Source organism: Scyliorhinus torazame, chromosome 4, assembly GCF_047496885.1.
Source record: "Scyliorhinus torazame isolate Kashiwa2021f chromosome 4, sScyTor2.1, whole genome shotgun sequence".
NCBI lineage: Eukaryota > Metazoa > Chordata > Chondrichthyes > Carcharhiniformes > Scyliorhinidae > Scyliorhinus > Scyliorhinus torazame.
Window position 1 is genome coordinate 375,856,714 of NC_092710.1, and position 69,044 is coordinate 375,925,757.

Here is a 69,044-nt window from a genome sequence, read left to right on the forward strand (position 1 = left end):
CCACAGTTAATGTTAATAAATCGCTACAAGTGTCCTTTTAATATAAATCAGGCCATCGGACAAGAACATTACATGGTACCAGGGTTGGATGGTATTAAACACTGAGAAAAACTATCACCAAGCCTGCCAAGAGGTCCACAGAGATTGGAAGATTTTGCAGACCGCATGAATTAACAACACAGAGTCATTGAAGCCACCAATGACTCTCAGGTTCCATGGTAATGTGGACAGAACCCGCATGTGTTTAAACAGCAATTTAATCTGTTTCTTACCGCAGTAAATTTAGGAGATCAATCAGATTCGCGTAAGGTAGCAATGCTCCTAACAGCCGCAGGGCCCGAAGCAATTGCTGTGTTTAATACATTTAAATTTGCAAACGATGAAGAGAGTAAATATTTTAACGAAATAATTCGAAGATTTGATGAACATTGCACCCCCAGACAGAATGAAGTTTATGAATGCTGTGTGTTTAGATCACAGAAAACCGAAGAGTCCATAGATCTTTCCATCACTGATTTAAAGTTAAAAGCTAAAACCTGTAATTTCTCTGCGGTGGAATCCTCCATGATTGGGGACCAGATTGTGTTTGGTGTGAATGAAAATAAGCTGAGGGGGCGGTTGCTGAGGGAACCGGCGCTATCTTCGGAACAAACAGTTAAGATGTGTCAGGCTCACGATGCATTCTGAAATGTTTCTCAGTAAGGGCAACGCCTTCTCGGAGGAAAGCTCTCCGGTTGCCGTCCTTTTTCCAGAAAGGCGGGGGAGTTCCAAAAAAAGGCGGGAAAGTTCCTGCAGCTCCTCGCACACCAACAAACAGGTTAAAGATCATGATGAAGTATTTCTGTGTGAAAGATGTGGACAAACGCACAAATTAAGGCAGTGTCCAGAGTTTGGCAAGTTTTGTTCCAGATGCAAGGTAAAAGAAATCACTTTGCTGAGAATTGTTACTCGAAGCTCAACCCCAGACCAGTCAGCACAGCGGAAGACACAGTCTCCAGTGATGAAACGTCGTTGCTTGTTGGAGTAACAACACAGAAGAATCAGTTTTTTGGCGACATCTCCAGCACTTACAACAATGCAAGCTGAGACTTCATTTAAACTAAATGGTGAGGACAAGTGACTGCTACCACTTGAAGTGAGTGGTGCAGTGGTCCGATTGAAGTTAGACACTGGTGCCACAGCCAATTTAATCAGCATGACTGATTTAGAAAATCTAAAAGTTCAACCAATTAGAAGAAATCACAAAATATCTCTGAGAGGTTTAATGGTTCAAGCATTAAATGTTGTGGTGCTTGTGAGCTGAGTGTGGTGGAGAAGAACATAGTTTATTCCGTCCCATTCTGTATTGTATCCAAGGGTTTGGATTCATTATTAGGTGATCAGTCTTGTGAAGAATTAGGTGTAGTGCAGTTGGTATATAGCATCCACAAAGGATTGGATCAAGACTCCAACGATTCTGAGAACATTATCGGCAAATTCATCGGCGCGTTCACTGATTTTAGTGCACTTCCATTCGCCAACGATACAATTTCAAGAAGCTGCCTCACTAAAGCACCGATACAAACTATGAATAGTGAAATTGCTGAAGATGTAGATCTGCAGGTCAGTATCATTTCCACCCTCCCACCCACATCACATACCGACTCACAAGTTATCAAGAAGATAGAAGAACCTACCAATGGGAGAAATAATAATAATCTTTTATTGTTACTGTGAAAAGCCCCTCGTCGCCACATTCCGGCGCCTGTTCGGGGAGGCCGGTACGGGAATTGAACCCGCGCTGCTGGCCTTGTTCTGCATTACAAGCCAGCTGTCTCACCCAGTGAGCTAAACCGGCCCCTTATTTCATGGTATGTGTGAAACAAAACGATGGTGATGCTCGTATAGGCCGGGATCCCAAAGATCTTAATGGGAAAAGTGGACATATTGTAAAACAATCATTACAGAAAGCAATGGACAGCTAATCTGATCCATATCTCGCGAAATCACGTGACAAAGCCATTGTCACGTGGTAGATCGCCGGCTGGGTTACTCATGAATAGACGGTTGCGTACTGCACTCCCACACTTGGCAAAGAAGGAGACGAATGCAGTGGGACTGCAGGAAATGCAAAACAGGAAAGAGAAACAAAAGCAGGTCTATGATCGAGTGTCCCGGACTTCCCACCACCTCGGAGTAGTGATGACATTGCGATGGATGACGAATCTACGTCAGAATCACCGTCAGCTGCAGTGTCAGATAGTCCAGCAGTTCCTCAGCATGAGAATGTCACGGAGAACATTGAATCTACAAGTTCTGAGCAGCAAGGTCAAACTTTGAGAAGATCAGCCAGACTCCGAGGAAAACCCAATTTGTTGATTTGGACTATTTGTACAAACTATACTTGCTGTACTTGTGTTTGTTCTTGTTCATATACACACCTGGATATTTGTTAAACCACTTTAAAAAAAACAATTAATACTGTTTGACTCACAGGCTAATGATATCACATGTAAATAGACTGATGATAATGTATTAATTTATTCCTTCAAAGGAAAGGGGATGTGGTGATCTCATGGTTGTGTTGTAATTCACCGACAGACCACTAGGAGTCTCATTAGTATATAAGTGAATGTTTGAGTCAGCAGACCTCAGACTGACTCGGGAGCTGGGAGAGAGGTTGCTTGTGCATGTTCATACTGTTATTCATCTGTTGTTTGTATATATTTGACCTACAGTTAATGTTAATAAATCGTTTCTAGCTTTAGCTACAAGTGTTCTTGTAATAAATCAGGCCATCCGACAAGAACATTACATCTCCCTCCAATTCCTCCCCCCCCCCAACCGCCCCAACCACCTATCCCTCACGAGTAACAAAAGGCACCCTCACCATCGTTGCTCCCCTGTCAAAACCTGCCCCGAAATCCTACGACAAAACACTTTAAGGAACACCCAACTCCTCCAAAGTTCCATGTCCTCACCCTCGTCCCAGTTCATTGTCCCTCATGAATTCCATCGCCTCCTCTGGTGGGCCGAAGTAGTACTCTCGCTTCTGGAACGTCATCCAGAGGCGGGCCGGGTACAGTACCCCATCCTCACCCCCTTTATCCGGCCTTAATCCGGTAAATCCCGGCCTTCCTCTTCGCCAGGTCCATACCCAGGTCCTTCCCAGGTACATTTCCTGGTCAACCTCGGCCATCGAAGGGTCTTCTCCTTGTCCAGGAAGCGGCGGAGCCGCACCACCATTGCCCTCGGCGGCTCGCCTGCCTGTGGCCTCCTCCTCAGCGTCCTGTGCGCCTGGTCCACCTCCAGGGGCCAGTCAAAGGCCCCATCAACCTCTCCAACATCTTCCCACATACACCGTGGCCTCCGCACCTTCAATGCCTTGAGGCATCTCGACAATCCTTAGGTTTTATCCCTGGAGCGAGTCTCCAAATCTTCCACTTTCTCCCTCAGCTTTTTCTAGCTCTCCCGCATCACTCCCATCTTAGCCACCAACGAGGCCAACTGCTCCTCGTGCTCCCCCACCGCCTCCTCCACTTTCTGGATCGCCAGGCCCTGGGACTCCAGCCTCTGCTCCGCTCGCTCGATCCCAGACCTCAGCGGTCCCACCACTTTGGCTCAGTCTTCCAGGGCCTCTTAACTCTGCTGCCAAGGAGGACTTCCGGTTGCGGCGCTGCCTGGGTCGGCCGCACGGTCGGCAGCTCCCGCCGAGAACGGACTTTCGGGCCCGTTTGAGGAGCTCCAGCGGCACTCGGACGACGATTCCCGGTGTGGGATTGAAAGGCTGGTGGTGACCCAGAGGATGCAGGGGACGGCGATCAAGGAGGAGCAGCAGAAGGCCTCTGATGATGAGGCTGAGATCCCGGGCCTGGCTGTCAAAGTGGATAAAAAATGGCAGGAGAAGTTCGAGGACCTGGTGAACAGGTCGAGGAGGAAGAACCTGCAGATTCTGGGTCTCCAGGAGGGCTACGATGCTGAGTGCGCTGATGGGCGCGGGAGCCTTCCCGAGGCCCCTGGAGCTGGATGGGGCTCACAGAGTCCTGGCGAGGAGGCCGAGGGCGAATGAGCCGCCGAGGGCTGCTTCACCGACAGGGCCTGTGTCCTGCGACGGGCGAAGAAGGAGCGGAGCAGCAGGTGGGAGAACGCCGAAATCCGCATCTATCAGGACTGGAGTGCAGAGCTGGCCAAGAGGCGGGCGGGGTCCAACCGGGCCAAGGCGGTTCCCCACGGAAAGGGGGCGAAGTTCGGGCTGTTCCAGCCGGCGGGGCTATGGGTCACGTATCAGGACCGACACCGCTATTTCGATACGCCGGATGAGGTGGACCTTTCTCAAAAATGAGAAGTTGGACTCAAATTCATGGTTTGTAGCCTGTTATGGGGGAAGCTGGGGAGTGGGAGGGGGGGGGCGATGTTTTTTCTTTATGTAGGCTTGTTTGGGGGGGGTTCCCCCCGCGTTTTCTTGGGGTTGTGTGGGCCTGTGAGCCTGGGCCTTCGGGGATTGGGGCGAGGCTGCAGGTGGAAGGAGCTGCGCCACAGGGGGCGGGGTCGGCCCAGGCAGGGAGCGCGGGCTTTTTCCCGTGAAAAGGGGGGGGCGCTGGGCCCGAGGCGGGGGACTTAGTGTCCACATTGGTGTATAGGGGGGGACGTTGGCCACCCCACTTTAGTGGGGGGAGGGCTGGAGACTTCGAGAGGGAATCCAATAGGGGGATGGGAGACAGAGGCGGGAGCGGCCGGGGTCACAGGAGTCAGCTGACTTATGGGAGTGCAATGGGGGGAGCAGGGAGGGGAGGGGGTACCGGGTAGTCCCCCGATCCGGCTGATTACGTGGAACGTGAGAGGCTTGAATGGTTCGGTCAAGGGGGCCCGGGTGTTTGCGCACTTAAAGGGGCTAAAGGCCGACGGAGCCATGTCACAGGAGACGCACCTGAAGATCGCGGATCAGACCAGGCTGAGGAAGGGGTGGGTGGGGCAGATTTTTCACTCTGGGCTGGATGCGAAAAACGGGGGGGGGGGGGGGGGTCGCAATCATAGATGTCATAGAATTTAGAGTGCAGAAGGAGGCCATTCGGCCCATCGAGTCTGCACCAGCTCTTGGAAAGAGCACCCTACCCAAGGTCAACACCTCCACCCTATCCCCATAACCCAGTAACCCCACCCAACACTAAGGGCAATTTTGGATACTGAGGGCAATTTAGCTTGGCCAATCCACCTAACCTGCACATCTTTGGACTGTGGGAGGAAAGCGGAGCACCCGGAGGAAACCCACGCAGACACGGGGAGGATGTGCAGACTCCGCACAGACAGTGACCCAAGCTAGAATCGAACCTGGGACCCTGGAGCTGTGAAGCAATTGTGCTAACCACCATGCTACCGTGCTGCCCTTAATCCTGGTGAGTAAGCGGGTGACATTTGAGGCGGTGGGTTTTGTGGTGGATAAAGGGGGCCGTTATGTGATGGTGAGTGGCAGGCTGCAGGGGGCGCGGGTGGTGTTGGCGAATGTGTATGCTCCGAACTGGGACGATGCAGGGTTGGTGAAGCGGATGTTGAGTCAGATCCCGGATCTGGAGGTGGGTAATCTGATAATCAGGGGGGGGGGGACTTCAGCACGGTGCTGGACCCGGCACTCGGGCTAGGTCGAGGTCGGGTAAGAGCAGCGGCCAAGGACCTGAGGGGGTTTATGGATCAGATGGGGGGAGTGGATCCGTGGAGGTTTGCCAGGCCGAGGGCGAGGGAGTTCTCCTTCTTCTCCCACGTGCACAAGGCCTACTCGCGAATAGACTTTTTTGTGGTGAGCAGGGCGCTGATCCCGGGAGTGGAGGGGACGGAGTATTCGGCCATTGCGATTTCGGATCACGCCCCGCACTGGGTGGAGCTGGAGTTGGGGGAGGAGAGGGGCCAGCGCCCGTTGTGGCGAATGGATGTGGGACGGCTGGAGGACGAGGAGGTCTGTGGGTGGGTCCGGGGGTGCATCCAAAGATATGTGTAGGCCAACGATAATGGGGAGGTTTCGGTGAGTGTGGTCTGGGAGGCGCTGAAGGCGGTGGTCAGGGGGGAGCTAATCTCAATCAGGGCCCACAGGGAGGAGAGGGAGTGGATGGAGAGGCAGAGATTGGTGGGGGAGATACTGAGGGTGGATAGGAGATACGCGGAATCCCCCGAAGAGGGGCTGATGAGGGAGCGCCGGAGCCTCCAGACGGAGTTTGACTTGCTGACCACGGGGAAGGCTGAGGCCCAGTGGAGGAGGGCACAGGGAGCAGTGCATGAGTATGGGGAGAAGGCCAGTCGGACGTTGGCACATCAGCTGCGGAGGAGGGAGGCGGCTACGGAGATTGGGGGAGTCAGAGATAGAGGGGGGAACACGGTGCGGAGTCCAGCTAAAATAAACAAGGTTTTTAGGGACTTTTATGGTAAGTTGTACAAGTCAGAACCCCCGGAGGGTAGAGGGTTTGGGGGCCCCGATCGAGATGGAGGTGCTAGTTAAGGGTTGAGGAGTATGCAGGTGGGCAAGGCCCTGGGCCAGATGGGTTCCCGGTTGAGTTCTACAGGAAGTTCTCGGAGCTGTTGGGCCCGTTGATGCCGAGAACCTTTAATGAGGCGAAGGAAAAGGGAATCCTTCCCCCGACGATGTTGCAGGGTTTTATCTCGCTTATCCTCAAGCGGGATAAGGACCCGCTGCAGTGTGGCTCTTATAGGCCGATTTCGCTCCTCAATGTGGACGCCAAGCTGTTGGCAAATATTTTGGCCACCAGGATTGAGGACTGTGTCCCGGGAGTGATACATGAGGACCAGACGGGGTTTGTGAAGGGCAGGCAGCTGAACACGAACGTGCGGAGGCTCCTAAATGTGATTATGATGCCCTCGGAGTGGGGGGGGGGAGGCAGAAGTGGTAGCGGCAATGGACGCGGAGAAGGCCTTTGACCGGGTGGAGTGGGAGTACCTGTGGGGACGTGTTAGGCAGATTTGGGTTTGGGGAGGAGTTCATAGGGTGGGTTAAATTGCTGTACCAGGCCCCGGTGACGAGTGTATCGACGAACCGGCTGCGGTCAGGGTATTTTGGGTTGCACCGTGGAACGAGGCAGGGGTGCCCTTTGTCCCCCCTGCTCTTTGCCCTGGTGATTGAGCCGCTGGCCAAGGCGTTGAGGGAGTCGTCCTCGATCTCCTCCCCCAGCTCTTCTTCCCATTTCCCTTTTAGTTCATCTACCATAGTCTCCCCTTCGTCCCTCATTTCCCTATATATATCTGACACCTTACCATCCCCCACCCATGTCTTTGAGATCACTCTGTCCTGCACCTCTTGTGTCGGGAGCTGCGGAAAATCCCTCACCTGTTGCCTCGCAAAAGCCCTCAATTGCATGTACCTGAATGCATTCCCTTGGGGCAACCCATATTTCTCGGTCAGCGCTCCCAGACTCGCAAACTTCCCATCCACAAACAGATCTTTCAGTTGCGTTATTCCTGCTCTTTGCCACATTCCATATCCCCCATCCATTCCCCCCGGGGCAAACCTATGGTTGTTTCTTATCGGGGACCCCCCCAAAGCTCCAGTCTTTCCCCTATGCCGTCTCCACTGTCCCCAAATCTTCAGTGTAGCTACCACCACCGGGCTCGTGGTGTAGTTCCTCGGTGAGAACGGCAATGGGGCTGTCACCATAGCCTGCAGGCTAGTCCCCCTACAGGACGCCCTCTCTAATCTCTTCCACGCCGCTCCCTCCTCCTCTCCCATCCACTTACTCACCATTGAAATATTAGCGGCCCAATAGTACTCACTTAGGCTCGGTAGTGCCAGCCCCCCCCTATCCCTGCTACGCTGTAAGAATCCCTTCCTCACTCTCGGGGTCTTCCCGGCCCAAACAAAACCCATGATGCTCTTTTCAATCCTTTTAAAAAAAGCCTTTGTGATCACCACCGGGAGGCACTGAAACACAAAGAGGAATCTCGGGAGGACCACCATCTTAACCGCCTGCACCCTCCCTGCCATTGACAGTGCTACCATATCCCATCTCTTGAAATCTTCCTCCATCTGTTCCACCAACCGCGTTAAATTTAGCCTGTGCAATGTGCCCCAATTCTTGGCTATCTGGATCCCCAGGTAACGAAAGTCTCTTGTTACCTTCCTCAACGGTAGGTCCTCTATTTCTCTACTCTGCTCCCCTGGATGCACCACAAACAACTCACTTTTCCCCATGTTCAATTTATACCCTGAAAAATCCCCAAACTCCCCAAGTATCCGCATTATTTCTGGCATCCCCTCCGCCGGATCCGCCACATATAGTAGCAAATTGTCCGCATACAAAGATACCCGGTGTTCTTCTCCTCCCCTAAGTACTCCCCTCCACTTCTTGGAACCCCTCAGCGCTATCGCCAGGGGCTCAATCGCCAGTGCAAACAGTAATGGGGAAAGAGGGCATCCCTGCCTTGTCCCTCTATGGAGCCGAAAATATGCCGATCCCCGTCCATTCGTGACCACACTCGCCACTGGGGCCCTATACAATAGCTGCACCCATCTAACATACCCCTCTCCAAAACCAAATCTCCTCAACACCTCCCACAAATAATCCCATTCCACTCTATCAAATGCTTTCTCGGCATCCATCGCCACTACTATCTCTGTTTCACCCTCTGGTGGGGCCATCATCATTACCCCTAACAGCCTCCGTATATTCGTGTTCAGCTGTCTCCCCTTCACAAACCCAGTTTGGTCCTCGTGAACCACCCCCGGGACACATTCCTCTATTCTCATTGCCATTACCTTGGCCAGGACCTTGGCATCCACATTTAGGAGGGAAATTGGTCTGTAGGACCCGCATTGTAGCGGGTCCTTTTCCTTCTTTAAGAGAAGCGATATCGTTGCTTCAGACATAGTCGGGGGCAGTTGTCCCCTTTCCTTTGCCTCATTAAAGGTCCTCGTCAGTACCGGGGCGAGAAAGTCCAAATATTTTCTATAAAATTCGACTGGGAATCCGTCCGGTCCCGGGGCCTTTCCCGTCTGCATGCTCCTAATTCCTTTCACCACTTCTTCTACCTCGATCTGTGCTCCCAGTCCCACCCTTTCCTGCTCTTTCACCTTGGGAATTTCCAGCCGATCCAAAAAGTCCATCATTCTCTCCCTCCCATCCGGGGGTTGAGCTTCATATAATTTTTTATAAAATGTCTTGAACACTTCATTCACTCTCTCCGCTCCCCGCTCCATCTCTCCTTCCTCGTCCCTCACTCCCCCTATTTCCCTCGCTGCTCCCCTTTTCCTCAATTGGTGTGCCAGCAATCTGCTCGCCTTCTCTCCATATTCATACTGTACACCCTGCGCCTTCCTCCATTGTGCCTCTGCAGTGCCTGTAGTCAGCAAGTCAAATTCCACATGCAGCCTTTGCCTTTCCCTGTACAGTCCCTCCTCCGGTGCTTCCGCATACTGTCTGTCCACCCTCAAAAGTTCTTGCAGCAACCGCTCCCGTTCCTTACTCTCCTGCTTCCCTTTATGTGCCCTTATTGATATCAGCTCCCCTCTAACCACTGCCTTCAACACCTCCCAGACCACTCCCACCTGGACCTCCCCATTGTCATTGAGTTCCAAGTACTTTTCAATACATCCCCTCACCCTTAGACACACCCCCTCATCCGCCATTAGTCCCATGTCCATTCTCCAGGGTGGGCGCCCTCCTGTTTCCTCCCCTATCTCCAAGTCCACCCAGTGTGGGGCGTGATCCGAAATGGCTATAGCCGTATACTCCGTTCCCCTCACCTTCGGGATCAATGCCCTACCCAGCACGAAAAAGTCTATGCGCGAATAGACTTTATGGACATAGGAGAAAAACGAGAACTCCTTACTCCTAGGTCTACTGAATCTCCACGGGTCTACACCTCCCATCTGCTCCATAAAATCTTTAAGCACCTTGGCTGCTGCCGGCCTCCTTCCAGTCCTGGACTTCGACCTATCCAGCCCTGGTTCCAACACCGTATTAAAATCTCCCCCCATTATCAGCTTTCCCATCTCTAGGTCCGGAATGCGTCCTAGCATCCGCCTCATAAAATTGGCATCATCCCAGTTCGGGGCATACACGTTTACCAAAACCACCGTCTCCCCCTGTAGTTTGCCACTCACCATCACGTATCTGCCCCCGTTATCCGCCACTATAGTCTTTGCCTCGAACATTACCCGCTTCCCCACTAATATAGCCACCCCCCTGTTTTTCGCATCTAGCCCCGAATGGAACACCTGCCCCACCCATCCTTTGCGCAACCTAACCTGGTCTATCAGTTTCAGGTGCGTTTCCTGTAACATAACCACATCTGCTTTAAGTTTCTTAAGGTGTGCGAGTACCCGTGCCCTCTTTATCGGCCCGTTGAGCCCTCTCACGTTCCACGTGATCAGCCGAGTTGGGGGGCTTCCCACCCCCCCCCCCTTGTCGATTTGCCATCACCTTTTTCCAGCTCCTCACCCGGTTCCCACGCAGCTGTATCTCCCCCAGGCGGTGCCCCCCCGCCCATCCTCTCCCGTACCCACTCCCCCCTTTCCCCAGCAGCAGCAACCCAGTAATTCCCCCCTCCCCCCCCCCCCCCCCCCGCTAGACCCCCCGCTAGCGTAATTACTCCCCCCATGTTGCTCCCAGAAGTCAGCAAACTCTGGCTGACCTCGGCTTCCCCCCGTGACCACGGCTCGCACCGTGCGGCGCCCCCTCCTTCCTGCTTCTCTATTCCCGCCATAATTATCATAGCGCGGGAACCAAGCCCGCGCCTCTCCCTCGGCCCCGCCTCCCATGGCCAACGCCCCATCTCCTCTCCCTCCCCACCTCCCCCCATCACCCCCTGTGGGAGAGAGAAAAGTTACCACACCGCAGGATTAGAACATAAAACCCCTCTTCGCCCCCCCCATTCGCCCCACCACTTTGTCCAAACGTTCTTTTTAATAATCCACTCATTCCAGTTTTTCTTCTACAATAAAAGTCCACGCTTCATCCGCCGTCTCAAAGTAGTGGTGCCTCCCTTGATATGTGACCCACAGTCTTGCCGGTTGCAGCATTCCAAATTTTATCTTCCTTTTATGAAGCACCGCCTTGGCCCGATTAAAGCTCGCCCTCCTTCTCGCCACCTCCGCACTCCAGTCTTGATAAACGCGGATCACCGCGTTCTCCCATTTACTGCTCCGAGTTTTCTTTGCCCATCTAAGGACCATTTCTCTATCCTTAAAACGGAGGAATCTCACCACTATGGCTCTGGGAGTTTCTCCTGCTCTCGGTCCTCGCGCCATAACTCGGTATGCTCCCTCCACCTCCAACGGACCCGCCGGGGCCTCCGCTCCCATTAACGAGTGCAGCATCGTGCTCACATATGCCCCGACGTCCGCTCCCTCCACACCTTCAGGAAGACCAAGAATCCTCAGGTTGTTCCTCCTTGCGTTGTTTTCCAGTGCCTCCAACCTCACCACACATCGTTTCTGATGTGCCTCCTGTATCTCCGACTTCACCACCAGGCCCTGTATGTCGTCCTCATTCTCGGCTGCTTTCGCCTTCAGGACCCGAAGCTCCCGCTCCTGGGTCTTTTGTTCCTCCTTTAGCCCTTCGATCGCCTGTAATATCGGGGCCAACAACTCTTTCTTCATTTCCTTTTTTATCTCTTCCACACAGCATTTCAAGAACTCTTGTTATTCAGGGCCCCATATGAAACTGCCACCTTCCGACGCCATCTTGGTTTTTGCTTGCCTTCCTTGCCGCTGTTCCAAAGGATCCGCTGCAATCCGGCCACTTCCCTCTCCTTTTTCCATCCGTGTCCAGGGGGAATTCCCTTCTGGTTTACCGCACGGTGTTTTTAGCCGTTAAAATTGCCGTTGGGGCTCCTATCAAGAGCCCAAAAGTCCGTTTCACCGGGAGCTGCCGAAACGTGCGACTCAGCTGGTCATCGCCGCACCCGGAAGTCCTGCTGTACCATTTCTACATGCATCTGTTATTTCTTTGTTTATTGTCTGCCTTACTATTCCTGATTTCCACCTAAATGGATTCAACCGTATCCTCCATAGCACCGATGTCATCCCTTACTATTGCCCGGATGTCATCCTTAAATAACAGAGCTACACCACCTCCCTTACCATCCACTCTGTCCTTCCGAAAAGTTTGATACCCTCGGATATTTAACTCCCAGTCGTGACCATCCTTTAACCATGTTTCAGTAATGGCCACTAAATCATAGTCATTCACGATGATTTGCGCCATCAACTCATTTACCTTATTACGAATACTACGAGCATTCAGGTAAAGTACACTTATGTTGGCTTTTTTTTACCTCTGTTTTGAATCTTAACACCTCGATCAGTAACCTCTCCTAAGTTATATTTCCTCTTAACCTTTCTCCTAATTTTCCTTGTCGTTGAACCCATATCTTCCTGTAACAACCTGCCGCGTCGCTTACCATTAATGTTTTTACTTCCCGTTTTATTCCTTTTAGTATTACTGGGCCTATTCACTGAGCTCCCCTCAGTCACTGTACCTTGTACTGTCGCCCTTTTTGATTTTTGACTATGGCTTCTCTGCCTTACACTTTCCCCCAATTACTGCTTTTTGTTTCTGTCCCTGTTTTACTACCTTCCAACTTCCTGCATCGGTTCCCATCCCCCTGCCACATTAGTTTAAACCCTCCCCAACAACTCTAGCAAACACCCCCCCCAGGACATCGGTTCCAGTCCTGCCCGGGTGCAGACCGTCCAATTTGTACTGGTCCCACCTCCCCCAGAACCGGTTCCAATGCCCCAGGAATTTGAATCCCTCCCTCTTGCACCATCTCTCGAGCCACGCATTCATCCTCTCTATCCTGACATTCCTACTCTGACTAGCTTGTGGCACTGGTAGCAATCCTGAGATTACTACCTTTGAGGTCCTACTTTTTAGTTTAACTCCTAACCCCCTGAATTCAGCTTGTAGGACCTCGTCCCGTTTTTTACCTATATCGTTGGTGCCTATGTGCACCACGACAGATGGCTGTTCACCCTCCCCCCCCAGAATGTCCTGCAGCCGCTCCGAGACATCCTTGACCCTTGCACCAGGGAGGCAACATACCATCCTGGAGTCTCAATTGCGTCCGCACAACCACCTGTCTATTCCCCTTACGATTGAGTCCCCTATCACTATAGCCCTGCCATTCTTCTTCCTGTCCAGCTGCGCAGCAGAGCCAGCCACGGTGCCATGAACCTGGCTGCTGCTGCCTTCCCCTGGTGAGCCATCTCCCTCAACAGTATCCAAAGCGATATATTTGTTTTGCAGGGAGATGACCGCAGGGGATACCTGCAATGCCTTCCTCCTCTTGCTCTGTCTTTTGGTCACCCATTTACTATCTCCCTCAGTACCTTTCACCTGCGGTGTGACCAACTCGCTAAACGTGCTATCCACAACGTCCTCAGCATCGCGGATGCTCCAAAGTGAGTCCATCCATCAGCTCCAGAGCCGTCAAGCGGTCTAACAGGAGCTGCAACTGGACATACTTCTTGCACGTGAAGGAGCCAGGGACAGTGGACGTGTCCCTGAGCTCCCACATCGCAGACGAGGAGCATGACATGGGTCTGGGATCTCCTGACATGTCTTAAACCTCAGGTAAACCTATACAACTAAAATTCCAAAAAACAAAAGAAAAAAATAAATAAATTAGACAATGAAAAGAAAAACTACTTACCAGGGATAAAAAGCACCTCCTCCCCACCCAGCTACGAATTCCCACCTAGATTCAAATTCCCAAACTCACTCTTTGCTGTCTCACTCTGGCTGTGTCTTCTCTGGCTCACTGGGGGAACTCACTGGGAGTGAGTTACAAGTTGCTCTTTTTAAATTGGCCTGAGCTGACTCCCCTCCCCCATCTGCTTTTAGATCAAAGTAGATTAAGTAGATTAAGGGATTAAGCAGATTAAGTAGACAAAGTAGATTGAAAGAAGTGTCTCTCTATCTTCATTTTAAAAGCCGTTTCCTGACTACTTGATAACATAAAAGAGATAATTTCTCTCTGGAAGGAATTCAAACCTGCTGTTTGAGAAGGAGAACAGAGTATCAATAACAAGTCTTATACCAGTAAGAGAGCCGGGTGCTGGGCCACGCCTTTGGAAAGGGGTTTCTGGTTTTACTTGTCATTGAATTGGAACAGTTAAGGGGGAATTCATTAAGAGATATACATAAAGTGCTGTAGCTGTGTGGGGTATTTATGTTTGTTGTTGATAAAAATTCTTCCTGTGTGTGTTTATAAAAATGTTAACTAAATTCATAGAATACACTTTGTTATTAATTACAAGCGCTTACGGCCTGTGCTGAATAACACCTAAAAGGTAGGCCCGTGTGCTCATCCTAACCAAAATTAATAAACAGTAAGAGGTCAGGTGGACTCCATGATATCCTTTGGTGTTTCCTAAACCCTGGCCCATAGTAGAATTGTTTTCTGGAGGCCACAAAGAGTCCACACCAAGTTTGCTGAAGCAAAACCGACTTTATTTTACAACTGCTATTATATACATCTCCAGTAGCTCCCTACTGGGCCTTTATTACTCACTGCCTTCCTGGCCAACTCTATTTATACATAGCCAGGCATTGGTAAAGGTCCCCACTCCCTTATCGAGGGAGCTGGAAACCCACAAGGTGCACAGGGTAGTTAATCGTTCCTGCCCCGTCAGACTCGTGTGGGTTCTAACACTTTGCATGTGGTTGATGGGATTGGTGCCAACTGCAAATCTACAGTGACAGGCCTCAGCACAACCCCCCTCAAATCTCATTGCAGATATCACAGTTCAGTAAACAAAACACTGAGGAAGAAAATAATAGTTCTGAGGCTTTGTAAAGGATAGAAGCGTCGATCCGTCCAACAGGACAACAAGCGTACAGCAAGCCCACAGGATCTGAGGTCACTGGAAACCTCCAGAAATACCAGGCCAAGCTTATCCAGGCCAGGCCGCAAGGATGGTCCTCCCCCTGGTTTGGCTCCCAGTGGGAAATTCCCCATCCTCTCGTCTTCTCCAGAGGCACTCAATTTATTGTTAGTGAGAGGTTCAGTTATTGCTCCATGCTGACCAGCGTCTCACTCTCTTTGCTGGCTTTGACACATGCCTCCTCAGTCACCACCATCTCCTCTGGTGGCCACCGTAGTTCCCCACTCTCCACCTCTCCCTCACTCGGTTCCACCACAATGGATGGGAGGCGATCCTTCAGTCGACAGAAATGGTCAAAGTCGGAGGGATCGGGAAATATCTGGGCAAGAAAAGAAGGATGATAGTGAGGGACAGGTCAGTGGGACTGGGCACCTGCCAACACTGGACTGGAGACCCATCTCCTCATCACTGTCTGAATAATGCACGATTACCCCACCGCCCGCTGTCCCTCCCCACAGTCCGCAAAGACCTGCATCCATCCATAATCCAATCCCGGGCTTCACGAAGCAACTGGATTCACTGGGTTGGGATCTGGAGCAGGAATCACCAGATTGGATTCAGGAGTCGTCATCACTGGATGGGGATCTGGCGCTGAGATCACTGGCTGGGGATCTGGGGCTGGGACCATTGGCTGGGGATCTGGGACTGGGATCACTGGCTGGGGATCTGGCAATAGGATCACTGGCTGGGGATCTGGCAATAGAATCACTGACTGGGGATCTGGTGCTGAGATCACTGGCTGGGAATCTGCCACTGGGATCACTGAATGGGGATCTGGTGCTGAGATCAATGACTGGGGATCTGGCACTGGGATCACTGAATGGGGATCTGGCGCTGAGATCACTGACTGGGGATATGGCGCTGAGATCACTGAATGGGGATCTGGTGCTGAGATCACTGACTGGGGATCTGGCACTGGGATCACTGACTGGGGATCTCACACTCGGATCACTGACTGGGGATCTGGCACTGGGATCACTGAATGGGGATCTGGTGCTGAGATCACTGACTGGGGATCTGGCACTGGGATCACTGACTGGGGATATGGCGCTGAGATCACTGACTGGGGATCTCGCACTGGGATCACTGAATGGGGATCTGGCGCTGAGATCACTGACTGGGGATCTGGCGCTGAGATCACTGAATGGGGATCTGGTGCTGAGATCACTGACTGGGGATCTCGCACTGGGATCACTGACTGGGGATCTGGCACTGGGATCACTGACTGGGGATATGGCGCTGAGATCACTGACTAGGGATCTGGCACTGGGATCACTGACTGGGGATCTGGCACTGGGATCACTGAATGGGGATCTGGTGCTGAGATCACTGACTGGGGATCTGGCGCTGGGATCACTGACTGGGGATCCGGCACTGGGATCACTGAATGGGGATCTGGCGCTGAGATCACTGACTGGGGATCTGGCACTGGGATCACTGACTGGGGATCTGGCACTGGGATAACTGAATGGGGATCTGGCACTGGGATAACTGAATGGGGATCTGGTGCTGAGATCACTGACTGGGGATCTGGCACTGGGATCACTGAATGGGGATCTGGTGCTGAGATCACTGACTGGGGATCTGGCGCTGGGATCACTGACTGGGGATCCGGCACTGGGATCACTGACTGGGGATCTGGCGCTGAGATCACTGACTGGGGATCTGGCACTGGGATCACTGACTGGGGATCTGGCACTGGGATAACTGAATGGGGATCTGGCACTGGGATAACTGAATGGGGATCTGGTGCTGAGATCACTGACTGGGGTTCTCGCACTGGGATCACTGACTGGGGATCTGGCACTGGGATCACTGAATGGGGATCTGGCACTGGGATCACTGAATGGGGATCTGGCGCTGAGATCACTGACTGGGGATCTGGCACTGGGATCACTGAATGGGGATCTGGCGCTGAGATCACTGACTGGGGATCTGGCACTGGGATCACTGACTGGGGATCTGGTGCTGAGATCACTGACTGGGGATCTGGCACTGGGATCACTGACTGGGGATCTGGCGCTGAGATCACTGACTGGGGATCTGGCACTGGGATCACTGAATGGGGATCTGGCGCTGAGATCACTGACTGGGGATCTCGCACTCGGATCACTGAATGGGGATCTGGTGCTGAGATCACTGACTGGGAATCTGCCGCTGGGATCACTGACTGGGGATCTGGCACTGGGATAACTGACTGGGGATCCGGCACTGGGATAACTGAATGGGGATCTGGTACTGAGATCACTGACTGGGGATCTGGCACTGGGATCACTGACTGGGGATCTGGCGCTGAGATCACTGATTGGGTATCTCGCACTGGGATCACTGACTGGGGTTCTCGCACTGGGATCACTGACTGGGGATCTGGCACTGGGATCACTGAATGGGGATCTGGCACTGGGATAACTGAATGGGGATCTGGTGCTGAGATCACTGACTGGGGTTCTCGCACTGGGATCACTGACTGGGGATCTGGCACTGGGATCACTGAATGGGGATCTGGCACTGGGATAACTGAATGGGGTTCTCGCACTGGGATCACTGACTGGGGATCTGGCACTGGGATCACTGAATGGGGATCTGGCACTGGGATCACTGAATGGGGATCTGGCGCTGAGATCACGGACTGGGGATCTGGCACTGGGATCACTGAATGGGGATCTGGCGCTGAGATCACTGACTGGGGATCTGGCACTGGGATCACTGAATGGGGATCTGGTGCTGAGATCACTGACTGGGGATCTGGCACTGGGATCACTGACTGGGGATATGGCGCTGAGATCACTGACTGGGGATCTGGCACTGGGATCACTGACTGGGGATCTCGCACTCGGATCACTGAATGGGGATCTGGTGCTGAGATCACTGGCTGGGGATCTCGCACTGGGATCACTGACTGGGAATCTGCCGCTGGGATCACTGACTGGGGATCTGGCACTGGGATAACTGAATGGGGATCTGGTGCTGAGATCACTGACTGGGGATCTGGCACTGGGATAACTGAATGGGGATCTGGCACTGGGATCACTGACTGGGGTTCTCGCACTGGGATCACTGACTGGGAATCTGCCGCTGGGATCACTGACTGGGGATCTGGCACTGGGATAACTGAATGGGGATCTGGTGCTGAGATCACTGACTGGGGATCTGGCACTGGGATAACTGAATGGGGATCTGGCACTGGGATCACTGAATGGGGATCTGGCGCTGAGATCACTGACTGGGGATCTGGCAATGGGATCACTGAATGGGGATCTGGCACTGGGATAACTGAATGGGGATCTGGTGCTGAGATCACTGACTGGGGATCTGGCACTGGGATAACTGAATGGGGATCTGGCACTGGGATCACTGAATGGGGATCTGGCACTGGGATAACTGAATGGGGATCTGGTGCTGAGATCACTGACTGGGGATCTGGCACTGGGATCACTGACTGGGGATCTTGCGCTGAGATCACTGATTGGGGATCTCACACTGGGATCACTGACTGGGGTTCTCACACTGGGATCACTGACTGGGGTTCTCGCACTGGGATCACTGACTGGGGATCTGGCACTGGGATCACTGAATGGGTATCTGGCACTGGGATAACTGAATGGGGATCTGGTGCTGAGATCACTGACTGGGGTTCTCGCACTGGGATCACTGACTGGGGATCTGGCACTGGGATCACTGAATGGGGATCTGGCACTGGGATCACTGACTGGGAATCTGGCACTGGGATCACTGAATGGGGATCTGGCGCTGAGATCACTGACTGGGGATCTGGCACTGGGATCACTGACTGGGGATCTCGCACTCGGATCACTGAATGGGGATCTGGTGCTGAGATCACTGAATGGGGATCTGGTGCTGAGATCACTGAATGGGGATCTGGTGCTGAGATCACTGACTGGGAATCTGCCACTGGGATCACTGACTGGGGATCTGGCACTGGGATCACTGAATGGGGATCTGGCACTGGGATCACTGACTGGGGATCTGGCACTGGGATCACTGACTGGGGATCTGGTGCTGAGATCACTGACTGGGGATCTGGTGCTGAGATCACTGAATGGGGATCTGGCACTGGGATCACTGACTGGGGATCTGGCACTGGGATCACTGAATGGGGATCTGGTGCTGAGATCACTGACTGGGGATCTGGTGCTGAGATCACTGAATGGGGATCTGGCACTGGGATCACTGACTGGGGATCCGGCGCTGAGATCACTGACTGGGGATCTCGCACTGGGATCACTGAATGGGGTTCTCGCACTGGGATCACTGAATGGGGATCTGGTGCTGAGATCACCGACTGGGGATCTGGCACTGGGATAACTGAATGGGGATCTGGTGCTGAGATCACTGACTGGGGATCTGGCACTGGGATAACTGAATGGGGATCTGGTGCTGAGATCACTGACTGGGGATCTGGCACTGGGATCACTGACTGGGGCTCTGGCACTGGGATCACTGACTGGGGATCTGGCACTGGGATCACTGACTGGGGATCTCGCACTCGGATCACTGAATGGGGATCTGGTGCTGAGATCACTGAATGGGGATCTGGTGCTGAGATCACTGACTGGGGATCTGCCACTGGGATCACTGACTGGGGATCTGGCACTGGGATCACTGAATGGGGATCTGGTGCTGAGATCACTGACTGGGGATCTGGTGCTGAGATCACTGAATGGGGATCTGGCACTGGGATCACTGAATGGGGTTCTCGCACTGGGATCACTGAATGGGGTTCTCGCACTGGGATCACTGAATGGGGTTCTCGCACTGGGATCACTGAATGGGGTTCTCGCACTGGGATCACTGAATGGGGATCTGGTGCTGAGATCACCGACTGGGGATCTGGCACTGGGATAACTGAATGGGGATCTGGTGCTGAGATCACTGACTGGGGCTCTGGCACTGGGATCACTGAATGGGGATCTGGTGCTGAGATCACTGACTGGGGATCTGGCACTGGGATCACTGAATGGGGATCTGGCACTGGGATCACTGAATGGGGATCTGGTGCTGAGATCACTGACTGGGGATCTGGCACTGGGATCACTGAATGGGGTTCTCGCACTGGGATCACTGAATGGGGTTCTCGCACTGGGAGCACTGAATGGGGATCTGGCACTGGGATCACTGAATGGGGATCTGGCGCTGAGATCACTAACTGGGGATCTGGCACTGGGATCACTGAATGGGGATCTGGTGCTGAGATCACCGACTGGGGATCTGGCACTGGGATAACTGAATGGGGATCTGGTGCTGAGATCACTGACTGGGGATCTGGCACTGGGATCACTGACTGGGGATCTGGCACTGGGATCACTGAATGGGGTTCTCGCACTGGGATCACTTAATGGGGATCTGGTGCTGAGATCACTGACTGGGGATCTGGCACTGGGATCACTGAATGGGGTTCTCGCACTGGGATCACTGAATGGGGATCTGGTGCTGAGATCACTGGCTGGGGATCTCGCACTGGGATCACTGACTGGGGATCTGGCACTGGGATCACTGAATGGGGATCTGGTGCTGAGATCACTGAATGGGGATCTGGTGCTGAGATCACTGACTGGGGATCTGGCACTGGGATCACTGAATGGGGATCTGGCGCTGAGATCACTGAATGGGGACCTGGTGCTGAGATCACTGAATGGGGATCTGGTGCTGAGATCACTGACTGGGGATCTGGCGCTGAGATCACTGACTGGGGATCTGGCACTGGGATCACTGAATGGGGTTCTCGCACTGGGATCACTGAATGGGGAACTGGCACTGGGATCACTGAATGGGGATCTGGCACTGGGATCACTGAATGGGGATCTGGCACTGGGATCACTGAATGGGGATCTGGCACTGGGATCACTGACTGGGGATCTGGCACTGGGATCACTGACTGGGGATCTGGCACTGGGATCACTGAATGGGGATCTGGCGCTGGGATCACTGACTGGGGATCTGGCACTGGGATCACTGAATGGGGATCTGGCGCTGGGATCACTGACTGGGGATCTGGCACTGGGATCACTGAATGGGGATCTGGCACTGGGATCACTGACTGGGGATCTGGCACTGGGATCACTGAATGGGGATCTGGCGCTGGGATCACTGACTGGGGATCTGGCACTGGGATCACTGAATGGGGATCTGGCGCTGAGATCACTGACTGGGGATCCGGCACTGGGATCACTGACTGGGGATCTGGCACTGGGATCACTGGCTGGGGATCTGCCGCTGGGATCACTGAATGGGGATCTGGCGTTGCGATCACTGACTGGGGATCTGGCGCTGAGATCACTGGCTGGGGATCTGGCACTGGGATCACTGAATGGGGATCTGGCACTGGGATCACTGAATGGGGATCTGGCGCTGAGATCACTGAATGGGGATCTGGCGCTGAGATCACTGAATGGGGATCCGGCACTGGGATCACTGAATGGGGTTCTCGCACTGAGATCACTGACTGGGGTTCTCACACTGGGATCACTGACTGGGGATCCGGCACTGGGATCACTGACTGGGGATCTGGCGCTGGGATCACTGGCTGGGGATCTGCCGCTGGGATCACTGGCTGGGGATCTGGCGCTGAGATCACTGAATGGGGATCCGGCACTGGGATCACTGAATGGGGATCTGGCACTGGGATCACTGGCTGGGGATCTGCCGCTGGGATCACTGAATGGGGATCTGGCGTTGCGATCACTGACTGGGGATCTGGCGCTGAGATCACTGGCTGGGGATCTGGCACTGGGATCACTGAATGGGGATCTGGCACTGGGATCACTGAATGGGGATCTGGCGCTGAGATCACTGAATGGGGATCTGGCGCTGAGATCACTGAATGGGGATCCGGCACTGGGATCACTGAATGGGGTTCTCGCACTGAGATCACTGACTGGGGATCCGGCGCTGAGATCACTGACTGGGGATCTGGCACTGGGATCACTGACTGGGGATCTGGCACTGGGATCACTGACTGGGGATCTGGCACTGGGATCACTGACTGGGGATCCGGCACTGGGATCACTGACTGGGGATCTCGCACTGAGATCACTGACTGGGGTTCTCACACTGGGATCACTGACTGGGGATCTCGCACTGAGATCACTGACTGGGGATCTCGCACTGGGATCACTGACTGGGGATCCGGCACTGGGATCACTGACTGGGGATCTGGAATCTCACAATTTGAGGACCCCTCTCACCTTCATTCAGCTTTTCAAAGCCAAACTGTGGCTTCTTACCGAGAAGAAATGATTGTTTGTTCGGCCCTCCTCGCCCTTTAGCAGCACATTCCCTGATTGAACGGACTAACCTGGAAACAGAGAGGGTCCTTCCGGGAACTGAGTTCCATCTGATCAATGGAGTCCGAATTCACCACCCCAGTCATAGCGTCAGCAGCACACAGGCCTGGGAGGAAACAAAAACAGATAACACTGGGGTACAGTACTGGTGGGGACGGGTCTGTCACTATAACACTGGGGTATAGTACTGGTGGGGACGGGTCTGTCACTGTATAACACTGGAGTACAGTACTGGTGGGACGAGTCTGTCACTGTATAACACTGGGGTACAGTACTGGTGGGGACGGGTCTGTCGCTGTATAACACTGGGGTACAGTACTGGTGGGGACGGGTCTGTCACTGTATAACACTGGGGTACAGTACTGGTGGGGACGGGTCTGTCACTATAACACTGGGGTATAGTACTGGTGGGGACGGGTCTGTCACTGTATAACACTGGGGTACAGTACTGGTGGGGACAGGCCTGTCACTGTATAACACTGGGGTACAGTACTGGTGGGGAGGGTCTGTCACTGTATAACACTGGGGTACAGTACTGGTGGGGACGGGTCTGTCACTGTATAACACTGGTGTACAGTACTGGTGGGGAGGGTCTGTCACTGTATAACACTGGGGTACAGTACTGGTGGGGACGGGTCTGTCACTGTATAACACTGGGGTACAGTACTGGTGGGGACGGGTCTGTCACTGTATAACACTGGGGTACAGTACTGGTGGGGACGGGTCTGTCACTGTATGACACTGGGGTACAGTACTGGTGGGGACGGGTCTGTCACTGTATAACACTGGGGTACAGTACTGGTGGGGACGGGTCTGTCACTGTATAACACTGGGGTACAGTACTGGTGGGGACGGGTCTGTCACTGTATAACACTGGGGTACAGTACTGATGGGGACGGGTCTGTCACTGTATGACACTGGGGTACAGTACTGGTGGGGACGGGTCTGTCACTGTATAACACTGGGGTACAGTACTGGTGGGGACGGGTCTGTCACTGTATAACACTGGGGTACAGTACTGGTGGGGATGGGTCTGTCACTGTATAACACTGGGGTACCGTACTGGTGGGGATGGGTCTGTCACTGTATAACACTGGGTACAGTACTGGTGGGGACGGGTCCGTCACTGTATAACACTGGGGTACAGTACTGGTGGGGACGGGTCTGTCACTGTATAACACTGGGGTACAGTACTGGTGGGGACGGGTCTGTCACTGTATAACACTGGGGTACAGTACTGGTGGGGACGGGTCTGTCACTGTATAACACTGGGGTACAGTACTGGTGGGGACGGGTCTGTCGCTGTATAACACTGGGGTACAGTACTGGTGGGGACGGGTCTGTCACTGTATAACACTGGGGTACAGTACTGGTGGGGACGGGTCTGTCACTGTATAACACTGGGGTACAGTACTGGTGGGGACGGGTCTGTCACTATAACACTGGGGTACAGTACTGGTGGGGACGGGTCTGTCGCTGTATAACACTGGGGTACAGTACCGGTGGGGACGGGTCTGTCACTATAACACTGGGGTACAGTACTGGTGGGGACGGGTCTGTCGCTGTATAACACTGGGGTACAGTACTGGTGGGGACGGGTCTGTCACTGTATAACACTGGGGTACAGTACTGGTGGGGACGGGTCTGTCACTGTATAACACTGGGGTACAGTACTGGTGGGGACGGGTCTGTCACTGTATAACACTGGGTACAGTACTGGTGGGGACGGGTCCGTCACTGTATAACACTGGGGTACAGTACTGGTGGGGACGGGTCTGTCACTGTATAACACTGGGGTACAGTACTGGTGGGGACGGGTCTGTCACTGTATAACACTGGGTACAGTACTGGTGGGGATGGGTCTGTCACTGTATAACACTGGGGTACAGTACTGGTGGGGACGGGTCTGTCACTGTATAACACTGGAGTACAGTACTGGTGGGGATGGGTCTGTCACTGTATAACACTGGGGTACAGTACTGGTGGGGACTGGTCTGTCACTGTATAACACTGGGGTACAGTACTGGTGGGGACGGGTCTGTCGCTGTATAACACTGGGGTACAGTACTGGTGGGGACGGGTCTGTCACTGTATAACACTGGGGTACAGTACTGGTGGGGACGGGTCTGTCACTGTATAACACTGGGGTACAGTACTGGTGGGGACGGGTCTGTCACTGTATAACACTGGGGTACAGTACTGGTGGGGACGGGTCTGTCACTGTATAACACTGGGGTACAGTACTGGTGGGGATGGGTCTGTCACTGTATAACACTGGGGTACAGTACTGGTGGGGACCGGTCTGTCACTGTATAACACTGGGGTACAGTACTGGTGGGGACGGGTCTGTCACTGTATAACACTGGGGTACAGTACTGGTGGGGACGGGTCTGTCACTGTATAACACTGGGGTACAGTACTGCTGGGGTCGGGTCTGTCACTGTATAACACTGGGGTACAGTACTGGTGGGGACGGGTCTGTCACTGTATAACACTGGGGTACAGTACTGGTGGGGACGGGTCTGTCACTGTATAACACTGGGGTACAGTACTGGTGGGGACGGGTCTGTCACTGTATAACACTGGGGTACAGTACTGGTGAGGACGGGCCTGTCACTGTATAACACTGGGGTACAGTACTGGTGGGGACGGGTCTGTCAGTGTATAACACTGGGTTACAGTACTGGTGGGGACGGGCCTGTCACTGTATAACACTGGGGTACAGTACTGGTGGGGACAGGTCTGTCACTGTATAACACTGGGGTACAGTACTAGTGGGGAGGGTCTGTCACTGTATAACACTGGGTACAGTACTGGTGGGGACGGGTCTGTCCCTGTATAACACTGGGGTACAGTACTGGTGGGGACGGGACTGTCACTGTATAACACTGGGGTACAGTACTGGTGGGGACGGGTCTGTCACTGTATAACACTGGGGTACAGTACTGGTGGGGACGGGTCTGTCCCTGTATAACACTGGGGTACAGTACTGGTGGGGACGTGTCTGTCACTGTATAACACTGGGGTACAGTACTGGTGGGGACGGGTCTGTCACTGTATAACACTGGGGTACAGTACTGGTGGGGACGGGTCTGTCACTGTATAACACTGGGGTACAGTACTGGTGGGGACGGGTCTGTCACTGTATAACACTGGGGTACAGTACTGGTGGGGACGGGTCTGTCACTGTATAACACTGGGGTACAGTACTGGTGGGGACGGGTCTGTCACTGTATAACACTGGGATACAGTACTGGTGGGGACGGGTCTGTCACTGTATAACACTGGGGTACAGTACTGGTGGGGACGGGTCTGTCACTGTATAACACTGGGGTACAGTACTGGTGGGGACGGGTCTGTCACTGTATAACACTGGGGTACAGTACTGGTGGGGACGGGTCTGTCACTGTATAACACTGGGGTACAGTACTGGTGGGGACGTGTCTGTCACTGTATAACACTGGGGTACAGTACTGGTGGGGACGGGCCTGTCACTGTGTAACACTGGGATACAGTACTGGTGGGGATGGGTCTGTCACTGTATAACACTGGGGTACAGTACTGGTGGGGACGGGTCTGTCACTGTATAACACTGGGATACAGTACTGGTGGGGAGGGTCTGTCACTGTATAACACTGGGGTACAGTACTGGTGGGGACGGGTCTGTCGCTGTATAACACTGAGGTACAGTACTGGTGGGGACGGGCCTGTCACTGTATTACACTGGGGTACAGTACTGGTGGGGACGGGTCTGTCACTGTATAACACTGGGGTACAGTACTGGTGGGGACGGGTCTGTCGCTGTATAACACTGGGGTACAGTACTGGTGGGGACGGGTCTGTCACTGTATAACACTGGGGTACAGTACTGGTGGGGACGGGTCTGTCACTGTATAACACTGGGGTACAGTACTGGTGGGGATGGGTCTGTCACTGTATAACACTGGGATACAGTACTGGTGGGGACGGGTCTGTCACTGTATAACACTGGGATACAGTACTGGTGGGGACGGGTCTGTCTCTGTATAACACTGGTGTACAGTACTGGTGGGGATGTGTCTGTCACTGTATACACTGAGGTACAGTACTGGTGGGGACGGGTCTGTCGCTGTATAACACTGGGGTACAGTACTGGTGGGGACGGGTCTGTCACTGTATAACACTGGGATACAGTACTGGTGGGGACGGGTCTGTCTCTGTATAACACTGGGATACAGTACTGGTGGGGAGGGTCTGTCACTGTATAACACTGGGGTACAGTACTGGTGGGGACGGGTCTGTCACTGTATAACACTGGGATACAGTACTGGTGGGGAGGGTCTGTCACTGTATAACACTGGGGTACAGTACTGGTGGGGACGGGTCTGTCGCTGTATAACACTGAGGTACAGTACTGGTGGGGACGGGCCTGTCACTGTATTACACTGGGGTACAGTACTGGTGGGGACGGGTCTGTCACTGTATAACACTGGGGTACAGTACTGGTGGGGACGGGTCTGTCACTGTATAACACTGAGGTACAGTACTGGTGGGGACGGGCCTGTCACTGTATTACACTGGGGTACAGTACTGGTGGGGACGGGTCTGTCACTGTATTACACTGGGGTACAGTACTGGTGGGGACGGGTCTGTCACTGTATAACACTGTGGTACAGTACTGGTGGGGACGGGTCTGTCACTGTATAACACTGGGGTACAGTACTGGTGGGGGAGGGTCTGTCACTGTATAACACTGGGGTACAGTACTGGTGGGGACGGGACTGTCACTGTATAACACTGGGGTACAGTACTGGTGGGGACGGGTCTGTCACTGTATAACACTGGGGTACAGTACTGGTGGGGACGGGTCTGTCACTGTATAACACTGGGGTACAGTACTGGTGGGGACTGGTCTGTCACTGTATAACACTGGGGTACAGTACTGGTGGGGACGGGTCTGTCAGTGTATAACACTGGGGTACAGTACTGGTGGGGACGGGTCTGTCACTGTATAACACTGGGGTACAGTACTGGTGGGGACGGCTCTGTCACTGTATAACACTGGGATACAGTACTGGTGGGGACGGGTCTGTCACTGTATAACACTGGGGTACAGTACTGGTGGGGACGGGTCTGTCACTGTATAACACTGGGGTACAGTACTGGTGGGAACGGGTCTGTCACTGTATAACACTGGGATACAGTACTGGTGGGGACGGGTCTGTCACTGTATAACACTGGGATACAGTACTGGTGGGGACGGGTCTGTCCCTGTATAACACTGGGGTACAGTACTGGTGGGGACGGTCTGTCACTGTATAACACTGGGGTACAGTACTGGTGGGGACGGGTCTGTCACTGTATAGCACTGGGATACAGTACTAGTGGGGACGGGCCTGTCACTGTATAACACTGGGGTACAGTACTGGTGGGGACGGGTCTGTCACTGTATAACACTGGGGTACAGTACTGGTGGGGAGGGTCTGTCACTGTATAACACTGGGGTACAGTACTGGTGGGGACGGGTCTGTCACTGTATAACACTGGGGTACAGTACTGGTGGGGACGGGTCTGTCACTGTATAACACTGGGGTACAGTACTGGTGGGGAGGGTCTGTCACTGTATAACACTGGGGTACAGTACTGGTGGGGACGGGTCTGTCACTGTATAACACTGGGGTACAGTACTGGTGGGGAGGGTCTGTCACTGTATAACACTGGGGTACAGTACTGGTGGGGAGGGTCTGTCACTGTATAACACTGGGGTACAGTACTGGTGGGGATGGGTCTGTCACTGTATAACACTGGGGTACAGTACTGGTGGGGACGGGTCTGTCACTGTATAACACTGGGGTACAGTACTGGTGGGGAGGGTCTGTCACTGTATAACACTGGGGTACAGTACTGGTGGGGAGGGTCTGTCACTGTATAACACTGGGGTACAGTACTGGTGGGGATGGGTCTGTCACTGTATAACACTGGGGTACAGTACTGGTGGGGATGGGTCTGTCAGTGTATAACACTGGGGTACAGTACTGGTGGGGACGGGTCTGTCACTGTATAACACTGGGGTACAGTACTGGTGGGGATGGGTCTGTCAGTGTATAACACTGGGGTACAGTACTGGTGGGGACGGGTCTGTCACTGTAAAACACTGGGGTACAGTACTGGTGGGGACAGGTCTGTCACTGTATAACACTGGGGTACAGTACTGGTGGGGACGGGTCTGTCACTGTATAACACTGGGGTACAGTACTGGTGGGGACGGGGCTGTCACTGTATAACACTGGGGTACGGTACTGGTGGGGACGGGTCTGTCACTGTATAACACTGGGGTACAGTACTGGTGGGGATGGGTCTGTCACTGTATAACACTGGGGTACAGTACTGGTGGGGACGGGCCTGTCACTGTATAACACTGGGGTACAGTACTGTTGGGGACAGGTCTGTCACTGTATAACACTGGGGTACAGTACTGGTGGGGACGGGTCTGTCACTGTATAACACTGGGGTACAGTACTGGTGGGGACAGGTCTGTCACTGTATAACACTGGGGTACAGTACTGGTGGGGACGGGTCTGTCACTGTATAACACTGGGGTACAGTACTGGTGGGGACAGGTCTGTCACTGTATAACACTGGGGTACAGTACTGTTGGGGACGGGTCTGTCACTGTATAACACTGGGGTACAGTACTGGTGGGGTCGGGTCTGTCACTGTATAACACTGGGGTACGGTACTGGTGGGGACGGGTCTGTCACTGTATAACACTGGGGTACAGTACTGGTGGGGACGGGTCTGTCACTGTGTAACACTGGGATACAGTACTGGTGGGGATGGGTCTGTCACTGTATAACACTGGGGTACAGTACTGGTGGGGACAGGTCTGTCACTGTATAACATTGGGGTACAGTACTGGTGGGGACGGGTCTGTCACTGTATAACACTGGGGTACAGTACTGGTGGGGATGGGTCTGTCACTGTATAACACTGGGGTACAGTACTGGTGGGGACGGGCCTGTCACTGTATAACACTGGGGTACAGTACTGGTGGGGACGGGACTGTCACTGTATAACACTGGGGTACAGTACTGGTGGGGACGGGTCTGTCACTGTATAACACTGGGGTACAGTACTGGTGGGGATGGGTCTGTCACTGTATAACACTGGGGTACAGTACTGGTGGGGACAGGTCTGTCACTGTATAACATTGGGGTACAGTACTGGTGGGGACGGGTCTGTCACTGTGTAACACTGGGGTACAGTACTGGTGGGGACGGGTCTGTCACTGTGTAACACTGGGGTACAGTACTGGTGGGGACGGGTCAGTCACTGTATAACACTGGGGTACAGTACTGGTGGGGACGGGTCTGTCACTGTATAACACTGGGGTACAGTACTGGTGGGGACGGGCCTGTCACTGTATAACACTGGGGTACAGTACTGGTGGGGACGGGACTGTCACTGTATAACACTGGGGTACAGTACTGGTGGGGACGGGCCTGTCACTGTATAACACTGGGGTACAGTACTGGTGGGGAGGGTCTGCCACTGTATAACACTGGGGTACAGTACTGGTGGGGAGGGTCTATCACTGTATAACACTGGGTACAGTACTGGTGGGGAGGGTCTGCCACTGTATAACACTGGGGTACAGTACTGGTGGGGACGGGTCTGTCACTGTATAACACTGGGGTACAGTACTGGTGGGGACGGGTCTGTCACTGTATAACACTGGGGTACAGTACTGGTGGGGACGGGTCTGTCACTGTATAACACTGGGGTACAGTACTGGTGGGGAGGGTCTGCCACTGTATAACACTGGGGTACAGTACTGGTGGGGACGGGTCTGTCACTGTATAACACTGGGGTACAGTACTGGTGGGGACGGGTCTGTCACTGTATAACACTGGGGTACAGTACTGGTGGGGACGGGTCTGTCACTGTATAACACTGGGGTACAGTACTGGTGGGGCCGGGTCTGTCACTGTATAACACTGGGGTACAGTACTGGTGGGGACGTGTCTGTCACTGTATAACACTGGGGTACAGTACTGGTGGGGAGGGTCTGTCACTGTATAACACCGGGGTACAGTACTGGTGGGGAGGGTCTGCCACTGGATAACACTGGGGTACAGTACTGGTGGGGACTGGCCTGTCACTGTATAACACTGGGGTACAGTACTGGTGGGGACGGGTCTGTCACTGTATAACACTGGGGTACAGTACTGGTGGGGAAGGGTCTGTCGCTGTATAACACTGGGGTACAGTACTGGTGGGGTCGGGTCTGTCACTGTATAACACTGGGGTACAGTACTGGTGGGGATGGGTCTGTCACTGTATAACACTGGGGTACAGTACTGGTGGGGGCGGGTCTGTCACTGTATAACACTGGGGTACAGTACTGGTGGGGACGCGTCTGTCACTGTATAACACTGGGGTACAGTACTGGTGGGGTCGGGTCTGTCACTGTATAACACTGGGGTACAGTACTGGTGGGGACGGGTCTGTCACTGTATAACACTGGGGTACAGTACTGGTGGGGATGGGTCTGTCAGTGTATAACACTGGGGTACAGTACTGGTGGGGACGGGTCTGTCACTGTATAACACTGGGGTACAGTACTGGTGGGGATGGGTCTGTCAGTGTATAACACTGGGGTACAGTACTGGTGGGGACGGGTCTGTCACTGTAAAACACTGGGGTACAGTACTGGTGGGGACAGGTCTGTCACTGTATAACACTGGGGTACAGTACTGGTGGGGACGGGTCTGTCACTGTATAACACTGGGGTACAGTACTGGTGGGGACGGGGCTGTCACTGTATAACACTGGGGTACGGTACTGGTGGGGACGGGTCTGTCACTGTATAACACTGGGGTACAGTACTGGTGGGGATGGGTCTGTCACTGTATAACACTGGGGTACAGTACTGGTGGGGACGGGCCTGTCACTGTATAACACTGGGGTACAGTACTGTTGGGGACAGGTCTGTCACTGTATAACACTGGGGTACAGTACTGGTGGGGACGGGTCTGTCACTGTATAACACTGGGGTACAGTACTGGTGGGGACAGGTCTGTCACTGTATAACACTGGGGTACAGTACTGGTGGGGACGGGTCTGTCACTGTATAACACTGGGGTACAGTACTGGTGGGGACGGGGCTGTCACTGTAGAACACTGGGATACAGTACTGTTGGGGACGGGTCTGTCACTGTATAACACTGGGGTACAGTACTGGTGGGGTCGGGTCTGTCACTGTATAACACTGGGGTACGGTACTGGTGGGGACGGGTCTGTCACTGTATAACACTGGGGTACAGTACTGGTGGGGACGGGTCTGTCACTGTGTAACACTGGGATACAGTACTGGTGGGGATGGGTCTGTCACTGTATAACACTGGGGTACAGTACTGGTGGGGACAGGTCTGTCACTGTATAACATTGGGGTACAGTACTGGTGGGGACGGGTCTGTCACTGTATAACACTGGGGTACAGTACTGGTGGGGATGGGTCTGTCACTGTATAACACTGGGGTACAGTACTGGTGGGGACGGGCCTGTCACTGTATAACACTGGGGTACAGTACTGGTGGGGACGGGACTGTCACTGTATAACACTGGGGTACAGTACTGGTGGGGACGGGTCTGTCACTGTATAACACTGGGGTACAGTACTGGTGGGGATGGGTCTGTCACTGTATAACACTGGGGTACAGTACTGGTGGGGACAGGTCTGTCACTGTATAACATTGGGGTACAGTACTGGTGGGGACGGGTCTGTCACTGTGTAACACTGGGGTACAGTACTGGTGGGGACGGGTCTGTCACTGTGTAACACTGGGGTACAGTACTGGTGGGGACGGGTCAGTCACTGTATAACACTGGGGTACAGTACTGGTGGGGACGGGTCTGTCACTGTATAACACTGGGGTACAGTACTGGTGGGGACGGGCCTGTCACTGTATAACACTGGGGTACAGTACTGGTGGGGACGGGACTGTCACTGTATAACACTGGGGTACAGTACTGGTGGGGACGGGCCTGTCACTGTATAACACTGGGGTACAGTACTGGTGGGGAGGGTCTGCCACTGTATAACACTGGGGTACAGTACTGGTGGGGAGGGTCTATCACTGTATAACACTGGGTACAGTACTGGTGGGGAGGGTCTGCCACTGTATAACACTGGGGTACAGTACTGGTGGGGACGGGTCTGTCACTGTATAACACTGGGGTACAGTACTGGTGGGGACGGGTCTGTCACTGTATAACACTGGGGTACAGTACTGGTGGGGACGGGTCTGTCACTGTATAACACTGGGGTACAGTACTGGTGGGGAGGGTCTGCCACTGTATAACACTGGGGTACAGTACTGGTGGGGACGGGTCTGTCACTGTATAACACTGGGGTACAGTACTGGTGGGGACGGGTCTGTCACTGTATAACACTGGGGTACAGTACTGGTGGGGACGGGTCTGTCACTGTATAACACTGGGGTACAGTACTGGTGGGGCCGGGTCTGTCACTGTATAACACTGGGGTACAGTACTGGTGGGGACGTGTCTGTCACTGTATAACACTGGGGTACAGTACTGGTGGGGAGGGTCTGTCACTGTATAACACCGGGGTACAGTACTGGTGGGGAGGGTCTGCCACTGTATAACACTGGGGTACAGTACTGGTGGGGACTGGCCTGTCACTGTATAACACTGGGGTACAGTACTGGTGGGGACGGGTCTGTCACTGTATAACACTGGGGTACAGTACTGGTGGGGACTGGCCTGTCACTGTATAACACTGGGGTACAGTACTGGTGGGGACGGGTCTGTCACTGTATAACACTGGGGTACAGTACTGGTGGGGACGGGTCTGTCACTGTATAACACTGGGGTACAGTACTGGTGGGGACGGGTCTGTCACTGTATAACACTGGGGTACAGTACTGGTGGGGACGGGTCTGTCACTGTATAACACTGGGGTACAGTACTGGTGGGGTCGGGTCTGTCACTGTATAACACTGGGGTACAGTACTGGTGGGGATGTGTCTGTCACTGTATAACACTGGGGTACAGTACTGGTGGGGACGGGTCTGTCACTGTATAACACTGGGGTACAGTACTGTTGGGGACGGGTCTGTCACTGTATAACACTGGGGTACAGTACTGGTGGGGACGGGTCTGTCACTGTATAACACTGGGGTACAGTACTGGTGGGGGCGGGTCTGTCACTGTATAACACTGGGATACAGTACTGGTGGGGACGGGTCTGTCACTGTATAACACTGGGGTACAGTGAACAGAGAACAAAGAACAATGCAGCACAGGAAAAGGCCCTTCCTCCGTCCGAGCCAGCACCGATCATGCTGCCCGTCTGAACTAAATACCCCTACCCTTCCGGGGACCACATTCCTCTACCAGGGCAGGGTAGCACAGTGGTTAGCACAGTTGCTTCACAGCTCCAGGGTCCCAGGTTCGATTCCCGGCTTGGGTCACTGACTGTGCGGAGTCTGCACATCCTCCCCGTGTGTGCGTGGGTTTCCTCCGGGTGCTCCGGTTTCCTCCCACAGTCCAAAGATGTGCAGGTTAGGTGGATTGGCCATGATAAATTGCCCTTAGTGACCAAAAGGTTAGGTGGGGTTACTGGGTTATGTGGTAAGGATGGAGGTGTGGGCTTAGACAGGGTCGGGCAGAGACGATGGGCCGAATGGCCTCCTTCTGCACTGTAAAGTCTTTGATTCTATAATTCTATTCCCATCCTATTCATGTATTTGTCAAAATGCCTCTTAAATGTCACTATCGTCCCTGCTTCCACCACCTCCTCCGGTAGCGAGTTCCAGGCACCCACTACCCTCTGCGTAAAAAACTTGCCTCGTACATCTACTCTAAACCTTGCCCCTCTCACCTTAAACCTATGCCCCCTAGTAATTGACCCCTCTACCCTGGGAAAAAGCCTCTGACTATCCACTCTGTCTATGCCCCTCATAATTTTGTAGACCTCTATCAGGTCGCCCCTCAACCTCCTTCGTTCCAGTGAGAACAAACCGAGTTTATTCAACCGCTCCTCATAGCTAATGCCCTCCATACCAGGCAACATTCTGGTAAATCTCTTCTGCACCCTCTCGAAAGCCTCCACATCCTTCTGGTAGTGTGGCGACCAGAATTGAACACTATACTCCAAGTGTGGCCTAACTAAGGTTCTATACAGCTGCAACATGACTTGCCAATTCTTATACTCAATGCCCCGGCCAATGAAGGCAAGCATGCCGTATGCCTTCTTGACTACCTTCTCCACCTGTGTTGCCCCTTTCAATGACCTGTGGACCTGTACTCCTAGATCTCTTTGACTTTCAATACTCTTGAGGGTTCTACCATTCACTGTATATTCCCTACCTGCATTAGACCTTCCAAAATGCATTACCTCACATTTGTCCGGATTAAACTCCATCTGCCATCTCTCCGCCCAAGTCTCCAAACAATCTAAATCCTGCTGTATCCTCCGACAGTCCTCATCGCTATCCACAATTCCACCAACCTTTGTGTCGTCTGCAAACTTACTAATCAGACCAGTTACATTTTCCTCCAAATCATTTATATATACTGCAAAGAGCAAAGGTCCCAGCACTGATCCCTGTGGAACACCACTGGTCACAGCCCTCCAATTAGAAAAGCATCCTTCCATTGCTACTCTCTGCCTTCTATGACCTAGCCAGTTCTGTATCCACCTTGCCAGCTCACCCCTGATCCCGTGTGACTTCACCTTTTGTACTAGTCTACCATGAGGGACCTTGTCAAAGGCCTTACTGAAGTCCATATAGACAACATCCACTGCCCTACCTGCATCAATCATCCTAGTGACCTCCTCGAAAAACTCTATCAAGTTAGTGAGACACGACCTCCCCTTCACAAAACCATGCTGCCTCTCACTAATACGTCCATTTGCTTCCAAATGGGAGTAGATCCTGTCTTGAAGAATTCTCTCCAGTAATTTCCCTACCACTGAAGTAAGGCTCACCGGCCTGTACTTCCCTCGATTATCCTTGCTACCCTTCTTAAACAGAGGAACAACAATGGCTATTCTCCAGTCCTCCGGGACATCCCCTGAAGACAGTGAGGATCCAAAGATTTCTGTCAAGGCCTCAGCAATTTCCTCTCCAGCCTCCTTCAGTATTCTGGGGTAGATCCCATCAGGCCCTGGGGACTTATCTACCGTAATATTTTTTAAGACACCCAACACCTCGTCTTTTTGGATCTCAATGTGACCCAGGCTATCTACACAACCTTCTCCAGACTCAACATCTACCAATTTCTTCTCTTTGGTGAATACTGATGCAAAGTATTCATTTAGTACCTCGCCCATTTCCTCTGGCTCCACACATAGATTCCCTTGCCTATCCTTCAGTGGGCCAACCCTTTCCCTGGCTACCCTCTTGCTTTTTATGTACGTGTAAAAAGCCTTGGGATTTTCCTTAATCATATTTGCCAATGACTTTTCGTGACCCCTTTTCACAGTAACTTCATTGAAACCTACTTGTGACAATAAGCGATTATTATTATTATTTCCACCCCCAACTCATTTCTATATATTACAAACAGCAAAGGTCCCAGCACTGATCCCTGTGGAACACCACTGGTCACAGCCCTCCAATTAGAAACACACCCTTCCACTGCTCCCCTCTGTCGCTGTGACCTAGCCAGTTCTGTATCCATCTTGGCAGCTCACCTTGTCAAAGGCCTTACTGAAGTCCATGGAGACAACATCCACTGCCCTCCCCTCATCGATCACCTTCATCACTTCCTCAAAAAACATGATCAAGTTAGTGAGACAGGACCTCCCCCTTCACAAAACCGTGCTGCCTCTCACTAATACACCCATAGATTTCCAAGTGGGAGTAAATCCTGTCTCGAAGAATCCTCTCCATTAACGTCCCTACCATTTGACACAAGGCTCACCAAACAAAAGAACAACATTGGCTCTTCTCTAATCCTCTGGACTGCCCTTGTAGCCGGTGAGGATACTAAGGTTTCTGTCAAGGGCCTAGCAATTTCCTTCCTTGCCTCCCTCAGTTTTCTGGGGTAGATCCCATCAGGCCCTGGGGACTAATCTACCTTAATGTTTTTCAAGATCCCCAAAACCTCCTTCTTTTTGATCTCAACATGACCCAAATTATCTACACTCCCTTCCCCAGACTCCTCATCCACCAAGTCACTGGGCTCAATTCTCTGACCCCCCCGCCGGGTCGGAGAATCGCCAGGGGCTGGCGTGAATCCCGTCCCGGCCGGGTCCCGAATTCTCCGTCACGAGAGAGCCGGCGTGGATTGAACCACCTACCTTACCGGCGGGAGCAGATGGCGCGGGCGGGCACCGGGGTCCTGGGGGGGGGGGGGGGGCGATCTGGCCCTGGGGGGGGGGGGGTGCCCCCACGGTGTCCTGGCGCGCGATCGGGGCCCACCGATCCGCGGGCGGGCCTGTGCCGTGGGGGCACTCTTTTTCTTCCGCCTTCACCATGGTCTTCACTATGGCGAAGACGGCAGAGACCCCCTCCCCTGCGCATGCGCGGGGATGCCGTGAGCGGCCGCTGACGCTCCCGCACATGCGTCGCCCGGCGAAGACCTTTCAGCGCCGGCTGGCGGGGCGGAAATCACTCCGGCGCGGGCCTAGCCCCTCACGGTGAGGGCTTGGCCCCTAAAGGTGAGGAGAATTCCGCACCCTTGGGGCGGCGTGACGCCGGAGTGCTTCCCGCCACTCCATGCCGCCGGGACCCCCGCCCCGCCGGGTAGGGGAGAATCCTGGCCCTTGTATTTGGTGAATACAAGGCTGGCCCCGGAGTGGTTTGCGCCGCGCCGGTGGGGAAGGGTTTTGGTGTCCAGCGGGGAAGGGCCTCCGCCGGCTGCCGTGAGTTGGCGCATGAGCGGGAGCGCCAGCGTGTGCTGCCGTCATTCCCCGCGCATGCGCAGGGAGGGGTTCATCTCCGCGCCGGCCATCGCGGAGGACCACAGCGGCCGACACGGGGGAATAGAGTGCCCCCACGGCACAGGCCCGCCCGCGGATCGGTGGGCCCCGATCGCGGGCCAGGCTACCGTGGGGGCATCCCCCCCCCGGGGCCAGATCGCCCCGCGCCCCGCCCCCCCAGGACCCCGGAGCCCGCCCGCGCCGCCTTGTCCCGCCGGTAAGAGAGGTGGTTTGATCCACGCCGGCGGGGCAGGCATTCCAGCAGCGGGACTTCGGCCCATCCGGTCCAGAGAATCGCCGGGGGGGCAGGCCCGCCAACCGGCGCGATGCCCGCCCCCGCCGAATATCCGGTGCCGGAGAATTCGGCAACTGGCGGGGGCGGGATTCACGCCGCCCCCAGCGATTCTCCGACCCGGCAGGGGGTCGGAAAATCCCGCCCAAAGTTCTCATTTAGTCCCTCACCATTTCCTCTGGCTCCACACATAGATTTCCTCCCCTATCTTTGCATGGACCAACCCTTTCCCTGGCTACCCTCTTGCTCTTTATATATGTATAAATTTTCCTTAACCCTATTTACCAATGGCTTTCCATGGCCCTTTTAACCCTCCTGACTCCTTGCTTAAGTTCCTTCCGACTTTCCTTATATTCCACGCAGGCTTCGTCTGTTCCCAGCCTTTTAGCCCTGACAAATGCCTCCTTTTTCTTTTTGGCGAGGCCTACAATACCTCTCGCTATCCAAGGTTCCCGAAAATTGCCGTATTTATCCTTCTTCCTCACAGGAACATGCCGGCCCTGAATTCCTATCAACTTACACTTGAAAGCCTCCCATGTGCCAGATGTTGATTTCCCCTCAAACATCTGCCCCCAATCTACATTCTTCAGTTCCTGTCTATTATTGTTGTAATTAGCCTTCCCCCAATTTCGCACCTTCACCTGAGGACTACACTTATCTATATCCATCAGTACCTGAAAGTTTACTGAATTGTGGTCACTGTTCCCAAAATGCTCCCCTACTGAAACGTCGACCACCTGGCTGGGCTCATTCCCCAATACCAGGTCCAGCACCACCCCTTCTCTAGTTGGACTGTCTATTGTTTCTAGAAGCCCTCCTGGATGCTCCTTACAAACTCTGCCCCATCCAAGCCCCCAGCACTAAGTGAGTCCCAGTCAATATAGGGAAAGTTAAAGTCTCCCATCACCACAACCCTGTTGCTTTTACACATTGCCAATATCTGCCTACATATCTGTTCCTCTATCTCCCCCTGGCTGTTGGGAGGTCTACAGTAAACCCCCAACAATGTGATTGCCCCCTTCTTGTTCCTGAGCTCTAGTTCATAGAATTCACAGTGCAGAAGGAGGCCATTCGGCCCATCGAGTCTGCACCGGCTCTTGGAAAGAGCACCCTACCCAAGGTCAACACCTCCACCCTATCCCCATAACCCAGTAACCCCACCCAACACTAAGGGCAATTTTGGCCACTAAGGGCAATTTATCATGGCCAATCCACCTAACCTGCACATCTTTGGACTGTGGGAGGAAACCGGGGCACCCGGAGGAAACCCACGCAGACACGGGGAGAACGTGCAGACTCCGCACAGACAGTGACCCAAGCTGGAATCGAACCTGGGACCCTGGAGCTGTGAAGCAATTGTGCTAATCACTATGCTACCGTGCTGCCCATATTGCCTCGCTGCCTGAACCCTCCAAGGTGTCCTCCCGGAGTACAGCTGCGATATTCTCCTTAACCAGTAGCGCAACTCCGCCACCCCTTTTACATCCCCCTCTATCCCGCCTGAAACATCTGTATCCTGGAATGTTTAGCTGCCAATCCTGTCCTTCCCTTAACCAAGTCTCCGAAATGGCAACATCATCAGAATTCCGAGTACCAATCCAAGCTCTCAATTCCCCCTTACCGGTTACACTTCTCACATTGAAACAAATGCCCTTCAGACCACCAGACCCTCTTTTTAAAAAAAATATATTTTATTGAAATTCTTTTCCAAACAACAATTTTTCCCTCTTACAAAGCAAACGAAACAATAACAAAACAGAAATTTTTAACAATGCACAGGTAACAAAACCCCATTGTCTATTGACCTAAACTAAACTAACCCCCCCTCCCCCCCCCCGCCCTCCCCCCCCCCCCCCCTCCGGGTTGCTGCTGCGGGTCATCTGTCTTCCCTCTAACGTTCCCCTAGGTAGTCGAGAAATGGCTGCCACCGCCTGGTGAACCCTTGAGCCGATCCTCTCAGGGCAAACTTTATCTGCTCCAGTTTAATGAACCCCGCCATATCATTTACCCAGGCCTCCAGTCCGGGGGGTTTCGCCTCCTTCCACATGAGTAGGATCCTGCGCCGGGCTACTAGGGACGCAAAGGCCACGACATCGGCCTCTTTCGCCTCCTGCACTCCCGGCTCTTCCGCAACTCCAAATAGAGCTAGCCCCCAGCCTGGTTTGACCCGGGCCTTCACCACCCGCGAAATCACTCCCGTCACTCCCTTCCAATACCCCTCTAGTGCCGGGCACGACCAAAACATATGTGCGTGGTTTGCCGGGCTCCCGCCACACCTCCCACACTTGTCCTCCACTCCAAAGAACCTGCTCAGTCTTGCTCCCGTTATGTGTGCTCTATGTAGCACCTTAAATTGAATCAGGCTAAGCCTGGCGCATGAGGAGGAGGAATTTACCCTGCTTAGGGCATCAGCCCACATACCCTCCTCTATCTCCTCCCCTAATTCTTCTTCCCACTTTCCTTTTAGTTCGCCCACCGACTCCTCCCCCTCTTCCCTCATCTCTCGGTAAATCTCTGACACCTTGCCCTCTCCGATCCACAACCCTGAAAGCACCCTGTCCTGTATCCCCTGTGTCGGGAGCAACGGAAATTCCCTCACCTGTTGTCTAGTAAATGCCCTCACCTGCATATATCGCAAGAAATTTCCCCGGGGCAACTTATACTTTTCCTCCAATGCTCCCAAGCTCGCAAAAGTCCCATCTATAAATAAATCTCCCACCCTCCTAATTCCCAACTGGTACCAGCTCTGAAATCCTCCATCCATTCTTCCTGGGGCGAACCTATGGTTGTTCCTGATTGGGGACCCCACCAGGGCTCCCCGCACCCCTCTCTGTCGCCTCCACTGTCCCCAGATATTTAATGTTGCCGCCACCACCGGGTTCGTGGTAAACTTTTTAGGTGAGATCGGTAGCGGCGCCGTCACCAGCGCCTCTAAACTCGTCCCTTTACAGGACTTTCTCTCCAGTCTTTTCCACGCCGCTCCCTCACCCTCCATCATCCATTTACGTATCATTGCCACATTGGCGGCCCAATAGTAATCGCCCAAGTTCGGTAGTGCCAGTCCTCCTCTGTCCCTACTACGCTGAAGGAACCCCCTCCTTACTCTCGGAACTTTCCCTGCCCACACGAAGCTCGTGATGCTCCTATCTATTTTATTAAAAAAGGTCTTGGTGATTAAAATAGGGAGACATTGAAATACAAATAAGAACCTCGGGAGGACCATCATCTTAATTGCTTGCACCCTGCCCGCCAGCGATAGAGGCTGCATGTCCCACCTCGTGAAGTCCTCCTCCATTTGTTCTACCAACCGTGTCAGATTAAGTCTGTGCAAGGTTCCCCAGCTCCTAGCGATCTGAATCCCCAGGTATCGGAAGTTTCTTTCCACTTTCCTTAGCGGTAAGCCTTCTATCTCTCTACTCTGGTCCCCTGGATGTATCACAAATAATTCACTCTTCCCCATGTTTAACCTATACCCCGAAAATTCCCCGAACCCCCTCAAAATTCGCATAACCTCTATCATCCCCCCCGCTGGGTCCGACACGTATAGCAATAGGTCATCCGCGTATAACGAGACTCGGTGTTCTTCTCCCCCTCTAATCACCCCTCTCCATTTCCTGGAGTCTCTCAATGCCATGGCCAGAGGTTCAATTGCCAACACGAACAACAATGGAGACAGCGGGCACCCCTGTCTTGTTCCCCTATATAGTCGGAAATACTCCGATCTATGTCGACCTGTAACTACGCTTGCCGTTGGAGCCCCATAAAGAAGTCTAACCCAGCTAATAAACCCGTTCCCAAACCCAAACCTCCTTAACACTTCCCATAAATACTCCCACTCCACCCTATCAAATGCCTACTCTGCGTCCATTGCCGCCACTATCTCTGCCTCCCCCTCCACTGGGGGCATCATTATCACCCCTAATAGTCGTTGCACGTTAACATTCAGTTGTCTCCCTTTTACGAACCCTGTCTGGTCTTCGTGCACCACCCCCGGGACACAGTCCTCTATCCTCGATGCCAGTACCTTTGCCAACAATTTGGCATCCACGTTCAATAATGAAATGGGTCTATAGGACCCGCACTGCAACGGATCTTTGTCCGTCTTCAAAATTAGTGATATCGTCGCCTCCGACATCGTCGGGGGTAGAGTCCCCCCTTTCCTGGCCTCATTAAATGTCCTCGCCATCAACGGGGCCAACAAGTCCACATATTTTCTGTAGAATTCCACCGGGAACCCGTCTGGCCCCGGGGCCTTCCCTGCTTGCATGCTTCCCAGTCCCTTAATAACCTCGTCCACCTCAATCGGTGCCCCCAGGCCTGCCATCTCCTGCTCCTCCACTTTCGGGAACCTCAATTGGTCCAGGAACTGCCGCATCCCCTCCTCTCCCTCTGGGGGTTGAGACCTATACAGTCATAGAACCTCCTCATAGAAGGTCTTGAACACCTCATTTATCTTTCCTGCCCTTCGCACCGTGTCTCCCCTTTCACCAGACCCTCTTTGATCAGCAACCACACCCTGTCTCAGTCTGACTGGCCCTAGTCTCTAGTTCCCCTTAATTCATCTTTGCTCTGGTTCCCACCCCCCTGCCAAACTAGTTTAAATCCTCCCGAGTGACTCTAGCAAACCTCCCAGCCAGGATATCAGTGCCCCTCCAGTTTTGATGCAACCCGTCCTTCTTATACAGGTCCCACCTGCCCCGGAACAGATCCCAATGGTCCAGAAATCTGAAACCCCCCCTCCTACACCAGCTGTTTAATCAGGTGTTGAACTGTACTATCCTCCTATTTCTAGCCTCACTGGCACGTGGAAGAATAATGGAGAAGAGCAAGTGGATCAAGTGTCTGTTGGGAACACATGGGTAAGAGTGATCATATTACCATAACGTTTGGATGAATAATGGCGAAGAGCGAGTGGATCAAGTGCCTGCGGGGAACATGTGGGAGAGTGATCATATTATCATGTTTTGATCAGTAATGAAGAGCATGGAACAATCTAAAGTCAATCTTTTAAGTTGGAAGAGGGTTAATTTTGATGTGATGAGAGGGGACCTAGCCAGAGTGAAATGCAATCAGAGACTGACATGACAAAACTGTAACAGAAACACTGGGTGATCCTCAATCAGATGTTTCAGGCACGGGCAGGGGTCACCTCAAGAAGGTCGAAGGTTAGGGGACCAAATCCAGGACACGCTGGATGACGAGGGAGATACAGAATGTGATAAACAATAAAGAGAGTGGACGATGTACACCAGGCGAATTCGTCAAGTGACAACCAGGTCAGGTACAAGAGTTGAGAGGGGAAGTGAAAAGGAAAATAAGACTTGCAAAACGAGAGCGGATGAGAGTAGCATGACTGTTAATATTGAAGAGAATCTATCATCTTTAACCATCAAGTAAATAGTGAAGAGCAAGGGTGGAAAACTGTGAGTATTTTATATCAGTACTTACTGATGCTGACAGGAAGTGGGGATAGTGGAGGTCACGGATGGGCAGGATTTACCGGGAATTCCGGCTGTGGTGAGAGTGGATCAGTCGCCTGCTCCAGATGGTTTGCTAATGGAGGTGGGATTGGAGATGGTGGAAGGGCTAACTGTATCTTCTAATCTTGTCTACATATGGGAGAGTACCAACTGTGACAGACATCCTTATTGAAGAAAGTGCAGTCCCTGTAACGAAACACCGGGCACTTTAATCCACTCGGCGTGCCACTGAGCTTGTAATCTGCTGGACTGGTAATCCGCTGGACTAGTAACACGTTGGACTGGTAATCCGCTTGACTAGTAACACGTTGGACTGGTAATCCGCTTGACTAGTAACACGTTGGACTGGTAATCCGCTTGACTAGTAGCACGTTGGACTGGTAAGCCATTGGAATGGTGATCCACCAGACAGATCCACAGGACTAGTAATCCTGGGGGTGCACAAAATGGCGGCGCCCATCCATCTAACGTGGCGTCCGCAGGACACGATGGCGGCGCCCGGGGACCGCACGTGGCCCTGGAGTAGGAAGATGGCGGCGACCGCTGGCCGCACGGGGACCGTGGAGAGGTTTGTGGTGGCGGTCCGCATTCACCGCCGGAGACCGCGGCGACCGCCCGGGCCTGGCATACCATCACAAAGTGGCCCTTTTTACCGCATCCCCTGCAGGTGGATGCGCGGGCCGGGCAGCGCTGCCGGGGGTGCTTGGCCTGCCCGCAAAAGTAGCAGCGGGGCCCCCCGGGGTTGCCAGGCCGCCTTGCAGCGCAGGCCTGTGGGGGGCTGGGGGATGTCTCGGGGCCAGCTGCGGAGGGGTTGCACGTTGCCCAGCGGGCAGCCGCGCGGTCGGGAACGTAAGCGCAGGCGTTCCTGGAGGCCACGTCCAGGGAGCCTGCAAGGGCCCGTGACTCCTTGAGGCCTCGGGTGTCTTTTTCCAGCAATCGCTGGCGGATTTGGGAGGACAGCATACCTGCCACGAAAGCGTCCCGGACCCGTGTGTTCGCTCGACGAAACTTGCGGGCAGCTGCAGTTTCTCCCCAACACCAGGAGCGCACGGTAGAATTCTTCCAGCGATTCCCCAGTATTTGTCGCCTCGTTGCTAGCAGATGTCGGGCGTAGACCTGGTTTACCGGGCGAATATAATGTCCTTTTAGCAGCTCTATTGCTGCATCGAAGTCTTCCGCGTCCTCGATGAGGGTGTAAATCTCCCGGCTCACCCTCGAGTGCAGGGCTTGCAATTTCTGTTCTCCAGTGGGTGTGTTTTCGGCCGTTCCGAGATATCCTTTAAAACACGCCAGCCAGTGCTTGAAGATTGCCACTGAGTTCGCCGCGTGGGGGCTGAGTTGCAGACACTCCGGCTTGAGTCGGAGCTCCATCCTTTAAAATCGAGCTTATTAAATTGATGCACGATCAATGATCACTAAAGCGAGGTTGGAGTCCAACTGAAGGCTTTAATAAGCGAGATGTTTCCCCCAGCAGCTCAGGTACAGAATGGGGGCTGCTGGGGCGGCACGGGCTCTTATACCCCGCCTAGCAGGGCGGAGCTACAATACAGCTTGACCAATAGGAAGCATACAATTTCTACCAAAGGTGTTCCAGCATTACCAGGTACTGTAATACCTCTACTACCACAGACCTCATCCTCACCAAGCTGCCTGCTGCAGAGGGATCTGTCCATGACAGGATCGGTAGAAGTTACCGCCGCACAGTCCTTGCGGAGACAAAGTCCCGTCTTCACATTGAGGAACCCCTCCATCATGCTGTGTGGAACTACCACCGTGCTCAATGGGAGAGATGGGTCTTTGCCTCCACAAGGACTGTGTTGCTGGGGACCTCTGGAGGAGATCGAGATGGATCATCCACTAGACACTTCGAGCTGAAGATTTCTGTAAATTGGGGATCACGGTCCCAGTTCCACATTGGTGCATGTCCCTTTAAGCGCAATACTGTCGGTAAGGGCTGGTTTGGTGGACCAATTGGGAGTGAGAGTGGGTATCACCCCAGAGGTGGAGGACTCTCTTAGGCAGGAGATGTGTAGCCGTGTACAATCCTTCTAATTAATAAATCCTTGTGTGGTTACAATGAAATCTGTGATAGTGCATCATTACAATGGTGGAATTTGAATTCAATTACACTCAAGACTCAAGGGCAGCATGGTAGCACAGTGGTTAGCACAGTTGCTTCACAGCTCCAGGGTCCCAGGTTCGATTCTGGCTTGGGTCACTGTCTGTGCGGAGTCTGCACATTCTCCCCGTGTGTGCGTGGGTTTCCTCCGGGTGCTCCGGTTTCCTCCCACAGTCCAAAGACGTGCGGGTTAGGTGGATTGGCCGTGACAAATTGTCCTTAGTGTCCAAAAAAGGTTAAGTGGGGGTTACTGGGTTACGGGGATAGGGTTGTTACGTGGCCTTGAGTAGGGTGCTCTTTGCAAGGGCCGGTGTAGACTCGATGGGCCGAATGGCCTCCTTTTGCACTGTAAATTCTATGATTCTATGAAGACTGGGCATCCAAGGGGCTGGTTTAGCACAGGGCTAAATCGCTGGCTTTGAAAGCAGACCAAGGCAGGCCAGCAGCACGGTTCAATTCCCGTACCAGCCTCCCCAAACAGGCGCCGGAATGTGGCGACTAGGGGTTTTTCACAGTAACTTCATTGAAGCCGACTTGTGACAATAAGTGAGTTTCATTTCATTTCATTTTCATTTCATGAGGTGAATTGTATTCAACTACAATCTGTAACCTCCTGGCCCGGCCTATCCCCCACCATTACCGCCCAGCCAGGGGATCAACCCCGGTTCAATGAAGAGTGCAGGAGAGCATGCCGGGAGCAACACCAGACAGACCGGAAAATGAGGTGTCAACACAGGACTACTTGTGTGTCCAGCTGCATAAGCAGCCAGTAACAGACAGAGCGAAGCGATTCCACAACAAACGCATCAGATCTCAGCTCTGCAGTCCTGCCGCACCCAACCGTGACTGGTGGTTATTCCGATCCCAGACCAGACCCTAACAGTTGCTCGGGTACTGGACCAAAACCCCAATAATTTAGGTTTTTTTTCAGACTGTGCGGAAACAACGGCCGGGATTCTCGGGCCCTGCGCCGGGTCGGAGAATCCCCGGGGGGGGGGGCACGAACCCCGCCCCGCCGCCCCGATGTCGGCTGCCGTATTTTCCGGCGCCATTTTCCGGCCGTTGGCCGCGCCCCCCCCCCCCCCCCCCCCCCCCCAAGGATTCTCCGGGCCCCGAAGGCCGTAAAGTTTTGGCCACTCCCGCCGGCGTGAATTGCTCACCTCACGCACGGCGCGACCTGGCAGATAAGTGTGCGGGGGCGGTCCTGGGGGGGGGGGGGCGAGCAGGGTATCCGACCCTGGGGGGGGGGGGTCCCCCCACGGTGGTCTGGCCCGTGATCGGGGCCTAACGATCTGCGGGTGGGCTGCTTCCGTGGGGGGGGGGGGGGCCTTCTTTCCTCCGCGCCGGCCGAGCTGCGCATGCGCGAACGCGCGACGGCCCTTCGGCGCTGGCTGGAGCGACGCCAACCCCTCCGACGTCAACCTAGCCCCAAGAAAGTGGAGAATTCCTCACTTTCGGGGGCTGTCGACGCTGAATAGTTGGCGCCGGTTTTCCTCCTGGAGTGGGGACGTAGCCCCACGTTCAGAGAATTCAGCCCAGTGTTTCAGTCCAGGAGAGACTCTCTGAAGAAACAGGGAGTGGTTATTTTTAAAACAAAACTTTATTATAACTACAAACTTTGATTAACTTTTTAACTTCCCAAAAGAACGGCTGACAATTTACACCTTAAACACAACTACTCAATTTCCCATTAAACAACAAGAAAATAAACATCCGACTCTCAGTCTATCTCACTGTGGGGGAATTGTGGGCTCAGCATCTGGCAGCTCAGAATTCAACTCCGCTCTCCAAAGTTTCCCCACAAAAACAGCCTCTCTAAAACTTTTCAAAATGTCTCTCTGCCTTTCTGAACTCCACTCAGCAATGACCATCTCCCCAAGCTGAAAAATAAATGATCTCTGCAGGCTGCGAAGCACACTAACTCCACAGGGACTTCCCCTGTCAAACCGCAGTCCATTAGCCCAGACTGAAAAACAATTCCTTTGTCAATTTCACCTTCTGGCTGCTAACAGCACCCAGGCCTTGCAAAACAGAACGATTTTTTATAAGAAAACATGACCACTGCAGTTAAACACGCTCCAACCCCAGGCTTTTAACCCTGAAAATGCCCAATACATCGAATCCAATATTCTTAATGTCTTCCAGCCGTGAATGGCGGTGGACAATTAAACAACTCGCTGGAGGAGGAGGCTCCACAAATACCCCTGTCCTCAATGATGGAGGAGCCCAGCACATCTGTGCAAAAGACAAGGCTGAGGCATTCGCAACAATCTTCAGCCAGCAGTGCTGAGTGGATGATCCACTCGGTCTCCTCCGGAGGTCTCCAGCATCACAGATGTCCGTCTTCAGCCAATACGATTCACTCCGCTCGATACCAAGAAACGGCTGACGGCTCTGGATACGGCAAAGGCTGTGGGCCCTGACAATATCCCGGCAATAGTACTGAAGACTTGTGCCCCAGAACTTGCCGCAGCCCTAGCCACGCTGTCCCAGTACGGCTACAACACTGGCATCTACCCGGCAATGTGGAAAATTGCCCAGGTGTGTCCTGTACACAAGAAACAGGACAAATCCAGCCCAGCCAATTACCGCCCTATCAGTCTCCTCTCCATCATCAGCACAGTGACGGGAGGAGTCATCGACAGAGCTATCCAGCGGCACTTACTCAGCAATAACCTGGCCACGGACGCTCAGTTTGGGTTCCGCCAGGGTCACTCAGCTCCTGACCTCATTGGTTCAAACATGGAGCTGAACCAACAAGAGGAAAAAACCTAAAATAGCAAACTCACGCTGGGGTACGATAGGTCTGTCAGCGAATAGCACCGGGGCACAGGAGACGTGGCCATAGTCCCCGATGACCAGAGGCTGTTTCCCCTGTGAGGGGGAGAGCTGACCGGCGGTCATTCAACCTGAGGGTCACCACACCTCGGGCGAGGGACGAGGTTGAGAAGGCGGAGCCTTCATCAATAACCTCAGCCGGTGCGGGAATCGAACTGCATCACGAACCAGCTGCCCAGCCAAGCGAGCTAAACCAGCCCCCGGTACTGGGGTACAGTCCTGGTTAGGCCTGTCAGTGTCAGATTGAGGCCCCTCTTCACGCCCCCGCCACCCCGGATCATTGCGTTGTTGATGGTTTCCAGCTCACCTTCTCCTCACAGAATCCACTTCCCTCCTCGGTTCTGTTCACAGGTCCCCCGGTCCCGTGTGTCTGTCCCTCGCTCTCTCTTCCGCTGTCTCGAACTCTCGCTTTCTCTCCCACACAGTCTCGCTCACTTTCTCTGAATCACTCACTATGTCTCTCCTTCAGTCACTCTGTCTTCTACACTCTTCCTTTGTCTCGCTCTCTCTCTCTCTCTCTCTGTCTCTCTCTCACTTCCTCTCAGTCCCTCAGTATCTTGCTCACACTCTGTTTTCACTCAGCACTCAATCGGCCTCTCCCTCACGTTCTCTCCCCGCCTAGTACCCCGAGGGTCCCCCTTCCTCACATCAGTCACTCGTCTCAGTCTCCTGTGGACCCACTCGCTGTCTCAGGCACTCATTCACTCTCAATCTCTCTCTCTCTCTCACTCCAACATTGTCTCTCAGTCGCTCCCTTTCTTGCTCTCAGTCCGTCTCACACTCACAAACTTACCTCAACAACAGAAACCTAAAAACAACATTGGGGCGGGGTCAGCACTCGAACTGACTCTCATTAACTCACCGAGAACCACAACAGTTCCTGAAACACAGCCCTGACCCAGAAAAACAATCCAAACACAGCCCTGACCCAGAAAAACAATCCTAACACAGGCCTGACCCCAGATAAACAATCCTAACACAGGCCTGACCCCAGATAAACAATCCAAACACAGCCCCGACCCAGATAAACAATCCGAACACAGGCCTGACCCCAGATAAACAATCCTAACACAGGCCTGACCCCAGATAAACAATCCTAACACAGGCCTGACCCCAGATAAACAATCCAAACACAGCCCTGACCCAGAAAAACAATCCAAACACAGCCCTGACCCAGAAAAACAATCCTAACACAGGCCTGACCCCAGATAAACAATCCTAACACAGGCCTGACCCCAGATAAACAATCCAAACACAGCCCCGACCCAGATAAACAATCCGAACACAGGCCTGACCCCAGATAAACAATCCTAACACAGGCCTGACCCCAGATAAACAATCCTAACACAGGCCTGACCCCAGATAAACAATCCAAACACAGCCCTGACCCAGATAAACAATCCTAACACAGGCCTGACCCCAGATAAACAATCCAAACACAGCCCTGACCCAGATAAACAATCCTAACACAGGCCTGACCCCAGATAAACAATCCAAACACAGCCCTGACCCAGATAAACAATCCTAACACAGGCCTGACCCCAGATAAACAATCCAAACACAGCCCTGACACAGATAAACAATTCAAACACAGTCCTGACCCAGATAAACAAGCCACAGACAGTCCTGACCCAGATAACAATCCAAACACAGCCCTGACCCAGATAACTTATAAAAACACAGACCCGCCTTGATAAACAATCCAAACACAGACCCGACCCAGATAAACAATCCAAACACAGACCCGACCCAGATAAACAATCCAAACACAGCCCTGACACAGATAAACAATTCAAACACAGTCCTGACCCAGATAAACAATCCAAACACAGCCCTGACACAGATAAACAATTCAAACACAGTCCTGACCCAAATAAACAAGCCACAGACAGTCCTGACCCAGATAACAATCCAAACACAGTCCTGACCCAGATAAACAAGCCACAGACAGTCCTGACCCAGATAACAATCCAAACACAGCCCTGACCCAGATAACTTATACAAACACAGACCCGCCTTGATAAACAATCCAAACACAGACCCGACCCAGATAAACAATCCAAACACAGACCCGACCCAGATAACTAATCCAATCACAGACCCGACCCAGATAAACAATCGAAACACAGTCCTGACCCAGATAACTAATCCAAACACAGTCCTGACCCAGATAACAATCCAAACACAGTCCTGACCCAGATAACTTATACAAACACAGACCCGCCTTGATAAACAATCCAAACACAGACCCGACCCAGATAAACAATCCAAACACAGACCCGACCCAGATAACTAATCCAATCACAGACCCGACCCAGATAAACAATCGAAACACAGTCCTGACCCAGATAACAATCCAAACACAGTCCTGACCCAGATAACAATCCAAACACAGTCCAGACCCAGGTAAATAATCCAAACACAGTCCAGACCCAGGTAAATAATCCAAACGCAGGTCGATCCCGGTAAAGGAAGGTGCTGTCTAAGGAACCTTGGTGAGTTACTGCAGTGCATCCTGTAGATGGTACAATCTGGGTTCAGGAACAAGAACCCCAGATGTTGCTTGGGTATTGTGGTAGTAGAGGTTTTACCTGATAAGCTAAAGCACCATTGGTGGAAACTGTATGCTTTCTATTGGTTAGGATGTATGGTAGCTCCGCCCTGCTAGGCGGGGTATAAGAACCCGTGCCGCCCCAGCAGCCCCCATTCTGTACCTGAGCTGCTGGGGGAAACATCGAGCTTATTAAAGCCTTCAGTTGGACTACAACCTCGCTTTAGTGGTCATTGATCGTGCATCAATTTAATAAGCTAGATTTAAAAGGATGGAGCTCCGACTCAAGCCGGAGTGTCTGCAACTCAGCCCCCACGTGGCGAACTCAGCAGCAATCTTCAAACACTGGCTGGCGTGTTTTAAAGGATATCTCGGGACGGCCGAAAACACACCCAGGGGAGAACAGAAATTGCAAGTCCTGCACTCGAGGGTGAGCCCGGAGATTTACACACTCATCGAGGAAGCAGAAGACTTCGATGCAGCAATAGAGCTGCTAAAAGGACATTATATTCGCCGGGTAAACCAGGTCTACGCCCGGCACCTGCTAGCAACAAGGCGACCACCCCCTGGGGAATCGCTGGAAGAATTCTACCGTACACTGCTGGTGTTGGGGAGAAACTGAACACACTCTTAGTCCAGGACGCTTTCGTGGCAGGTATGCTATCCTCACAAATCCGCCATTACGGTTAGAAAAAGACACTCTGGGTCTCGGGGAGACACGGGCCCTTGCAGGCTCCCTGGACGTGGCCTCCAGAAACGCCCGCGCTTACGTTCCCGACCGTGCGGCTGCCCACTGGGCAGCGTGGAACCCATCCGCGGCCGACCCTGAGACTTCCCCCCATGCCCCCACAGGCCTGCGCTGCAAGGCGGCCTGGCAACCCCGAAGGGCCCCGCTGCTACTTTTGCGGGCAGGTCAAGCACCCCCGCCAGCGCTGCCCGGCCCGCACATCCACCTGCAAGGGATGCGGTGAAAAGGCCCATTTCGTGGGGGTATGCCAGGCCCGTGCGGTTGCCGCGGTCTCCGGCGGCGAATGCGGACCACAATCATAAACTTCCCCACGGTCCCCGTGCGGCCAGCGGTCACCACCATCTTCCTATTCCAGGGCCACGTGCGGACCCTGGGCGCCGCCATCTTGTTCCTTCCGTTGGAGGGATGGGCGCCGCCATTTTGTGCACCCCCAGCCATGTGCGACCAATGGGAGTCGCCATCTTGGATGGACTCCCAGGACCCCAGCTCGGCTGTCCATGCACTGCCCGAAGAGAACTCTCAACTGCTGCGATTAGCCTCGGTGACCCTGGATCAGTCCCGACCTCGAACACTCTCAACTGCTACCACGACCGTATTCATCAACGGGCACGAGACGTCCTGCCTAATCGACTCTGGGAGCACGGAGAGCTTCATACACCCAGATACGGTAAGGCGCTGTTCTCTCCTCATCCACCCCATTAATCAAAAAATCTCCCTGGCCTCCGGTTCCCACTCAGTGGAGATAAAGGGGTTTTGTGTAGCAAACCTCATGGTCCAGGGAAGGGAGTTCAAAAATTTCCGTCTCTACGTCCTTCCCCACCTCTGCGCGGCCACACTCCTGGGGTTGGACTTCCAATGTAACTTGCAAAGCCTAACCTTTAAATTCGGCGGCCCTATACCCCCCCTCACTGTCTACGGCCTCGCGACCCTCAAGGTCGATCCGCCTTCCCTGTTTGCGAACCTCACTCCGGATTGCAAACCCGTTGCCACCAGGAGCAGGCGGTACAGCGCCCAGGACCGAATCTTTATTAGGTCAGAGGTCGAAAGGCTTCTGAGGGAAGGAGTCATTGAAGCCAGTAACAGCCCCTGGAGAGCTCAAGCAGTGGTGGTAAAGACCGGGGAGAAGCATAGGATGGTCATCGACTACAGTCAGACCATCAACAGGTTTACGCAGCTGGACGCGTACCCCCTCCCCCGCATATCCAACCTGGTAAACAGGATCGCGCATTACAAGGTCTTCTCCACGGTGGATCTTAAGTCCGCCCACCACCAGTTCCCCATCCGCACTAGTGACCGCAAATACACTGCCTTCGAGGCAGATGGGCGGCTCTATCACTTCTTAAGGGTTCCCTTCGGTGTCACTAACGGGGTCTCGGTCTTCCAGCGCGAGATGGACCGAATGGCTGACCGGTACGATTTACGGGCAACATTCCCGTATCTCGATAATGTCACCATCTGCGGCCACGACCAGCAGGACCACGACACCAACCTCCGAAAATTCCTCCAGACCGCAAAGATCCTTAACCTTACATACAACAAGGATAAATGCTTGTTTAGCACCGACCGTCTAGCCATCCTCGGCTACGTAGTGCGAAATGGAGTTACTGGCCCCGACCCTGAACGCATGCGCCCCCTTAACATAAGAACATAAGAACTAGGAGCAGGTGTCGGCCATCGGGCCCCTCGAGCCTGCCCCGCCATTCAATGAGACCATGGCTGATCTTTTGTGGACTCAGCTCCACTTTCCTGCCCGAGCACCATAACCCTTAATCCCTTTATTCTTCAAAAAAACTATCTATCTTTATCTTAAAAACGTTTAAAGAAGGAGCCTCAACTGCTTCACTGGGCAAGGAATTCCATAGATTCACAACCCTTTGGGTGAAGAAGTTCCTCCTAAACTCAGTCCTAAATCTACTTCCCCTTATTTTGAGGCTATGCCCCCTAGTTCTGCTTTCACCCGCCAGTGGAAACAACCTGCCCGCATCTATCCTGTCTATTCTCTTCATAATCTTATATGTTTCTATAAGATCCCCCCGCATCACTTCTATGGAACTCCTTATGGAGTTCCTCCTCCCTCACTGCTCCAAGGCCCTGAAACGTTGCCTAGGGGTTTTTAGCTACTACACCCAGTGGGTCCCCAACTACGCAGACAAAGCCAGACCCCTGATCCAATCCACAGCTTTTCCCCTGTCGATAGAGGCCCGCCAGGCCTTCAGCCGCATCAAAGCAGACACGATTCACGCCATCGACGAGTCCCTCCCCTTCCAGGTCGAGAGCGATGCGTCTGACGTAGCTCTGGCGGCCACCCTCAACCAAGCGGGCAGGCCCGTGGCCTTCTTCTCCCGTACCCTCCATGCTTCCGAAATCCGCCACTCCTCAGTCGAAAAGGAGGCCCAGGCCATAGATGAAGCTGTGCGACACTGGAGGCATTACCTGGCCGGCAGGAGATTCACTCTCCTCACTGACCAACGGTCGGTTGCTTTCATGTTCGATAACGCGCAGCGGGGCAAGATAAAGAACGACAAGATCTTGCGGTGGAGGATCGAACTCTCCACCTTCAACTACGAGATCTTGTACCGTCCGGGGAAGCTGAACAGCCTCCTGATGCCCTGTCCCGCGGCACTTGTGCCATCGCACAAGTGGACCGCCTCCGAGCCCTCCACGAGGACCTCTGCCACCCGGGGGTCACTCGCTTTTTCCATTTTGTCAAGACCCGCAACCTGCCCTACTCCATCGAGGAGGTCAGGACAGTCACCAGGGACTGCCAGATCTGCGCGGAGTGCAAACCGCACTTCTACCGGCCAGAGAGAGCGCATCTGATAAAGGCTTCCCGTCCCTTTGAACGCCTCAGTCTGGACTTCAAAGGCCCCCTCCCCTCCACCGACCGCATCACGTACTTCCTGAACGTGATTGACGAGTACTCCCGGTTCCCATTCGCCATCCCCTGCCCCGACATGACCGCAACCACCGTCATCAAGGCCCTCCATAGCATCTTTGCACTGTTCGGGTTCCCCGCTTACATACACAGTGATAGGGGGTCCTCCTTTATGAGCGACGAACTGCGTCAATTCCTGCTCAGCAAGGGCATCGCCTCGAGCAGGACGACCAGTTACAACCCCCGGGGTAACGGACAGGTAGAGAGGGAGAACGGAACGGTCTGGAAGACCGTCCTACTGGCCCTACGGTCCAGGAACCTCTCAGTCTCCCGCTGGCAGGAGGCCCTCCCGGATGCCCTCCACTCCATCCGGTCACTGCTTTGTACGACCACCAACCAGACACCTCCCGAATGTCTCCTTGTCTTCCCCAGGAAGTCCTCCTCTGGGACCTCGCTCCCGACCTGGCTGGCAGCTCCCGGACCCATCCTGCTCCGAAAACACGTGCGGGCGCACAAGTCGGACCCGTTGGTTGAGAGGGTCCATCTTCTCCACGTTAACCCCCAGTACGCCTACGTGGCGTACCCTGACAGCCGACAAGATACGGTCTCCCTACGAGACCTGGCGCCCGCCGGAGTCCCACGCACACCCCAGCCACCAGTCCCACCCTCCCTCCCACCAGTGCACCTTCCAGGAGGATCGGTCCTTCCGCCGGCCCCGTCTAGGCCCCCCCACCCACCGACGCCCCCCGCAGGCGCTCCCTTCCCAGGTCAACCGTTTTCCCCACCAGCGCCGTCTAGGGGTGCCGAAGCTGCCATGGAGATCGAGGCCACGCTCCCGGAGTCACAGACGCCCGAGCCTCCACCGGAGTCACCACCGAAGCTCCGACGATCACAGAGGACGACCAGGGCCCCCGATCGACTGATTGCTTCATTTTAAATTGTAAACTGTAAATATAAAACACCAAATGTACATAGCTACCAGAATTGTAAATAGTTACTAAACACTGTACGGAGGTATTATACTACGTTGCCATGTTTTGTAGTTTCAGGCCACTACCCCCTCTTTTTTAACAGGGGGTGAATGTGGTAGTAGAGGTATTACGGTGCCTGATAGGCTGGAGCACCATTGGTAGATATTGTATGCTTTCTATTGGTTAAGATGTATGGTAGCTCCGCCCTGCTAGGCGGGGTATAAGAGCCCGTGCCGCCCCAGCAGCCCCCATTCTGTAGCTGAGCTGCTGGGGGAAACATCGAACTTATTAAAGCCTTCAGTTGGACTACAACCCCGCTTTAGTGGTCGTTGATAGTGCATCAGGTATATGAATCCCACATTGGAATTGGGATCAGGAATCCCAGATACTGGTCTGGAAAAGAAATCCTGGATCGGAATCAGGAACAATGCTGGATATGTCAGGAAGTGCGGGAATCCCCGGATCATGATCAAAAGCAGCAATCAGGATTAGGAATTCCAAACATTGATCAAGTTGAAGAATTCTGCATTGGGATCGGGAACAGGAAACGGAGTTCGGGATCCGGAATTCTGACTTGCCTTAGGCATGAGTGCTAATGTTTAATGAAGATATTAGAGTTGGAAGGTTGTCCCTGGTGATAAAATGATTGATCAGTTCCAGAGGAAACATCTCCCAATCCCTTTCCCTCATTCCCGCTGATCCTCGAAACTCACAAAGTGACAAAGCCCTTTGAGCTGGACGATGGTGTGAGGTTTCCCTCTGCTGGGGAATCTCTGTCACTGCGCCCTTACCAGCTTCAAAAGCATTTGTTTCTGCTCTGCCTGTTACATTCTTCACCAGTCTATCACTATCCCCCTCAGAGTTCACCGTGCACACAAGCTTTGTGTCATCTGCAAATTGTACAATTGTTCCCTGTACCAAGTCTCGGTCATTAATGTGGATCAATAACAGCAGTGATCCCTCCTGTCTCTGATTTTGAGCTGTGCCTCGGTGAACACACAGAGAAACAACAGCTCCGTCTCCGTTCTCCTCACTGCCTGTAGTAATCGGCTGTTCAGGGCTGAATGTGTGGGACTGGACGATTAGTTCCTCATGCATGAACCACAAACACATGTAACGTGCACATATGTACCACACACGTTTTAACCACACATGAACATAAGAACATAAGAACTAGGAGCAGGAGTCGGCCATCTGGCCCCTCGAGCCTGCTCCACCATTCAATGAGATCATGGCTGATCTTTTGTGGACTCAGCTCCACTTTCCGGCCCGAACACCATAACCCTTAATCCCTTTATTCTTCAAAAAACTATCTATCTTTATCTTAAAAACATTTAATGAAGGAGCCTCTACTGCTTCACTGGGCAAGGAATTCCATAGATTCACAACCCTTTGGGTGAAGAGGTTCCTCCGAAACTCAGTCCTAAATCTACTTCCCCTTATTTTGAGGCTATGCCCCCTAGTTCTGCTTTCACCCGCCAGTGGAAACAACCTGCCCGCATCTATCCTATCTATTCCATTCATAATCTTATATGTTTCTATAAGATCCCCCCTCATCCTTCTAAATTCCAACGAGTACAGTCCCAGTCTACTCAACCTCTCCTCGTAATCCAACCCCCTCAGCTCTGGGAATATACCACAAATGCATGTACTGAACATGCATATACCGCACACACAGGTACCTCACATGCATGTACCGCACATGCATGTACCATACATGCATGTACCGTACAGGCATGTACCACATGCACATGTACCGCACACACATACCGCACATGCATGCAGCACACACACATGTACCACACTCACATGTACCACAATCACATGCACCACACATCATGTAACACGCACGTCTGTACCGCACACATGCACCACACATCATGTAACATGCATGTCTGTACCGCACACATGTACCACACATGCATGTACCACACACATATGTACCATACACGTGTACCGCACATAGATGTAACACACAAACACATGTACAGCACACATATACCGCACACGCATGAACCCACCCTCATGATCCACACATGCATGTGCCACACACATGTACCATACACATATGTACCACACACATGTACCGCACACACATGTACCACACCTGCATGTGCGGCACACACATATACTGCACACACATTAACCACACACATGTATCGCACACACAGGTAGTGCGCACGAACATACTGCACGTGCATGTACCGCACACATGGTCCACACACATGGTCCCACACATATACCACACACGCATGTACTGCACACGCATGTACCACACACACATTTCCACCCATGCAAGTACCACATACGCATGCACCATCCATGCATGGACCATGCACACATGCATGAATCACAGACACATGCACCACGGATGCGGGTACCAGGTACGCATGTACCACATGGGGGAGAGAGAGAAAGTGCTGCAGGGTCCAGGGGAGAGAGAGAAGGTGCTGCAGGACCCAGGGGAGAGAGAGAAGGTGCTGCAGGACCCAGGGGAGAGAGAAACGGTGCTGCAGGGCCAAGGGGAGAGAGAGAAGGTGCTGCAGGGCCCAGGGGAGAGAGAGAAGGTGCTGCAGGGCCCAGGGGAGAGAGAGAAGGTGCTGCAGGGCCCAGGGGAGAGAGAGAAGGCGCTGCAGGACCCAGGGGAGAGAGAGAAGGTGCTGCAGGGCCCAGGGGAGAGAGAGAAGGTGCTCTAGGTCCCAAAGGAGAGAGAGAAGGTGCTACAGGGCCCAGGGGAGAGAGAGAAGGTACTGTAGGTCCCAGGGGAGAGAGAGAAGGTGCTCAAGGTCCCAAAGGAGAGAGAGAAGGTGCTGCGGGGCCCAGGGGAGAGAGAGAAGGTGCTGTAGGTCCCAAAGGAGAGAGAGAAGGTGCTGCAGGGCCCAGAGGAGAGAGAGAAGGTGCTGCAGGGCCCAGGGGAGAGAGAGAAGGTGCTGCAGGGCCCAGGGGAGAGAGAGAGAAGGTGCTGCAGGGCCCAGGGGAGAGAGAGAAGGTGCTCTAGGTCCCAAAGGAGAGAGAGAAGGTGCTGCAGGGCCCAGGGGAGAGAGAGAAGGTGCTCTAGGTCCCAAAGGAGAGAGAGAAGGTGCTACAGGGCCCAGGGGAGAGAGAGAAGGTACTGTAGGTCCCAGGGGAGAGAGAGAAGGTGCTCAAGGTCCCAAAGGAGACAGAGAAGGTGCTGCAGGGCCCAGGGGAGAGAGAGAAGGTGCTGTAGGTCCCAAAGGAGAGAGAGAGAAGGTGCTGCAGGGCCCAGAGGAGAGAGAGAAGGTGCTGCAGGGCCCAGGGGAGAGAGAGAGAAGGTGCTCTAGGCCCCAAAGGAGAGAGAGAAGGTGCTGCAGGGCCCAGGGGAGAGAGAGAAGGTGCTGTAGGTCCCAAAGGAGAGGGAGAAGATGCTGCAGGGCCCAGAGGAGAGAGAGAAGGTGCTGCAGGGCCCAGGGGAGAGAGAGAAGGTGCTGCAGGGCCCAGGGGAGAGAGAGAAGGTGCTGCAGGGCCCAGGGGAGAGAGAGAAGGTGCTGCAGGGCCCAGGGGAGAGAGAGAAGGTGCTGCAGGGCCCAGGGGAGAGAGAGAGAAGGTACTGTAGGTCCCAGGGGAGAGAGAGAAGGTGCTGCAGGGCCCAGGGGAGAGAGAGAGAAGGTGCTGCAGGGCCCAGGGGAGAGAGAGAATGTGCTCTAGGTCCCAAAGGAGAGAGAGAAGGTGCTGCAGGGCCCAGGGGAGAGAGAGAAGGTGCTCTAGGTCCCAAAGGAGAGAGAGAAGGTGCTACAGGGCCCAGGGGAGAGAGAGAAGGTACTGTAGGTCCCAGGGGAGAGAGAGAAGGTGCTGTAGGTCCCAAAGGAGAGAGAGAAGGTGCTGCAGGGCCCAGGGGAGAGAGAGAAGGTGCTGTAGGTCCCAAAGGAGAGAGAGAAGGTGCTGCAGGGCCCAGAGGAGAGAGAGAAGGTGCTGCAGGGCCCAGGGGAGAGAGAGAAGGTGCTGCAGGGCCCAGGGGAGAGAGAGAGAAGGTGCTGCAGGGCCCAGGGGAGAGAGAGAAGGTGCTGCAGGGCCCAGGGGAGAGAGAGAAGGTACTGTAGGTCCCAGGGGTGAGAGAGAAGGTGCTCAAGGTCCCAAAGGAGAGAGAGAAGGTGCTGCAGGGCCCAGGGGAGAGAGAGAAGGTGCTGTAGGTCCCAAAGGAGAGAGAGAGAAGGTGCTGCAGGGCCCAGAGGAGAGAGAGAAGGTGCTGCAGGGCCCAGGGGAGAGAGAGAAGGTGCTCTAGGCCCCAAAGGAGAGAGAGAAGGTGCTGCAGGGCCCAGGGGAGAGAGAGAAGGTGCTGTAGGTCCCAAAGGAGAGGGAGAAGATGCTGCAGGGCCCAGAGGAGAGAGAGAAGGTGCTGCAGGGCCCAGGGGAGAGAGAGAAGGTGCTGCAGGGCCCAGGGGAGAGAGAGAAGGTGCTGCAGGGCCCAGGGGAGAGAGAGAAGGTGCTGCAGGGCCCAGGGGAGAGAGAGAAGGTGCTGCAGGGCCCAGGGGAGAGAGAGAGAAGGTACTGTAGGTCCCAGGGGAGAGAGAGAAGGTGCTCTAGGTCCCAAAGGAGAGAGAGAAGGTGCTGCAGGGCCCAGGGGAGAGAGAGAAGGTGCTGCAGGGCCCAGGGGAGAGAGAGAAGGTGCTGCAGGGCCCAGGGGAGAGAGAGAAGGTGCTGTAGTTCCCAGGGGAGAGAGAGAAGGTGCTGTAGGTCCCAGGGGAGAGAGAGAAGGTGCTGCAGGGCCCAGGGGAGAGAGAGAAGGTGCTGCAGGGCCCAGGGGAGAGAGAGAAGGTGCTGCAGGGCCCAGGGGAGAGAGAGAAGGTGCTGCAGGGCCCAGGGGAGAGAGAGAAGGTGCTGCAGGGCCCAGGGGAGAGAGAGAAGGTGCTGCAGGGCCCAGGGGAGAGAGAGAAGGTGCTGCAGGGCCCAGGGGAGAGAGAGAAGGTGCTGCAGGGCCCAGGGGAGAGAGAGAAGGTGCTGCAGGGCCCAGGGGAGAGAGAGAAGGTGCTGCAGGGCCCAGGGGAGAGAGAGAAGGTGCTGCAGGGCTTAGGGGAGAGAGAGAAGTGTGGTGAACCACGCATTGCTACTATATATATATATTTACCGTTATTCGTTATTCGTCCCACTGTTATCCACCACTGAATATATGTTCACTGTTGTTCTTAATCACTGTTACTTACTGTTGTTGTGTTGAAGCTTCTGTTGGCTCCGCCCCTCGGGGGAGGTATATAATTGGCAGACCTGTGGCCAGCTCTCAGTGCGGGAGCAGCAGCAGGCTGACCTACTCCTTAGCTTATTAAAACCACTGTTCTCTCCTACAACTCGACTCGTGTGAACTGATGCTCCATCAATTCCCCGGCTGCGGTGTGGGCACGGGTGTCGGGACCTTCGACTCCGGGAACGTGCCGTCTGCAGCTTCACCGCGCCGCGTTGCCGGAGAGGGAGACGGTGTAGGGGCGGGGGCGGTGGTGACGGCCCCAGGGAGGGCTGCCGGTGCCAAATCCCGGAGGGAGACTGTGCCCTGCCGTCCGTCGCGGTGCGCCACGAGTGCATACTGAGGGTTTGCATGGAGGAGCTGAACCCTCTCGACCAGGGGGTCGGACTTATGGCTCCTCGCGTGCTTCCTGAGGAGGACGGACCCTGGGACTGTCAGCCAGGACGGAAGCGAGACCCCGGAGGTGGACTTCCTGGGAAGACAAACAAACGTTTGTGAGGGGTCTCGTTAGTGCGCTGCAGAGAAGCGACCGGATGGAGCGGAGCTCCTCGGGAAGGACCTCCTGCCAGCGGGAGACGGGAGACTGGGAGACTTCTGGACCATAGGGCCAGGAGGACGGCCTTCCAGACCATCGCATTCTCCCTCTCCACCTGTCCGTTGCCCCGGGGGTTGTAGCTGGTCGGCCTGCACGAGGCGATGCCCTTGCTGAGCAGGAACTGACTGGCTTTTCCCCAGGGTAGAGGGGTCAATTACTAGGGGGCATAGGTTTAAGGTGAGAGGGGCAAGGTTTAGAGTAGATGTACGAGGCAAGTTTTTTACGCAGAGGGTAGTGGGTGCCTGGAACTCGCTACCGGAGGAGGTGGTGGAAGCAGGGACGATAGGGACATTTAAGGGGCATCTTGACAAATACATGAATAGGATGGGAATAGAAGGATACGGACCCAGGAAGCGTAGAAGATTGTAGTTTAGACGGGCAGCATGGTCGGCACGGGCTTGGAGGGCCGAAGGGCCTGTTCCTGTGCTGTACGTTTCTTTGTTCTTTGTTCTTTGTTGACGCAACGCATCGCTCATAAAGGAGGAACCCCGATCACTGTGGATGTAGGTGGGAAACCCGAACAGGGTGAAGAGACTGTGCAGGGCCTTGATGATGGTGGCAGAGGTCATGTCTGGGGGATGGCGAATGGGAAACGGGAGTACTCGTCAACAATGTTGAGGAAGTACACGTTATGGTCAGTGGAGGGGAGGGGCCCTTTGAAATCGATGCTGAGGCGCTCAAAGGGGCGGGAGGCCTTCACTAGGTGTGCTCTGTCTGGCCGATAGAAGTGCGGTTTGCACTCCGCGCAGACCTGGCAGTCCCTGGTCACGGACCTGACCTCCTCGGTGGAGTAGGGCAGGTTGCGAGCCTTGATAAAATGAAAAAAAAGGGTGACCCCCGGGTGACAGAGGTCATTGTGGAGGGCCCGGAGTCAGTCTACCTGTGCACTGGCACATGTACCGCGGGATAGGGCATCTGGGGGCTCATTGAGTTTCCCCGGTCGGTACAAGATATCGTAGCTGTAGGTGGAGAGCTCGATCCCCCACATCAGGATCTTGTCGTTCTTGATCTTACCCCGCTGTGTGTTGTTAAACATGAAGGCAACCGACCGTTGGTCAGTGAGGAGAGTGAATCTCCTGCCGGCCAGGTAATGCCTCCAATGTCGCACAGCTTCCACAATGGCCTGGGCTTCCTTTTCCACTGAGGAGTGGCGGATTTCTGAGGCGTGGAGGGTACGTGAGAAGAAGGCCACGGGCCTACCTGCCTGATTGTGGGTAGCGGCCAGAGCAAAGTCCGACACATCGCTCTCCCCCTGGAAGGGGATGGACTCATCCACAGCCTGCATCGCGGCCTTGGCAATATCGGCCTTGATGCAGTTGAAGGCCAGGTGGGCCTCGGCCGTCAGGGGAAAAATGGTGGATTTGACAGTGGGCGGGCCTTGTCCGCATAATTGGGGACCCACTGGGCATAGTACGAGAAGAACCCCAGGCATCTCTTTGGGGGCCTTGGGGCAGTGGGGGAGGGGGAGTTCGAGGAGGGGGTGCATGCGGTCGGGGTCGGGCCCTAGGACTCCGTGTTCCACCACGTAGCCGACGTAGCGGGAGACGCATTTCTCTCTATTACAGGTTAGGTTCAGGGGTTTAGCGGTGTGGAGGAGGTGCCGGGGGTTCTCGTCATGGTCCTGCTGGTCATGGCCGCAGATGGTGACGTTGTCCAGGTACGGGAACGTGTCCCGCAGCCCGTACTGGTCAACCATTCGGGCCATTTCTCGCTGGAAGACCGAGACCCCATTGGTGACGCTGATGGGAACCCTGAGGAAGTGGTAGAGGCGGCCATCTGCCTCGAAGGCAGTGTATTGGCGGTCCTCCGGGCGGATAGGGAGCTGGTGGTACGCGGACTTCAAGTCGACTGTGGAGAAGACTCGATACTGCGCCTGTTGACCATATCAGATATGCGGGGGAGAGGGTACGCATCGAGCTGCGTGTACCGGTTGATGGTTTGACTGTCGATGACCATCCGGTGCTTCTCCCCAGTCTTGACGACCACCACTGGGGCTCTCCAGGGGCTGGTACTAGCCTCAATGATCCCCTCTCGGAGGAGTCGCTGGACCCCCGACCTGATAAAGGCCCTGTCCCGGGCACTGTACCATCTGCTCCTAGTAGCGACGGGCTTACAGTCCGGGGTGAGGTTTGCGAAGAGCGGGGGTGGGGCGACCTTAAGGGTCGCAAGGCTACAGATGGCGAGGGGGGGCAGGGGTCCGTCGAACTTTAAGGTAAGGCTCTGGAGATGGCACTGGAAGCCGAGCCCCAGTAGAGCAGCGCAGAGATGGGGAAGGACGTAGAGCTTAAAGTTAGCGTACTCTACGCCTTGTACAGTCAGGGTTGCGACACAGTACCCCCGGATTTTACTGAAGTGATCCGGAAGCCAGAGAGATTTTCTGGGTCGCGGGTAACATTGGGAAGGAGCAGCGCCTTACGTGTCTGGGTGTATGAAGCTGTCTGTGCTCCAGGAGTCGAAAAGGCAGGCCGTCTCGTGCCCTTTGATCCGGACGGTCATCGTGGACTTCACGAGGTGGTGCGGCCGGGACTGGTCGAGTGTGACGGAGGCGGGTGTCGGAAGACGGTCGGTAGGCCTGTCAGAGGTAGCGCCGACCAGCTCCCGGGAGGCAGCGGACTGGTCCCAAGATGGCGGCCCCCCCATGAGTCGCGCGTGGCGGGTGGCATCTGCGATGGTGTCCAAGATGGCGGCCCTCGTGGGTCGCACGTGTCAGCCCAAATTAAAGATGGCGGCGCCCACGGGTCGCACATGGCGGGTGTCGAGGCCTGGCCACCAGACATAACTCCGGGCCAACATTTTCATTTTGGTCACACCCGGATGCCCATTGTGCAAGTCCCTTAGTATCAGTTCCTACCTGGAATTCTTAGGTGAAACGCCATTTGGTGGTCGAAGGACGGAATTGCCCAACCTGAACCTCTCGAGTAAACCTATTTTCCAGAAGATGTAACCACAGTAGTGAAGACTCATCTCAGACCTACCCCTTTAATCCCTTCTTTTTATTCCTCACCGACCCTTACCTTGTGTCTGTTCTGTGTGTGTCTGTGTAGGGGGTGGGATGGGATCTTGGGATTAGGTAGTCTGATAGATGATTACCCTGTTTTTTCCTTACATGGTTATCTTTTTTCTTTTTATTAATAAACAGTTTGTTAATATTTTACTTATAAATCTGCTGTCTGTAACTCATTGGAGCAGTCACAGGTTAAAGATCAACATTAATTATTGGTTAGTTCACTCATGTTGGGACTCTGGGGTCTGTGGGAATGGAAATGACCCGCCCATGGTGTGACAAAAACTTTTACAGATGCACCATAGAAAGCATCCTATCGGGCTGCATCACAGCCTGGTATGGCAACTGCTCGGCCCAGGACCGCAAGAAACTTCAGAGAGCCGTGAACACCGCCCAGTCCATCACACGAACCTGCCTCCCATCCATTGACTCCATCTACACTTCCCGCTGCCTGGGGAAAGCGGGCAGTATAATCAAAGATCCCTCCCACCCGGCTTACTCACTCTTCCAACTTCTTCCATCGGGCAGGAGATACAGAAGTCTGAGAACACGCACGAACAGACTCAAAAACAGCTTCTTCCCCATTGTCACCAGACTCCTAAATGACCCTCTTATGGACTGACCTCATTAACACTACACCCTGTCTGCTTCACCCGATGCCTGTGTCTATGTACTTAATTTTGGGGTACTTATCGTTTGTCCTATGATTTTTCACATCTGGAACGACCTGTCTGGACTGTACGCGGAACAATACTTTTCACTCGGTAAACGTGACAATAAAACCTAAGTCTAAACTATTTGCATCAGTGGTCATTGACATTCGTGCTCAATTGTGTGTTTGGGTCTTTCATATTTATTCTCTTATTTCCACTTCCTTTTATTTTGTCATTTATTATTTTTGATCCGTGGATGATTAATGGACATGTAACTTTAAGTCAGGCATTAGAATTCAGAAGTTACAGGAGAGAACACTCTGCTAGTCTCAGCTGGTTTAATAGTAATAATCTTCATTACTGTCACAGGGAGGCTTACATTAACACTGCAATGAAGTTACTGTGTAAATCCCCTCGTCGCCACATTCCGGCGCCTGTTCGGGTCACAGAGGGAGAATTCAGAATGTCCAATTCACCAACAGCACGTCTTTCGGGACTTGTGGGAGGAAACCGGAGCACCCGGAGGAAACCCACGCAGACACGGGGAGAACATGCAGACTCCACACAGACAGTGACCCAAGCCGGGAATCGAACCCGGGACCCTGCCCAAACAGGAGCTGCAGTCTTGCTGCCACCAGAGAGAGAGAGATGGGGTAAAGAGTGGTTGACCCAAAAGGCCGTACTCTGCCGGGAAACAGGTGCCGATTGAATTCTATCCCAGTGAAATGAGTTTCAGGGTCAAACGGAGTCTCAGTTTTAATTCCAGCAGCACAAATTGCAGGACCTGCTCTCTCTCTCTCTCTCCAGAAAGCCTGCGAGTTGCTGCATTTCTGAAACTACAGAGACCTGAATGAACAAATCTACAGAGAAGACGAGTACAGGTGGCAAGCTGAGACTATAACCTACAAGCTCGCTGTGAAGGAAGGTGTGTTAAACACCACTGTCTGAAACAAAGACTGTGTGTGTATAGAGAGTAGGGAGGAAACTTAAAGTGGAAAATAGATAACAATTAACCAGTTGTATTTGCTGAAGATTTCATGATAGTTCTAGTTATAAATAAACAGAAATTGTGTTTACGTTTACAAATCCATCTGGTTTGGGAAGGGCAACCCCTATGTGGCCATTCAAGTAGGCATCATGAGTCCCGTCGATCACTCCCTGGACACGGCTCCTGCTCCTCTGGGACAGGCTCCTGTTCTGCAGGGTCCCTCCCCCCGGGCTGCTCCTCAGGGACAGGCTCCTGTTCTGCAGGGTCCTCCCCGGGCTGCTCCTCTGGGACAGGCTCCTGTTCTGCAGGGCCCTCCCCGGGGGCTCCTCAGGGACAGGCTCCTGTTCTGCAGGGTCCTCCCCCGGGCTGCTCCTCTGGGACAGGCTCCTGTTCAGCAGGGTCCCTCCCCCCCCCGGGCTGCTCCTTAGGGACAGGCTCCTGTTCTGCAGGGTCCCCCCCCCCCCCGGGCTGCTCCTCTGGGACAGGCTCCTGTTCTGCAGGGTCCTCCCCGGGGGCTCCTCTGGGACAGGCTCCTGTTCTGCAGGGTCCTCCCCGGGGGCTCCTCTGGGACAGGCACCTGTTCTGCAGGGTCCTCCCCGGGGGCTCCTCTGGGACAGGCTCCTGTTCTGCAGGGTCCTCCCCGGGGGCTCCTCTGGGACAGGCTCCTGTTCTGCAGGGTCCCCCCTGGGCTGCTCCTCTGGGACAGGCTCCTGTTCTGCAGGGTCCTCCCCGGGGGCTCCTCTGGGACAGGCTCCTGTTCTGCAGGGTCCCCCACCCCCCGGGGGCTCCTCTGGGACAGGCTCCTGTTCTGCAGGGTCCCCCCCCCCGGGCTGCTCCTCTGGGACAGGCTCCTGTTCTGCAGGGTCCCCCCCCCCGGGCTGCTCCTCTGGGACAGGCTCCTGTTCTGCAGGGTCCTCCCCGGGCTGCTCCTCTGGGACAGGCTCCTGTTCTGCAGGGTCCCCCCCCCCGGGCTGCTCCTCTGGGACAGGCTCCTGTTCTGCAGGGTCCTCCCCGGGGGCTCCTCTGGGACAGGCTCCTGTTCTGCAGGGTCCCCCACCCCCCGGGGGCTCCTCTGGGACAGGCTCCTGTTCCGCGGGGCCCCCCCCCCCCCGGGCTGCTCCTCTGGGACAGGCTCCTGTTCTGCGGGGTCCTCCCGGGGCTCCTCCTGACCGTACAGAGTCAGTGCCTCCACGCAGTCCACCGTGGCCAGGCAGTGCCAACGATTCCTGGCTGGATACCAAGCTCCAGTCCCTTCAGGGGGTGAGGGACAGACATGGTGGATGCCTCCGTGCCTAACCGAGTCCAACGGGCTGCCCGGTAGTCTCGGCTGGCACTGTTGCCCCTGCCCCCGTTTGCTCAACTCCACCTCCAACCATTCCCCTGGCACTTTGGCCTCCGCACGCCCCCCTGGCCCCATCAGTCCCTGGCACCCGTCCCTGCTGGCAGGGGTACCATTGGCTGGCATTGTCCATGCCAGTGATACACTCTGTGGACCCTTTCGTGCCTGCCCACCTATGTGTTCTATTGTGGGGGTCCTCTGGTAGGCAATGTGATACTCCACCACCAGGGTGTGGAGGGGGTGGGGATCAGGCAGGGCCCACAACCCACACGCGACCACCCAGCATGGCACCGCTCGGTGGCACACTGCACCCACCGGGTGGGACTCGGGCAGTGTGGAGGTCAGCTGCTGTAGCCAACTGTGGGTCCTTTGTGAGGTGCACAGGTCTCGGGCCAGGATGGACGGGGCAGGAGCACAGTGGGCAGCCGGTGGTGCGGCGGTGGCAGGGGGGGGGGCTAGCTGAGGGTGGCACTAGCTGGGCGTCTGCCCTGCGAGGGGCGGTGTGCCAGGCTTGGTGCCGTCAGTCGCAGTGCAGGGGTCACTGCGCTCTGCTCTCCCCCTGTCACCCTGCAGTGGGGCAGCGCCTCGGAGCGGTGCACTGGGACGTGCCAACACCTGGTGGCACGGCCTGGGGTCCGTGGGCTCCTCAGGGCGCGGCCTGGCCGGGGGGGGGGCACCCATATGGCTGGTGATGCTCTGCACAGCTGTGGGCGACAGTGGGCAGTCAGGGGGCTGGTCACTGCACTGGGGGCTCCGTGACCGGACATCCCATCCTGAGGGGACAGCCCAACCCCTGGTTCCCGCTCACCGTTGCACCTTCAGGGACATTACCCACCTCCTCTCTCTCCCTCAGCAACCACAACCAATGTCCCCATTTTAACCATCACAAGGGAATCTTGGCCATCGTCACTTCCACCTGGCAGGGGCGGCGCTTCGCGGGAGGCCTCAGGCTAGCCGCTCTGTCCTGTTAATGAGGTGTTAATCCATGTGATGCGCAATCAATACTCTCAAGACAAAGTGATTCCATTACTGAGGCTTTAATCTACTAGAACCTTTTCCCCAGCTGCTTCGGTACAGAAAGTGAAGGCTGCTGGGACGTCACCATCTCTTATACCCCGCCTTCAGGGCGGAGCTACATAATACAGCCAATGGTAAACTCCTGGGTCTAACCAATGGTCATCAGCCTCTCAGGTGCCGCAATACCTGGTACTACCACATTCACCCCCTGTTAAAAAAGAGTCCGGCGGGGGTGGTGGCCAGTGGTAACAGTCACCTTTAACATGGTATGATCAGGTATGGAGGTACCGTGATACCTCCTTACAGGGCTGCCGAGAATATTTACAAAGTTCACAGTTAGAGTCACAGCGAAACAATCAGTCGATCGGGTGGCCTGGTCGTCCTTCTGGAGCGTCTGGGCTTCGGTGGTGATTCTGGTGGGGGTCCCGGTGGTTGCGACTCCGGGAGCGTGGTTTCGGCCTCCCTGGCAGCTTTGTCACCCCTAGGCGGCGCTGTTGGGGCAAAAGGTTGACACGGGGGGGGCGCCTGGGCGTCAGTGGGTGGGCGGGCCTAGGCAGGAGCAGCGGGTGTACTGACCCTCCAGTCAGGTGCTGTGGAGGGGGGGGGGGGGGGGGGGGTAATGGTTCGTGGGGTTCCGGTGGGCGCCAGGTCCCGAAGGGAGACTGTATCTTGCCGGCCGTCAGGGAACGCCATGTAGGCGTACCGGGGGTTAGCGTGCAGCAGGTGGACCCTCTCGACCAACGGGTCCGACTTGTGCGCCCTCACATGTTTCCGAAGCAGGATGGGTCCGGGTGTCGCTAGGCAGGTTGGGAGCGAGGTCCCCGAGGAGGACTTCCTGGGGAAAACAAGGAGACGTTCGCGAGGTGTCTGATTTGTGGTAGTACAGAGCAGCGACCGGATGGAGTGCAGGGCCACCGGGAGGACTTCCTGCCAGCGGGAGACTGGGAGATTCCTGGACCGAAGGGCCAGCAGGAGGGTCTTCCAGACCGTTCCGTTCTCCCTCTCTACCTGCCCATTTCCCCGGGGGTTGTAACTGGTCGTCCTGCTCGAGGCGATGCCCTTGCTGAGCAGGAATTGACGCAGTTCGTCGCTCATAAAGGAGGACCCCCTATCACTGTGGATGTAGGCGGGGAACCCGAACAGTGCAAAGATGCTTTGGAGGGCCTTGATGACGGTGGTTGTGGTCATGTCGGGGCAGGGGATGGCGAATGGGAACCGGGAGTACTCGTCAGTCACGTTCAGGAAGTACGTGTTGCAGTCGGTGGAGGGGAGGGG

At 54.2% G+C, this 69,044-nt stretch overlaps 1 protein-coding gene across 2 annotated transcripts; it reads right to left on the bottom strand.

The window, feature by feature from the left end:
- Positions 1-14,410: 14,410 nt before the first annotated feature.
- LOC140411255 (protein LBH-like) lies at positions 14,411-48,649 on the bottom strand. 2 transcript variants are annotated; one of them, XM_072500382.1, is made up of 3 exons: positions 48,628-48,649; positions 22,182-22,276; positions 14,411-15,185 (listed from the first exon to the last, which is right to left on the bottom strand). In XM_072500382.1, exons 2-3 carry the CDS (start codon positions 22,254-22,256, stop codon positions 14,991-14,993), a joined length of 270 nt encoding a protein of 89 aa, XP_072356483.1. In that variant the 5' UTR covers positions 22,257-22,276; positions 48,628-48,649; the 3' UTR covers positions 14,411-14,990. The 2 variants fall into 2 exon arrangements, with proteins under 2 accessions (XP_072356483.1, XP_072356482.1); XM_072500381.1 differs by lacking the exon at positions 48,628-48,649 and adding an exon at positions 48,142-48,621.
- Positions 48,650-69,044: the final 20,395 nt, after the last annotated feature.

What these genes read in the sequence shown, in the direction of transcription:
- LOC140411255 (XM_072500382.1), bottom strand. Translation starts at nt 22,256, where the DNA reads ATGACTGGGGTGGTGAATTCGGACTCCATTGATCAGATGGAACTCAGT. An exon ending in AGGACCCTCTCTGTTTCCAG is followed by an intron (nt 15,186 to 22,181) that starts GTTAGTCCGTTC and finishes TTTCTTGCCCAG; the next exon opens with ATATTTCCCGATCCCTCCGA.